This window comes from Hemiscyllium ocellatum, chromosome 48, assembly GCF_020745735.1.
Source record: "Hemiscyllium ocellatum isolate sHemOce1 chromosome 48, sHemOce1.pat.X.cur, whole genome shotgun sequence".
In the NCBI taxonomy this organism is placed as follows: domain Eukaryota; kingdom Metazoa; phylum Chordata; class Chondrichthyes; order Orectolobiformes; family Hemiscylliidae; genus Hemiscyllium; species Hemiscyllium ocellatum.
In genome coordinates this window covers 18,739,248-18,797,067 of record NC_083448.1, presented here as the reverse complement: position 1 = coordinate 18,797,067, position 57,820 = coordinate 18,739,248, and the positions used below count along the sequence as shown (strand labels likewise).

General features: G+C 52.1%; 1 protein-coding gene across 1 annotated transcript; it reads left to right on the top strand.

The window, feature by feature from the left end:
* Positions 1–43,111: 43,111 nt before the first annotated feature.
* Positions 43,112–50,583, top strand: LOC132836915 (prenylcysteine oxidase 1-like). The gene is made up of 7 exons (XM_060856481.1): positions 43,112–43,148; positions 43,621–43,772; positions 43,805–43,827; positions 45,484–45,618; positions 46,141–46,352; positions 48,244–48,396; positions 49,958–50,583. The coding sequence occupies exons 1-7, from the start codon at positions 43,112–43,114 to the stop codon at positions 50,581–50,583; spliced, it is 1,338 nt and encodes a 445-aa protein (XP_060712464.1).
* Positions 50,584–57,820: the final 7,237 nt, after the last annotated feature.

Genomic DNA, 57,820 nt, shown 5'->3' with positions numbered 1-57,820 from the left:
TGCCTCAGTCAGAGCACATGTTCCATTGGGGTGTGAGGGGTCAGTATCATTGTAACGCTTGGAGGAACACCTAACCTGAAACCTCACTGAGGACCTGCATCAAAACCAGAAAGGGCTGGAGAGAGAAACGCGCTTCACGTTTTGAGTCCTCTGTGACTCTTGGACAGAATCTGCCTCGGTTCTGTCTCTCTGTCTCCCTCTGTCTCCCCCCTGATCTCCCAGATCCACCCCAGAATCTCCTGTGTTTGTTTCACGTCCCCACCTGTGTTTCGGGTTTCACTGGAGATTTCCCTCATTTCGGTGACAGTGTCCCCACTCCCGGGAAACTGAGAAACGTGATTTTACAAACAGGAAAGGGCACTTGACGAGTGTAGAGACGTGGTGTGTGTGTGTGTGTGTGTGTGTGCGGTCGCAGCCAGATTTTCCAGCACAGTTTCAGTGTATGTGTGAGACTGAGAGTGTGAGTGTGTGCCCGTGTGTGTGTACACATGCGTTTGTGACAGTGGGTATCTATGTCTGTGTGTGTGAGTGTCTGTATGAGCCTGTGTTTTGATTGTGTTGATCTGTCTGGAGTCAGTCTCCACAGTTTACTGCCTTTAATCCACAGGGTTTGACATCTTCTCCTTGCCCTCTCTTGACCATGCAATTGTTTCAACATCAACATGTCCTTCACTTTAATTTGTTATGTTGTGAACACTGTGGATCTGCTTTCTTTGACCCAGTCTGATTTCACTCAGCATGGATTTGCTCAAGAGACACATACCTCCCTGTCCTCCTGCAAAATCTCAATCACTTCCCCCAATAAATCATCCCAATTCCAAAAGCAAGACTTGGCAAGCAGGGCCCTGCTATTTTCTCGAATGCTCTGAAGAGATCACACAAGGATTCTTTCCAAATGTGTTTTTTTCCCTCTTCTGCTGTACGACATGCAGTAATGTGAAACACATGCCTGTGTTGATGTATTTTCACCCATCCTCCTTGTCTCTCGATGACTTGGTCATCTGATTCCACCCTGATCTGGTCTGTCTTTGCTGCCTGGGACAATGCCATGTCTACCCTCATGGTGAATTGACCATGCTACATTGCCCCACAGTGTTCAGGGATTTGTAGGCTAGGTGCATCGGTCAGGGGTAAATATAGAGTCATAGGGTAGGGGAATGGGTCTGGGTCTTCTGAGGGCCAGCATTAGGCCGAAGGGCCTGAATCCACACTGCAGAGATTGTGTGAAATAGGGAGGGAATTCCAGGATTCTGACCCAGTTACAGTGAATGGAACAGCAATATATTTCCAAGTCAGGATAGTGAGTGGCGCAGAGGGGAACTTGTAGGCGGAGGGGTGGTGTTCCCGTGTATCTGCTGCCCTTTGTCCTTCCAGGTGGAAGTGGCCGTGGATTTGGAAGGTTCCTGCCTGAGGATCTTTGGGGAATTTCTGCAGTGTATCTTGTAGATGGTACACACTGATGCCAGTGGGTGTTGCTGATGGAGGGAATGCCAATCAAGAGGGCTTCTTCCTCCAATCTGAGGAAGGGACAGTCAACCCGAAACGTCAACCCTGATTTCTGTCCACAGATGCTACCGGATCTGCTGAGCTTTTCCAGCAATTTCTATGTGTGTTTCTGATTTACAGCATCTGCAGTTCTTTCAGTGTTTATGACGTATTTTTGTGGATGTGGTACTAGTCAAGTGCGGGCTACTTTGTCCCTGGATGGAGTGTTGTTGGAGCTGCCCCCATCCAGGCAAGTGGGGAGTATTCCATCCCACTCCTGACTTGTGCCTCACAGATGGTGGCCAGGCTTTGGGGAGTCGGGAGGTGACTGACTCGCTGCACGATTCCTATCCTCTGACCTGGTCGTGAAGCCGCTGTGTTCATGTGCTGGGTCCAGTTGAGTTTCTGCTCAATGGTAGCCCCCCAGGATGATGATCATGGGGGGGGGGGGATTCAGTGATGGGAACACCATTGAATGTCATGGGGCAATGGTTAGATTATCTCTGACTGGTGACGCTCATTGCCTGGCGGTTTTGGTCCATTGTTTGGGCACAGCATGTTGCCTGAGGAGTGTGGCCACTTCTCTGTCCCAAGGTTCTTGGTTCAAATCCCAGTGTAGGGGTTGTGTAAAAGAGTGCAGACTGTCACTGAGGGAGGGCAGCACTGCCTTGGACACACGGCCTGCCCTCTCGGCCAAGCATCACTCATTCCAAAACCAGCAGTATTGATGATCCTCAAATCTACATTCCTCCCTCAGGTGCCTGTGGGAGTGATCTCTGGGTTAATTTACAGAATGTGGGATCCACGAGGATCCTGTTGAAGGACAGAGCAGGTGCATGGGGCTCAGTGGCTGACTCCTTTTCCCATTTGCAATGGCCTGAACACAGGGGTTGGATGGGAGGGAGGGAGGGAGGGTGGGTGTGGACAGCGTGTGGTCTGGAGTTACTCCCAGTTTGATGGACCTACCAGCTGGGAAACCCCTCCCCACCCCACCCCTTCCCCTCCACCTTCCACACAGGAGCACTGCACTCTGTCCACCCTCAGCCGCTCTCATCCAGATCCCAGCCAGAGATTTCCAACACTCTGTCCCTGGAGCACAGCTCATCCCAATGCCAGCTCCCTGGAGCTGTACAGAGTAAACTCCCCTTCACCCCAGGGCAGCATCATGTTGAGTGTGGCATCAGGGAGTCAGTGGGTGTCAGAGGGAAAACTGTCTGGTGGTTACAGTCATACCTGACACATTGATGGTTGTGGCTATTGGAGGTTACTCATCTCAGCTCCAGCACGTCTCTGCAGGGGGTCCTCAGGTTGGTATCCTCGGCTCAACCATCTTCAGCTCCTTCTTCAATCACCTTCCCTCCATCATAAATTCAGAAGTGGGATTTTTCCCTGATGATTGCACTATGTCCAGCACCATTCACCATCCCTCAGACACTGAAGCAGTTCATGTTCAAATGCAACAATATCTGGACAATATCCAAGCTTGGGCTGACAAGGGGCAGGTAACATGTTAATGTTCTGGGGACCTGGGTTCAAATCCCCCTGAGGCAGACAGAGTAAAATATCAACTCAGTACAATCCTGCCTGAAAAGCCCAGTCCGATGGAGACCAATAAACTGTTATCAATTGTCACAAAACCCCAGTTCAGCAGTGTCCTTCAGGGAGGGAAATCCCCTGTCCTTTCCCTTACACGTGACTCCAGACCTGAAACAAAGGCGGGTTGTTGACTCTGAAAGCACTTGGATGAATAGGAAGGGTTTGGAGGGATATGGGCCGGGTGCTGGCAGCTGGGACTAGATTGGGTAGGGATATCTGGTCGGCATGGACGGGTTGGACCGAAGGGTCTGTTTCTGTGCTGTCCATCTCTGTGACTTGATAACTGGGGGTGGACAGTAAATGCTCGTCAGCATGGACAGCCACATCTCCATTAAATCAATTAATAACAAGGGTGATTCTCCCTTTGGAAAAGAATCAGGGAATGCCTTCCTGTGCTGCTGTGTTAGTGTTTGGGGAGGGGGACAGTGTGGTCTAAGTGCCCCTGTGCCCAGTTTGAGAGCTTGCCTGCCCAGCTCAGTCAGAACAAGCCCGTATCCCACAGCCTGACTGTCTGTTCGAGACCCCTCACTCAGCGATGGCTGCGCCGAGAGACAGGGGCAGTCCGTCCCAGAAGGTTCTGGAACAAAGTGCTGCACTGATCTGTTCCGTGTGGAGGCCCACACTCAGGGCACAGAGAGGCTGAGGGCGTGGGGTACATTTGGAAGCAGCTTCGACGTTGACTGGGATCCTAACCACGGGTCGGGTGAACAAGTTCACCCCCTGCATAACAGCGACCCAACGCCCCCAGCTTTGCCTTGCTCTCTGACCTACATACACACAGTCACGCACGCTCACACACACACACTGTTCCCATTTCATGGACATCCTTTCCAATCAGCATCAAAATGCTGCCACCAGGGCAAACATTCCTCCCCTACTTTGTATTCCAGCAAAGACAATCCCGTTCCCTTCCCTCTCCGCATGCCGGCCTGCGTTCTCCCAACCTGTGCCCCATTGTAAAGGCAGGGGTAAATGGCAGGATATTAACCCACAGTGCATAGACTGCAGCGGTTCAAGAAGGCAGCTCACCCCCACCCTATCAAGGGGGCAACTAGGGACAGGGTGATAAACACCAGGCGCAACCAGCAACGCCTACCCCCCCCAAGGCAAATCCAACATAAAGTATTCCCGGCTGTTCGCCCCCTCACCCTGGGGTTGGGTGGGGGCTGGAGGTTGGTGTGAGCTGTACCTCACCTTACCGTCTCTGCCTGGGTTGGGGGTAGGAAGTGAGGGTGCCCCCCCCTTGCTCCCACCAGCAGCAGCAGCCCCCCACCCCTTCCAGCAGGACTGACCTCTGAGCTCCATCCCCTTCCCCACCCCCTCACTCCCACCCCCTGTAACTACACAGGGTTACTCCCATGGATAGGCTGAGGAGGAGGAACCCCGTGCAGCGAGTCACCATCTCCTGGGAGCTACTGGGCCGGCATGTGGAACAAGGCAAAACATTGGCTGTTGAAGTTGTGGGGCAGTCCAGCCACAATGGGCTGAATGGCCTGTTTGGCTCTGTGAACCAGTGTTGTGTGCACACCCCATGGTGGTCGTCCTTCACAGGACAGAGACCTTTGGGCCTCTACCACCATTGATGGTGTCTTCTTGTTTCATTGGGACCCTGATATTCGATGGGCAGTTAACTCTCCAGCTCAACAGCTGTTCAATGGCAGTTCCTCTGACCAATTTTCAAAATGTCCGCGTTTTCTCATACTGCCCTGATATTGTATCCTCTCATTGGTCTGATGTTGTCAAAAAACAAATTCAAACTCATTGGGTTCTAGTATCCTGGACATAATTTCAAATAATTCATTAAATTGGAATTGTTGTCAAAACAGCAATCAAAACTCAGGTATCCATCACCAGCCAGTTGATTCTGTTTTGACAGAATCTGTTTTGGAACAGACTTTCTCTTTGCTGTTCTGTACGAGTAGCTGAGCGGGCACTTTAATTTCACTCCAAACTTCAGAAAACACTCTCTATTTTAAAGTGAACAAACACTTTTTCGACTTTACAACAGCTCCTACCCCTGTCCTTGCTCTGCCCCAACATGCCTGGGAAGTTGGGAGGTGGTCCCATGGACTTACGGTGAGTTATGGTGGTTTGCAGGAGTGAATGAGTGAGTGTGTGAGAGAGTGCTGGGTTCCGGACTGTTGAGGAGGTGTCACGGCAGTGCAGGGTTCCCTCTCTACCACTCTGCGGGATCAGCCTGGAGTACGTCCTCCATTTCTCCGGGATTGCCTTCACTCTCACACCTGAGCCGGGAGCAGAAAACTGATCAGAACTGGAACCCAAGTGAACCCCGTGCCAGGTTGCATCTGGGGAACCTGGGGGTGAGGGGATTGGGGGTGAGCTCGGAAAGGGAGGAGAGCAGCCATTGAACGGCAGAGGAAACCGATGGGCTGAATGGCTTCCTCCTGATCCCATGTCTTGTCCTGCTTTGGGAGCTCCCTGACTTGGGGATGAGGATCTGAGGATTTCTGGGCCCTGGCATCCACTGAAGCTGCAATAGGATGAAATCTCTGTGATCACAGCCTAGATAGAGCAGAGGGTATCTGGGGGCTGGAATTCCTTGGATATTCCCCTGAATCCTTCCCACTCCCTGTGGGAGCACTGTCCCAGAGAACTGGGTGGAACATGATTGTCTCTTCATTGAGCTCTGAGTGGCCAAAGCTGCAGGTTTATGTTGTTAATCATTCGATGGGGTTTGTGTCATCCTTGGAACTTGTCGATCATGAATCACACGCTGATCCAGATGAGGAACATCAAAGAGTAGCTTGCTCCTGTCTCTCCCAATCTCCTGCGGGTCAGCTCCCCATGGATTGGTGCCCCTGGCTGTTTTGCAGAATGTCTTTGTTGCAATCAGAGGCAGACTCCATACTGCACCCCTGGGAGCTGGGAGTCTTAGTTCCACTCCTCACTGACCTGACTGTGCCAGCGATAGGCAGCAGAACAATCCACTGCATCACAGCAACCAAGAAACATCAGGGTGAACAGGGGCAGATACAGAACAGTTCCTGAGAGGGCTGGACTGCCCTGTACCAGATCGGTCCGCACTGTATTCACTGGACGAGGAAAGAACCAGCAAAAAGATCACACAGAAGCCAATGAAATGACAGCAGGGCCAGACAGGTCAGATGCAGGAAGATGGTCCATGGTGGTGGGAGGACTTTAAAGCTGGGAGTAGGTGGGGGTGTGTGGTTATTACAGTCCAGGGATACAGCACAGCGCTGTGGCAAGGAGGTAGTTCACCCAGAGAGTGGGGGAGCCTGGGGACATCCGCACCTCAGCAAGCAGCCGAAAACACTGGCGGTTTTCGAGAACGGGGAGTTTGATACAGTTCCTCAGGCCACAGGGATCGAAGGGGATGGGCAGAAAGCAGAGACAGGAACACAGTTAGATGGTCAACCATGGTCACGCTGAATGGTGCAGCAGGTTTGACGGGCCGAATGGCTGACTGTTCCTCAATCTGATGTTTGAAAATGACTTTGTTTGGGGTTCAAGAGGCAGACCATTGGATAAATAAATCGAGAGAGAGAGACAGAGAGGCAGAGAGAGATTGTGTGTGTGTGTGTGTGAGAGAGAGAGCGAGTGAGCTCCAGGGTACAGTCAGTGAAGTGGACCCTGTCCTGTTACAGCAGTATGGTGCACACCTCCCTGCCAATGTTGGGCAGCAGATGGTGCCCCCTGCCAATGTTCAGTCTAACATCGAGACTGCATAGCCGTGTCTGACAGGTTGGTGGTTGGGAGGGGGGGGAGCGAAACTGAGCTCAAAGGTCACCTCTGATCTCATTGACTGGCCAAACCAGCTCAGTAGGGGGAGGGGCTGAATGGCTTCCTATTGCTGACCCCGTGTATTCCGGAGGTGGGGAAGTGTACCAGCGAGGCTGTGACGGTTTGTAACAAGGCACAGCTCTCTGTTTGGATGGAGCTGGGGGGTTTGGGGGTAGGATGCCTGACAGTGAGGAGCAGTCTCACAGTGAGTGACACTCTGTCTCCTGAGCCACAGACAGAAGCTGGAAACCAGCTGCACTCTGTCAGCTCAGTCAGAATTCCCTCCCATTCATCTCCCCCAACTCCCCCAGCCTCGCCCACACCCTCTGGGCGAGCGGGATAGCTCTCTGTACATCCACCCCTCTGGGACGGGAATCTTGGCACCGCCGTTTGGAAAACTGGGCGCAGGAATCTTTCTCAGCGGCACAGATGTATTTAGATTCAGGATTAAACAGTGGGCGTGAAGACAGCAGCGGGTTGGCAGTGCTGCCTTATTCCCCCAGCCCCTTCCTGTTTCTGTGAACAGTTAGGAATTCTCTTCCCGTACTTTATAACTCTTGCAAAGCATTGGGAATTCTCAACACGGGCAGAAAGATTGTGAATGTCCCGTGAGAACTTGGTCAAACCTGTGACCGGGGAGGAGCACTGTCCAGTCAGTTTGGTCACGCTGGTGTCACTAAACTGCTCCTTTTCTCAAGGATCCTGTGTCCTAAGTTTTTTTCTGAGGGGTTGGAAACAACTCCCAGTTCTTATTAGACTGGTTTGGTCCAGATATTAAAGAGTATTGGGAGACCTTTTTGTTTCTCTGTAGACAGATGAGACTTCAGGCCAAAGTGGTCATGTTTTAGAAGTGACCTGTACAATGAAAGTGGAGTGGTCAGCTCTCTCGCTGAGCAGTTCAGTCCAGAACTAGAGAGGAATTCAGCTGTGTGTGAACAGGCTGCAAAAACACTCTCTCCTTCTGCCCTTCTAACTTCAACCTGTAAACATTTGTTTCATTTTTACTGTTTTTTAAGGGAGTTTGCTTTTTGGGACTGTTGTGTATATGTCGAACAGCATAATTAAGTTTAGTTTGGATAAACTGAGTTTTGTCGAGGTTCTTTATTCTGTTCTTTGTGCTTTATTGTGTAATCTTCTGAATTGATTTTTGTCTGTTTTAAAACCTGGTAGTCAACCTAGCTACCTCACTCCGGGTAATTTACACTGTATACATCTGGAACAAATTGTAAACTTATGGTCTGGGCTGCCTGCTCAGGAACGTTTTGAGTGGTCCAGCCTAGTCCATAACACTAGCTAGTGAGGTTTAGTAGAGGGGTGGGGAGGGGTTACACTGTTCCTGAGGGTCCCCTGTGCATAAGAAACAGTGGCATGTATTCATCTCCCACTTTCTGAAACTCCTCCTGCTCATGGTGTGCTGCTGGCAGTGGGGGTGTCTCTGAGGGAGTCCACACTCAGGAACTGGGAACGGACCAGGAGGTCCACAAAATGGGTGGCTGTGTAAGTCCTGGGTACATCAATGTGCCGTGCCTGCCCTCCCTCACTCCCTCCCTCCCTCTCTCTCTCCCTCTCCCTCTTTCAGTGGGAGTGTTGACAGCTGACAGGCATACCGGTTTGACCTAGGACTGCTCACAGTCCACCCTGCACCGACTGGAGAAACTCTGGTTCCTCAAATACAGCTTTCGGTGTTTGCAATGCGATGCTTCTGTTGTGAGAGAGCAGAGCCACTGGCTGGTCTTTGTCCAACAGAGTACTGACCACATTCAGCGTGTAAAACCCAGGGGGAATCCTGTCCTGTTTGATGTGATTCCATGATGGACACCACTCTTCAAACAACCCTGAGTGTGCCCAGGTTTTAAGACAATCACTCTACCATGTCTGTGATGGACCAGGCCACACCCCGTCAGAATATTTTCAGAACATAGCCCAGACCCGAACTCTTCCTTAGTTTAAAAGTAGGTGTGAAGTGGATATTTCAGGGGTGATGCAGCTGGTCAAACCACTCACCTTTAAGCAAAACACCATTTATTTAACACTACAATTGAAACACGAGCGAAAAAAAAACAGAATTCAGAAAAGCTTAACTATTTGAAAATTCAACTGACTCGATACAGCAACTTAACTGAGGAGCTGTGCCAATTCCTGTAACATCCCATAAAACATGCCTCGTGGCAAAAAGTAAATTCAAACCCAATTTGTCACAGGCAAAAGAGATGAGTCAGTCATGAACCATCTGCTGAAGCATGGAACCTTTCTCCGCACTGCAGCAGCTTCTCACTGTTACAACGAAAATAAACTGGACTGGGAGAGCTGTACACTTCCCTGTCATTGTGAGACTAACCTTACCCCAGACATTTCAGCACCTCTGCCTTTATGACCTCTTTAAAAAAAAACTCAAGGACAAAATAACTTTGTGAAAGGGACGGCATTGTTACATATGGCATGGCTGTTGGGAGTGAATTCATTCACACACACACACACACACACACACACACAGACAGAGCCCCAGCCTCTGCCATGGTATGGCCTACCTGAGCTGAGGCTCTGGACCCAGGAAATGGAGCAGCTGACACTGGCCTGCATGGTGACCAAACATAGGCAACCTACCAGCCAATCAGCAGCCTTTCCTCCTGTGGGCTCAGTGGTTGTAGTTTTTGCCACCTGGCATTCTTGCGCCAGGTCCTGATGAGTGCAGGACGGAAGGCTTCAGGAAGGTTTTTCCTTTCACCCCCCAATTTCCTCTGGATGGCGTGCCGGGTGAGTAAATCCGGGATCATTCACCGGCACGCCATCCCGGGGCTCAGATTCCAACGTTGGACTCTTCCAGAATCTGGAGGGTAAAATGCAGGCCTGACTGTGTTTGGGAGAGAGTGTCACCCTATCTGAGGAACTCCCTTCACATCACCAGCAGTTTAATTCCAGAATAATCAGGAGAACCGGGCTGTGTTCAAGACCCAGATGAGTTTGTGACACAAACATTGCAGAATGTGACACAGCGGGGGGGGGGGTACGAAACTCATAGTGAGGGATGGAAACATTCCGTGTATGGATTGGTCCCTCAGAACACTGTGGGTCGAAGCTGATCTCTCCCTGAATCTCTCAGTCCATATCCGCTGCAGCAACAGTCTCTGTAATTGAACAAAGTTTCCTCCCACAGGGACACTGAGCTGCCTGGGGCTGAGTGAACACACCCTCCCCTCATGTTTCCATTGTGGCCTAGTTCCATGACACGACCTTTGGGCTCAGTTGCCCAGTACAACTCCCTCAGCCAACAAGGAAACAGTTGCTGCTCGGAGATCTCTCTCTGTCTCTGTCTCTCCCTCTCTCTCTCTGCCTGGGATCCAGGGAGAACTAGCCATTTTAATATAGCACCACCTCGGAGGTAGAAGACAGAGGGTGGTGGTGGAGGGTGGTTTTTCAGACTGGAGGCCTGTGAGCAGTGGAGTGCCACAAGGATCGGTGCTGGGCCCTCTACTTTTTGTCATTTACATAAATGATTTGGATGTGAACATAAGAGGTACAGTTAGTGAGTTTGCAGATGACACCAAAATTGGAGGTGTAGTGGACAGTGAAGAGGGATACCTCAGATTACAACAGGATCTTGACCAGATGGGCCAATGGGCTGAGAAGTGGCAGATGGAGTTTAATTCAGATAAATGTGAGGTGCTGCATTTTGGGAAAGCAAATCTTAGCAGGACTTATACACTTAATGGTAAGGTCCTAGGGAGTGTTGCTGAACAGAGAGACCTTGGAGTGCAGGTTCATAGCTCCTTGAAAGTGGAGTCGTAGGCAGATAGGATAGTGAAGAAGGCGTTTGGTATGCTTTCCTTTATTGGTCAGAGTAGTGAGTACAGGAGTTGGGAGGTCATGTTGCGGCTGTACAGGACATCGGTTGGGCCACTGTTGGAATATTGTATGCAATTCTGATGTCTTTCCTATCGGAAAGATGTTGTGAAACTTGGAAAGGTTCAGAAAAGAGTTAGCGGGACTAGCATGTGAGCAGGCTGGGGCTGTTTTCCCTGGGGCATCGGAGGGTGAGGGGTGACCTTAGAGAGGTTGACAAAATTATGAGGGACATGGATAGGATAAATAAACAAAGTCTCTTTCCTAGGGTGGGGGAGTGCAGGACTAGAGGGCAGAGGTTTAGGGTGAGAGGGGAAAGATATAAAAGAGACCTAAGGGGCAACTTTTTCACACAGAGGGTGGTACGTGAATGGAATGAGCTGCCAGAGGAAGTGGTGGAGGCTGGTACAATTGCAACATTTAAGAGGCATCTGAATGGGTATATAATAGGAAGGGTTTGGAGGGATGTGGGCCAAGTGCTGACAAATGGGAGTAGATTGGGTTGGGATATCTGGTTAGCATGGTCCGAAGGGTATGTTTCTGTGCTGTATAATTTTATGACTATATGTTAGTCTGCCTCTCTCTTTTCTCTCTGTCTCTCTTTCTTTCTTTCTGTGCCTGTCTCTGGCTCTCTCATTGTCTCAGGAAGCCATGCTGTTTCTCCTGTCTCTGCTCTCTGAGCTGCCTTTTCTCTGCAGGAACACGGGCGTGGGGGCCAGGTCATTGAGTATATTTAAGGCGGAGATAGATAGGCTCTTGATTAGAAAGGGGATCAAAGGCTACAGGGACAATGGGATTGAGAAACATATCGGCCATGATGGAATGGGAGAGCAGACTCAATGGGCTGAATGTCCTGATTACTGCTCCTTTGTCTTCTGGTCTTCTGTCACAGGGATAGCAATGGGTTCCTGGTATCCATCACGATGCAGGAGTCCATTGGGTACACGCAGCAGAAAGAGTCCCCCAGAGGCTGAGAGAAAGCCTCCGATCTGTCACTATCCACACCTTCCTCCTGACTGTGTGCAAGCAAAACTGGAAGGAAATCCTGGCTCCTGGTCCAACCTGGAGAAATGAAGACGTTTGGAATCTAATTCCGGAGCTTGGAACGGTCTTGATATGACGGTTGCCTGACGGAGAGGTTTGGCAAATTCACTGAAAACACCAACTTCCTAAAGAGACACATGAATCTGAAGCACGCAAGCAGATGAAAAACATTCACAGCAGGAGACTTCAAACAACTTAGAAAAGAAACATTCTTATCGCTCGTTAAATCTCATTAGAGACAATTCCACATCAAACAGGAATCTGGAAAACACATTCCGAAATTCTCAGGTCCTGTGTTTACACACTGAGGGAGCAGCCTGTAACCCAGGGGTGTGTAACTCAGGCTGTGGGATATTACACACTGAGGGAGCAGCCTGTAACCCAGGGGTGTGTAACCCAGGCTGTGGGATATTACACACTGAGGGAGCAGCCTGTAACCCAGGGGCGTGTAACCCAGGCTGTGGGATATTACACACTGAGGGAGCAGCCTGTAACCCAGGGGCGTGTAACCCAGGCTGTGGGATATTCCACACTGAGGGAGCAGCCTGTAACCCAGGGGCGTGTAACCCAGGCTGTGGGATATTCCACACTGAGGGAGCAGCCTGTAACCCAGGGGCGTGTAACCCAGGCTGTGGGATATTACACACTGAGGGAGCAGCCTGTAACCCAGGGGCGTGTAACCCAGGCTGTGGGATATTACACACTGAGGGAGCAGCCTGTAACCCAGGGGCGTGTAACCCAGGCTGTGGGATATTACACACTGAGGGAGCAGCCTGTAACCCAGGGGCGTGTAACCCAGGCTGTGGGATATTACACACTGAGGGAGCAGCCTGTAACCCAGGGGCGTGTAACCCAGGCTGTGGGATATTACACACTGAGGGAGCAGCCTGTAACCCAGGGGCGTGTAACCCAGGCTGTGGGATATTACACACTGAGGGAGCAGCCTGTAACCCAGGGGCGTGTAACCCAGGCTGTGGGATATTACACACTGAGGGAGCAGCCTGTAACCCAGGGGCGTGTAACCCAGGCTGTGGGATATTACACACTGAGGGAGCAGCCTGTAACCCAGGGGCGTGTAACCCAGGCTGTGGGATATTACACACTGAGGGAGCAGCCTGTAACCCAGGGGCGTGTAACCCAGGCTGTGGGATATTACACACTGAGGGAGCAGCCTGTAACCCAGGGGCGTGTAACCCAGGCTGTGGGATATTACACACTGAGGGAGCAGCCTGTAACCCAGGGGCGTGTAACCCAGGCTGTGGGATATTACACACTGAGGGAGCAGCCTGTAACCCAGGGGCGTGTAACCCAGGCTGTGGGATATTACACACTGAGGGAGCAGCCTGTAACCCAGGGGCGTGTAACCCAGGCTGTGGGATATTACACACTGAGGGAGCAGCCTGTAACCCAGGGGCGTGTAACCCAGGCTGTGGGATATTACACACTGAGGGAGCAGCCTGTAACCCAGGGGCGTGTAACCCAGGCTGTGGGATATTACACACTGAGGGAGCAGCCTGTAACCCAGGGGCGTGTAACCCAGGCTGTGGGATATTACACACTGAGGGAGCAGCCTGTAACCCAGGGGCGTGTAACCCAGGCTGTGGGATATTACACACTGAGGGAGCAGCCTGTAACCCAGGGGCGTGTAACCCAGGCTGTGGGATATTACACACTGAGGGAGCAGCCTGTAACCCAGGGGCGTGTAACCCAGGCTGTGGGATATTACACACTGAGGGAGCAGCCTGTAACCCAGGGGCGTGTAACCCAGGCTGTGGGATATTACACACTGAGGGAGCAGCCTGTAACCCAGGGGCGTGTAACCCAGGCTGTGGGATATTACACACTGAGGGAGCAGCCTGTAACCCAGGGGCGTGTAACCCAGGCTGTGGGATATTACACACTGAGGGAGCAGCCTGTAACCCAGGGGCGTGTAACCCAGGCTGTGGGATATTACACACTGAGGGAGCAGCCTGTAACCCAGGGGCGTGTAACCCAGGCTGTGGGATATTACACACTGAGGGAGCAGCCTGTAACCCAGGGGCGTGTAACCCAGGCTGTGGGATATTACACACTGAGGGAGCAGCCTGTAACCCAGGGGCGTGTAACCCAGGCTGTGGGATATTACACACTGAGGGAGCAGCCTGTAACCCAGGGGCGTGTAACCCAGGCTGTGGGATATTACACACTGAGGGAGCAGCCTGTAACCCAGGGGCGTGTAACCCAGGCTGTGGGATATTACACACTGAGGGAGCAGCCTGTAACCCAGGGGCGTGTAACCCAGGCTGTGGGATATTACACACTGAGGGAGCAGCCTGTAACCCAGGGGCGTGTAACCCAGGCTGTGGGATATTACACACTGAGGGAGCAGCCTGTAACCCAGGGGCGTGTAACCCAGGCTGTGGGATATTACACACTGAGGGAGCAGCCTGTAACCCAGGGGCGTGTAACCCAGGCTGTGGGATATTACACACTGAGGGAGCAGCCTGTAACCCAGGGGCGTGTAACCCAGGCTGTGGGATATTACACACTGAGGGAGCAGCCTGTAACCCAGGGGCGTGTAACCCAGGCTGTGGGATATTACACACTGAGGGAGCAGCCTGTAACCCAGGGGCGTGTAACCCAGGCTGTGGGATATTACACACTGAGGGAGCAGCCTGTAACCCAGGGGCGTGTAACCCAGGCTGTGGGATATTACACACTGAGGGAGCAGCCTGTAACCCAGGGGCGTGTAACCCAGGCTGTGGGATATTACACACTGAGGGAGCAGCCTGTAACCCAGGAGTGTGTAACCCAGGCTGTGGGATATTACACACTGAGGGAGCAGCCTGTAACCCAGGAGTGTGTAACCCAGGCTGTGGGATATTACACAGTGAGGGAGCAGCCTGTAACCCAGGGGCGTGTAACCCAGGCTGTGGGATATTACACAGAGCGGGAGCAGCCTGTAACCCAGGGGCGTGTAACCCAGGCTGTGGGATATTACACACTGAGGGAGCAGCCTGTAACCCAGGGGCGTGTAACCCAGGCTGTGGGATATTACACACTGAGGGAGCAGCCTGTAACCCAGGGGCGTGTAACCCAGGCTGTGGGATATTACACACTGAGGGAGCAGCCTGTAACCCAGGAGTGTGTAACCCAGGCTGTGGGATATTACACAGAGCGGGAGCAGCCTGTAACCCAGGGGCGTGTAACCCAGGCTGTGGGATATTACAGTCTGTATTACAGTCCCTCTGTATTCCCATGCTGCCACAGAAAATAGCAGTGTTCCTTCACATCGTTTCTCAGTGCCCATGGTATTGCGAGTGGTGAATTGATTGAGATAGGGGATGTGTTGGCTCATACAAGACAAGGGGTGGGGTTAGAGGCAGCGTTTTTTCAAAATGCAGCCTGTAGGTGTTGGGGAGTGACAGGGGTGTGTGCTGGGACCACTGCTGTTGATGATCTACATTGATGGCTTCAGTGGGGAAGCTTTGTGAACAGCTCAAAGACTGAGGGAGGGAGACTGGTGCACATGGGACCGAGTGTCTGCACTGGGAGGAAGGGCAGGTTCAGTGAGTGAGCAATAAACTTAGCAGATGGAATATAACCTGGGAAAAGGTGATGCCATGCAGGAAGAACAGAGGGAGCTGATTGTGATGTAAAGGGAGGGAGACTGCGGAATGTTTGAGGACAGCAGGATTTGGGAATCCCTGAACATGTATGACACAAAGCAATCATCCCAGTTCAGTGGGGAGGAGGAAAGGCAAGTGGAATGTGGGCCTAGACTTCAAAGGGATTGGAATATAAAAGGTAGGGGTTTTTTTGCTGAAACTGTCCCAGGCACTAGCCCAGCCCCAGCTGGGGGTCCTGTGAACAGATTTGGCCTCCACCTCCAAGGAAAGGTAGACTGACCATGAGTGACAGTCCAGAGAAGGTTCACTTGGCTGAGCTCAGAGATGGAGGGACTGTCTCATCAGGAGAGCTTGTGTAGGCAGGCGTGGTACTCGGTGGAGTTTTTGAGGAAGGAGAGGTGACCGTATTGAACAATGAGGCCTGAGGGAGATTGCTTCCCGCTGTGGGAGAGAGTGGTACCAGAGGGAATGACCTCAGAGTAAGGGGTCACCATTTAAAACTGCAAGGGGAGTGAATCTGTGGGGTTCTGTACCACACAGTGCTGTCCAGGCCGGGGCATTTGGTATATTCAAGGCTGCCGTTTCACCAGGAAACAAATGAAGGGTTTTGGGGAACACGCAGAGTTCTGGAAGTAATGATCAGATCCATCAGGATCTTATTGATGGGCTGAATGGCCCAATTTCGCTGGAAAGATGAGTTGTTGAGGTACTGACCCACGGGACTGTTATCTGGGCAGGAGATCTGAGAGTTGGAGCATTGTTTTGAATCAGGATGGTGTGGGTTTGAGCCAAATCCTTCGCGAGCAGTGCAATGGGAATCCCACACTGTCTCAGGTCCCTGCCTGGGGTGAAGTTGACCCACTGAGTTTCCAAAGAAGGCCAGTGCAATTCTCGCCAGTGTCTGACTGATACCAATCCCCTCTCCAACATCACCAGCCCACTCCCTTTCACACCGTGGAACTTGATGTGCTTTATTATCACACATGAGCACAGTGACTTCAGTTCCTGCATCCTTCATTGGCTGTGAAGCACTTTGCTGATGTTCTGAGGTCTGACAGAATGTGACAGCTATCTAACTGTGTCTTCCTGTTCTCATGTTACATGTTAAGCTGCTGACTATAGGAAATGCCCATCTGGTTCACTCATGTCCTGTCATTAAAAAAATCACACAGCACCAGGTTATAGTCCAACAGGTTTATTTGGAAGCACTAGCTTTCGGAGCGCTGCTCCTTCACCAGATGGCTAGTGGGGGAACATCAGAGCTGTATTCAACAAACCGAGATTGCTGTTCAGTCTTGAATCACCAAGAATGGGGATGCAGGTTTCCATTGATTCAGATGTTCATCCCAGAACTTCTGTCGAGTCACAGCCCCACGATAACTTCAGGTTTGAGTTTAAAAAGGTGGCATCTCAGCTCAGACATTGCAGGTTCGAGTCTGGCTGCTTCCCAACCTTGGGTCAGACTGCTTCGATTTCCAAAGTAAAGATTGATAAAAACGTCACATGGACCAATGCACACAGATGGTGTGATTAGATTAGACTAGACTTACAGTGTGAAAACAGGCCTTCGGCCCAACAAGTTCACACCGACCCGCCGAAGCGCAACCCACCCATACCCCTACATCTACCCCTTACCTAACACTACGGGCAATTTAGCATGGCCAATTCACCTGACCCGCACATCTTTGGACTGTGGGAGGAAACCGGAGCACCCGGAGGAAACCCACGCAGACACGGGGAGAACGTGCAACCTCCACACAGTCAGTCGCCTGAGTCAGGAATTGAACCCGGGTCTCAGGCGCTGTGAGGCAGCAGTGCTAACCACTGTGCCACCGTGCCACCGTGATGTTTGAACAAAATAGAATGGTTCTGCAAATACAAATTCATGCCATGGACGTGTGTGTGTGTGTGTGTGTGTGTGTGTGCGCGCCACACCAGTCCAACACCAGCACCTCTATACAATGTCCTCTCTGCTGTGCTTACCTGGTCAGTCCTCCATGTGACTCCAAGCCCACAGCTGACATAGTCGACTCTGGGCACTTTGGGCTGGTCAGGAAAGGCTGGCCTTGCGAGAGATACCCACATTCCTTGAGTGAATAAAAACAGCAGGGTGGAGATAGTGGGCATTTCCAAATGGCCTGGGTATCTTTTCACTCTCGCTGGGCTCAGCTCCTTGCCCCTTGCCTCTGCCAACATGACAACCATTTGTATCTGCCCGATACGTCTGCTTTATAAACTCTCCACGCTAAAAACACACAGAACAAAGTAACCTTGTAACCTCCCAGCATCGTCACACACTGCAGGTTTGAGTCTGGCCGCTTAGCCAATGAACAATGATGTGGAGGAGCCGGTGTTGGACTGGGGTGGACTAAGTTAAAAATCACACAACACCAGGTTTTAGTCCAATGGGTTTAATTGGAAGCACTACCACCTGATGAAGGGGCGTCACTCCGAAAGCTAGTGCTTCCAAATAAACCTGTTGGACTATAATCTGGTGTTGTCCAATGTACAATTGACTCTTGGTTCATTGTTCCAAGTGGGTTTGGAGATAATTCTCCAATCAATCACTTGAGGAGATTGTGGGAGAGGTAGATTGGAGCTCAGTCAAAGGAGGAGGTTCTGATCAGGAGAGCCGGACAGAGACAGGCAATGCCAGAGGTCAGAGTCACTAACTGTGGCCAAAGCCCTTCATGAGCAATGCCAGAACCGTTGACTTGCCTGTTCCTCAGATGCTGTCTGACCGGTTGTGTTTTTCCAGTCCCACTCAGGTTTCCCATGTCTGCTACTGAGCTCTCCCCCGTTCTGCAGACAAACTGCGTCACACTGAAAAGCAACACAGGCTCCTGTGGTTTCTAACTTGGTCCTCCTTTTGGGACTTGAAGTTATTTTGATTTGCAAACCCTCAGGAATGATTGCGCTTTCCCCCTGGCGAGGCCTGTGTTATTTTTTGCGGGTGTAATTTTAGATCTGCTAATTTTATCAATAAATAGACTGTGACATTTCCCTCGGTGAAGCCCTTGCTGTGTGAATGTCCACAGGCAGGGACAGGCTGGTCCTGAATCCTCCTGGGAACGGAGTCCTGGCCAATTGTACAACTCGGGCTGTGGCATGGTGTGGGGGGTGGGACCGAGTTCAGTTGGATAAAAAATGATGGAAGGAGTGAGATGGGTGGAGGCCTCAGCAGAGTACCCAGAACAAGTAATACGACAGAGTATGGGACGGTCAGGAATCTAACCTCAGGCACAGTAGATGAGGGGACACATCTGAGAAGGGGGGCAGTCAATGCAGGACTGAGGGTGTTGTCCTTGAAAGCATGCAGCATACAAACCAAGGGAAATGAGATCATGGTGCTAATTGAAATTGGTGGGTACAATGTTGTTGGTATCAGAGATGTAACTTCAAGGGAAACAGACCTGGGAACTAACTATCGAAGGACACACATCCCAGCAAAAGGACAGGCAGATGGGGTGGGACTGCCATGTTCGGAAGCAATGGAATTAAATCAATAGCGTAGAATCTGTGTGGGTATAGGTGAGGGACTGCTGAGGAAAAACAACCCTGATGGGTGGTGTATACAGGCAGTGATCAGGAGGTGGGGTTGGAAATAAATCAGGAGATGGAAGAATTACGGTAATGATGGGGTCCTTCGGTGTGCAGGTGAACTGGGAAAATCAGGTTGGAAGCAGATCCCAAGAAAAGGAATTTGGAATGTCTTTGAGATGGATTTTTTTTTGGAGCAGCTTGTGGTAGAGCCCAGGAGGGCTGAGACAGTTCTGGATTTGGTGATGTGTCATGAGATGGACTGGATTAGGGAGTTGATGGTGAAGGAGTCCCGAGGGGACAATGACCAATAATATGATCAAACTGACCCTGCAGTTTGGGAGCGAGAAGCTGGAATCAGATGGGACGGTATGACAGCTGAGTAAAGGAATGACAAAAACACCAGAGAGGAGATAGCCAGAGTCGATTGGAAGGCGTGCCCCTGCAGGGAGGACATTGGAGCAGCAATGCTACACATTTCCAGGGTAATAGGGAAGGCACATCAGACCCATTCGGAGGTGACATTCACCAGGAGGACACCTGTAAAACCTCCCCTGGGATCTGTGGCCGGCAAAATGTTGCAGGTCACCCGTCAAAGCTGCAGACTGAGATGAGCAGATTATTCTTAACAAAGATGTTGTGAAACTTGAAAGGGTTCTGAAAAGATTTACAAGGATGTTGCCAGGGTTGGAGGGTTTGAGCTACAGGGAGAGGCTGAACAGGCTGGGGCTGTTTTCCCTGGAGCGTCGGAGGCTGAGAGGTGATCTTATCGAAATGAACAAAATTATGAGGGGCATGGATAGAGTAAATGGCAGGTGTCTTTTCCCTGGAGTGGGAGAGTTCAAGACTGCGGGGCATGTTTTTAAGATGGGAGGGGAAAGATTTAAAAAGGACCTAAGAGGCAACTTTTTTACCCAGAGGGTGGTTCGTGTGTGGAATGAACTTCGAGAGGAAGTGGTGGATATGGGTACAGTGACAATGTTTAAAAGATATTTGGATAAATACATGAATCAGAAAGGGTTGGGGGGATATGGGCCTGTGGAACTAGTTCAGTTTGGGATTATGGTTAGCATGGACTGGATGGGCCGAAGGGCCTGGCTTCTGTGTTGGCTTACTGTATGAGGTCTCACCAGTAGCCTGTACTGTGCCCACTCTGTGTCTCTCCCTCAGTGTACCATCCACAAGCGTGTGTGTGTGTGTGTGTGTGTGTGTGTGTGTGTGTGTGTGTTCCTGTGGGGTGTCCTATTAGACAGGTGACAGTCTCTGCTGGTTCCCTGCTCCCAGTGCCTTGAATTACCAGCTGATACCTGCTGGATTTTCATCAGAGCTCTTTCCAGCTCTCTCTGCTCTCCACACAGAGCTCTGCGCTGGCTGACAAAATGTCCCAGGGTTAGTAAATGAGCAGGAAAGTGAGTCACGTTGGAAAGAGAGAGAGAGAGATTGTGAAATCAGGTCCAACCCCGTTCTGAATTAAAGCAGAGTGCTGTCCTGGGAGATTTGGAGATGGAGAGCAGATTCCAACTGTGTGTGACTCCCCCTGGCTCCAGTAATCTCTTTCACAACTCTGCAAAACATGTTCCTCAATGCCAAGATTTTGTGGCGGAGGTGTGGTTTAGAAACCACATTTGCTGGCCCCGTTGTCTCGGTATGATTGAATTTCTGAAGCAACCCGCTGTCCCACCTGAAAGCAGAGCTCTCTCCCAGCTCACAGTCACATTCACTTCAAAGGCAGCTCCAGGTAACCAGTGCTGGGTGAGCCTGCTTGGTGTCCACTACAATTCCACAACTCGGCAAAAGACCGTCCAGTAGAAATCCTCCTGATCACTAGCAACAAAAATGTGCCTTTGTATAGCCACCAGGTGTGTTGGTGAACTGGCATTGCTCCCCCAGCAGGCAATGTTAGGGCAGGGAGTGGAACCTTTGGCCTGAGATAGGTTGATGGAGGTGGGGTAGTAAGAGGGACAGCTTTTGGGAGGGGTTTCGAAGCCAAACCAACAACGAGATCCCACCAGAAACTGCTGGAGAAACTCAGCAGGCCTGTGGAGAGAAAGCAAAGTTAAGGACCCTTCATTAGACCCAAAACATGAACTCTGCTTTCTCTCCCCACAGGTGTTGCCAGACCTGCTGAGTTTCTCCAGCTCTTTCTGTTGCCAATTGCTGCCTTCAAAATATTCAGTGATTCCCTCTCACCTGAAGTAGAGGGTTCCAAACTCTCACAGCTCTCTGTGCCTTCATCTCTGTCCTGTAAGGGTGACACCGAATTTCAAGACAGCGTCTCATCATTTTGGACTGGTCCACATGAGGGATTATCCTTTCCACACTCAGCTTGTCAAGACCATTCAGGATGTCACCCCGTCAGTGTTGACACAGTCACAGTCTGTCCACCCATTCCCCAGAAACCAGCCTGCTCGCTGCGGGTAATGTTCACCTCCGTCACAGGCTGAGCCCACAATCAAAGCTCACTGTGAGAAACCCCAAATTTCACACAGACGCTGGAAATCAGAAACAAAAAACAGGCTGTTTTCCCTGGAGGGTCAGAGGCTGAGGGGGGAACCTTATCAAGGTTTATAAAATCATGAGGGGCTCGGATTGGGTAAACAGACAAAATCTTTTCCCAGGGGTCGGGGAGTCCAGAACTAGAGAGGCACAGGTTTGGGGTGAGACGGGATAGATATGAAATGGACCTAAGGGGCAATGTTTTCACACAGAGGGTGGTACGTGTATGGAATGGGCTGCCAGAGGAAGTGGTGGAGGCTGATACAATTGCAACATTTAAGAGGCATTTGGATGGGTATATGAACAGGAAGGGGTTTGGACGGATATGGGCCGGGTGCTGGCAGGTGAGACTGGATTGGTTTGGGATATCTGGTTGGCATGGATGAGATGGACAGAAGGGTCTGTTTCTGTGACTCTTCAAAAATAAAATGGGGAAACTCAGCAGGTCTGTGGAGCGAAAGCAGAGTTAATGTTTTGTGTTGAGTGGTACACTGACGATGGTAAATTTGAACTTGAGGGGTGGGCCTTTCACTGAGAGGTGTGTGTGTTCTTAGTGAGATGATCAGAGCAAGACAGTGTTGCAGAGATACAGACAGTACCTTCCCTTGGAATGTCTGCACTGAAGCTGCCTCCAGCCCATTTCCAGACAGTGCCCTCCACACCCTAACTACTCACTGGGTGGGAAAGGGTCTACCCCCCAATCCCCCCACTTCGGTTCCACCTCACTTTAAATCCATTCCCCTCCCCTTCTTGTTCCTTTTCCAAGTGGGAACGGTCTATCCCTGTTTACTCTGTCCAGCCCGCTCCGGACTGTGAAAACCACAATCAGCTCCCTCTCTCAGCCTTCCCCTCTCCCAGGAGAACATTCCCAACCTCTTCAGTCTATCCTTGTCGCTGGAGTTTCTCATCCCTGGAACGGTCCGTGTGAATCGTTTTCGCCCCCTCTCCAACATATTCCCAATCCCCGATAATGCGGTGCTCCCAAAAGTCCCCAGTACTCCAGCTGAGACTGGACAGGTATCTTGTAGATGGTCAGCATCACCTCCCTGCTCTGGGACTCTGGGCCCCTGTGGATAAAGCTGAGAACAAGTGGACACTGTGTTCCCTGCTGTCCCCACCATCCCAGCCAACAATAGGATCTGTGCACAGATACCCCCAGACCACTCTCCTGCACCTGACCCTGAGAATTTTACCCCCTGTTTTACTTTCAATGGGAAGAGCAATTGAATTTTGCGACGTTTGTTCTGTCTCAGTATTTAGCATCAAACCCCTCGAAACCAGGAGACTGGGTGGCTTATATTCAAACCCTTTCTCTCAAAGTCACACAAGGAAGTGCAGATGCTGGAAATGTGAAACAAAAGCTGAATTTGTCGGAGAAACTCAGCAGGTCACACAGGCATGTGTGCAGGCAGAGAGAGAGAAAGCAAAGCCAGTTGTAAATCAGACTGGAAATGTTAACTCTGCTTTCTCTCCCTATGGATGCTGCCAGACCTGCTGAGCTTCTCCTGTGGTTTGTGTTGGGAGTATTCCTGTTGCTCCCGCTGTTTCTAATCTCCAGTTCTGCCAAATGCACTCCTTTCCCACCTGGAACACCGACACCCTCAGGATACCTCCCGCGGTCACCCATGGAAGGTTGTTCCATTTTTTAATTTATTCATTTTCTGGGCCCAGTGTTTATTACCCCGTCCCTAGTTGCCCCTTGAGAAGGTGGGGGTGAGCTGCCTTCTTGAACCGCTGCCGTCCATGTGTGGTAGGTAGACCCACAATGCCCAAAGGGAGAGAATTCTAGGATTCTGATCCAGTGACGATGAAGGAACGGTGATGTATTTCCAAGTCAGGATGGGGAGGGGCTCGGAAGGGAGGTGGTGTTCCCATGCATCTGCTGCTCCTTGTCCTTCTAGGTGGAAGTGGTCATGGGTTTGCTGTCTGAGGTACCTCAGTGAATTTCTGCAGTGCATCTTGTAGATAGCACACACTGCTGCTTCCGAGGGTCAGTGGGGGAGGGGGGTGGATGCTTATTGTTACAATAGGGAGGTCGAGCCCCTCTGTTAATTAAACCCAGAAATGCTCGCCTTGTCTCGTAATCTGTTAAAATATCAGTGACAGAGAACTCCAAAATTCCACTATTGAAAGAAAATAATAGATTTATTTTCTAACTCTAAAAGTGAACATTGAACAACTATTCATAACTCTAAGCTCCCCTTTCTGTTCACTGCTTACTATCTGCCTCCAATTGTATTACAATATGCTGTTCCAATAAAACACATTGAAATGACATCAACTTAATTTCAAAACCACATCGTCTGTGACTTCTTCTGTGGCTTCACTCTTCCAGCTGAAGATCTCCCTGGGTTGTCTTCTTTCTTTTTACTGTGAGTATGTTTCACATGAAAAGATACCTTTGATAGAAAGTGTTTCCTAATTTCTTTGAGAGCAAGATGCTAGCTCTCTGGGAGTTTCCCTCTGTACAACAGTTTCTCTCTGACCAATTTTCAAAATGTCCACATTCTTGTTGGTTCAATGTTGACAAAACAATAAATTCAAACTCGCATGGGTTTTACTATCCCTGGGACAGAATTTAAACTGATTGGCTCAATTCAAGTTGTTGTCAAAGCAGCAACCAAACCTCAGGTATCCATTTGAAAGCCAAATGTTGCATATTTTCTATTTTCCAGGACACTCTGAGAGTTCTTTTATAATCTCTCATTTCCAAACAGCGTTTACTCTCTCTTAAAGGTACAGGAGACACATCGTGGATGTGGTGCCAATCAAGTGGGGGCTGCTTTGTCCTGGATGGTGTTCAGCTGCTTGCGTGTTGTTGGAGCTGCCGCCATCCAGGGGCAAGTGGGGAGTATTCCATCCCACTCCTGACTTGTGCCTTGTAGATGGTGGGACAGGCTCTGGGGGAGTCAGGATGGGAGTTACTCACTGCAGGATTCCCTGCTCTGACCTGCTCTTGGAGCCAGACGCAAAGCAGGGCATCTTACTTCTGTAACCCCCTGACACTTCTTGATTCCCATTACCCTTGGATATATCCTGGACCTGCACACAGGAGCTGAGAGAGAACCCCAGAGGGCCGGCTCCAGACAGAGCTCTTCCGAAGAGCTGACACGGCATTGATGGGATGAATGGCCTCGTTTCCCAGGCTGGGTTCCCTCTGCGTTCAGTCACACAGCACGGGGTGCATGACTAAAACCACAGCTCCCTCGCTGCAGTCTGAACTGCCAACTGCAGGAAGGGAGGATTGGACGGAATTCCAGAGCTCCAGTCCCACCTGCAGCAGGATTCAAACTGACAGCACCATTTCCTCCTCGTGCACCCCCTCCCCTCCCTCCCTGCACTCCCCCACCTCAGAGACTGCCAGCAGCTCTGTGAGCCCAGGATACAGTACACCCACAGCCTGTCAACGCATCTGCACTGGGAGCTGTCTCCTCCCACCCCCATCCATTGTGATTCCAGGTACAACAGAATTCCAGGGAGCACTCTCCCCATTGGGGCGGGGGAGGGGCTAGTCTCTCTGGAAACCCACATTGTTCACTCCTCGCTGCACACCCACAATATTCCCTGTTCCCCACTCCCCGGGAGGACGTTCACAGCATTCCCTACCCTTTGGGAAGTTTCTCCTCTGGGAACAGTGCAACACACACACACACACTCACACTCAGACGCACACTCACAGACAGACATGAACATCAGTCAGCCCCCTCAGTTCAAGGCTGGATGTTCCAATTCCAGGTGAATTATTCCGAGTAGCCCCTCCCTGGAAAAGTGAGCACTGATGAAGGACTGGAATGAATCTCTTGTGTCCACTTCGAGTGGAACTGGTTTGAAATGATGGTGTAGCAGAGAGGGGCTGAACGACCTGGGGACTGAAGGAACCAGCTGGGGGTTGAATCTGACTGTTTGAAACTGCAAGAGCAGTCTTCAGTCAGTCTGTTGGAATTCCCTGATTAGATTGTTGTCCCAGGATTGTTGATGCTATCTGCTATGTTTTCCTCACTGCTGATTAGCTTGATTGCATTGTCCGTGCTTGCGTGGGAAGGGTTGCAGTTTGTGAAGATTGCTGAGATGTCAGTACGGTGCTGGGGGGTTGGGTGGGGTGGGGTGGGGGAGATACACAGTCACTCCATTGTTCTCCAGCTCCATTCATTAGCTTGGCACTCATGGTCCGAACCCATCATCCGAACCCTCTCCTGTTCCTTGCAAACAGCTGCTTTGCTGTTCCATTTGAGGGTAATCCCCTATCTCTTTCCCTGGAATTTCTGAGGCTGGGTCATGCAGACTTGGAGTCCTACTGCACGGACACAGGCCATTCAGCCCAAACTGATCCCTGCTGACCAAAATGTCCCTCCACACTAATCCCATTTCCCTGCACTTGGCCCGTATCCTTCTAACCCTTTCCTACGCGTGTATGTGTCCAAACGCCTTTTAAATGTTGTTAATGTCCCCACCACCACCACTTCCTCTGGCAGCTCATTCCATATACATCCCACCCTCTGGGTAAAATAGTTGCCCCTCAGGTTCCCTTTTATTCCTTCCCCTCTAACCTGAAACTGATGCCCTGTCGTCCTCAATTCCCCAACCCTGGGAAAAAGCCTGAGTGCATTCACCCTACCAATGCCTCTCATGACCTCAGTTAAAAACCACACAGCACCAGGTTACAGTCCAACAGGTTTAATTGGAAGCACACTAGCTTTCGGAGCGACGCTCCCTCATCAGGTGGTTGTGGAGGGCTCAAGATCTCACACACCTCTATAAGGTCCGCCCACTCAGTCTCCTGCACCCTGAAGAAAAAAGGCTGAGCTTGTCCAACCTCTCTCTATAACTCAGATCATTGAGTCCAGGCAACATTCTTGCAAATATCTTCTGCACTCCTTCCAATTTAATAACATCCTTCCCATAACAAGGTGACCAAATTGAACACAATATTCCAAGTATGACCTCACTAATGTTCTGTATAGCTGCAACAAAACTTCCCAATTTCCATACTTGATGCCCTGACTGATGAAGGCCAGTGTGCCAAAAGACTTCTTCACTGCCCTGTCTACCTGTGACTCCACGTTCAGAGAACTTTGAACCTGAACTCCAAGGTCCCACTGTTCCACTACACTCCTTTAGGCCCGAACATTCACCATGAAACTCCGACCTTGATTTGACTTTCCAAAATGCAAGCCCTCACACCTATCTATATTAAACCCCATTTGTCATCTCTCAGCCCACTTCCCCAGCAGGCTGAGGTCCTGCTGCCATTTCTGATAACCTTCCTCACTGTCCACAACACTGCCTATTTTAGTGTCATCTGCGTATGATGGTTTTTGAAAGAGCTCAGGGTTACTGAGGGACAGGAGGTCAAGCTTGCCAAGTGAACGTAGGGCTCAAGTCAGCTGGGACTATGCATGGGATAGAAGGGCTGAATGGTCACCACCATCAGTACTACCGCTCCCCTCCTCCACCCCATCCCCCATGTTCTCCATCTTCCTCTGTCCTGAGCTGAGCAGGCAGGGTGGGGCAGGCAGATGGGGACATGTTGAGAGGGAGGACAGTCAGAGGGTCCTGGCAGAGACAGGGACACCAAGCAGTGGGTCACCCTCACAGGGCAGGTCCACAGTGAGGGGCTTTGGGGCATGGGCTGCACTGTGTGGTGGAAATAACCCTAACCCCTGGCTTTGGAGGATAATTCCCTGAGAGATTCAGGGCAGAGGGGCTTTGGGGAAGGCAGCCAATGGGGAACGAGCTCTCGCCAGGGGCCAGCACAGGAGTGCGAGGCTGAAGGGTCTCATTCCATCTCTGTGAGGCCAGTGGATGACCAGAGCAGCACTGGCTGTGGCTAACATCCACCCAAAGAGTGGTGAGTCTGTGCAATTCATTATCACCGGAAGGAGTTGTTGCCAAATCATTGAATGTAGTCAAGAGGTGGCCAGATATAACACTTGGGGTGAATGAGATCCAAGGTTATCAGGAGGTAGCAGGATTAGGCTATTGAGTTGGACAATCAGGCATGGTTGTGATGAATGGTAGAGCAGGCTGGAAGGGCTGAATGGCCTCCTCTTGCTGCTATCTCCAAGGCTTCCATGTTTGGATGACTCGACTGGAACACGTCGTGACAGCCCAGGGAAAGCCTTTGATTCAGCTTCCTCAACGCCACACCGTGATGGTCAGCGCCTGGCAGTGAAAGGGTTAAACTCTGGGTTGGGAGGGCATGCGGTGGGACTGGGCTGTGAGCTTGGCGAGAGTGTTCCCAATCCCGAAGGCATGGCCCCTTGGAGGACGCTGGGACTGATGATGGGGGAGCTACGTTGGGGATCGTGAGCAGCTGATCCAGCACTGAGCAGGTCAGGGTACATCCAACACCAGACACAAACCCATCACCTTCCCCAGACAGGCAGCACCTGCCTGGTCATTACCTACTCTCTCCAGGTTGTCACTCCTCCTGTGGTTTTATTCCTCAGGGAGTGAGCAGCCTCACTCTGTTCCATTGCAGGGGAGAGGAATGCTCACAGCTCACTGAGCCCATCTACACAGCGCGCAGCTCCCCTCTGGGCCACGCCACACTCTACAGCAACTGTTCCAGAACCTTCTCGCACACAAAGGAAGCTCCTCATTCCCAATGCTATCCAATGCCTGAGCTCCGAGAGCTCTTCCCAATGTCAAAACCCCCTCCGGCAGAGCAGGGGAAGCAGAGATCCCGGGGAGAGTTCTGGAGAGCATGCTGACAGGTTGCGTGAGTGCAGGATCAGGATGGAGAGGAGTTCTCCTGGGAACTCTCTCGGTCATGGCTCTCTAATCAGTCTGTTTATCATCTCATTTCCAGTAGCGATTAGTGCTGTTTGTAAAGAGCAGGCAATTATCAGGGAGGGAAACAACCTCTCACCCTCCCTCTGACCCTGTCATTACAGAGAGACTACAGAGGCCTCTGCTCCCCCAACCTTGAACCCTGTCACCTGACTGAGCTAGATGTGTCCATTCCAGCCTCTTCCCTGTCCTATCCCCCACTGCTCTCAGTCTTTCCATGTTAAGGCAGTGTGTCCCGTGCCACTTTGGCTCTTTGACAATGACCTCCCACTGTCCCCCGGACGAGAGGCAGTGCCAGGCTCAGTCCTCCCTGCTCCACCCTCCCCCCAGCCTCTATCCCTCCGTCCAACAGGTGTTGACTCAGCTGCCCCAGAAATGCATCGACTCTGTCCCCACTATGCCCCTCCGGACACACACTCACACCAACACACTCACACTCCCTGTCTCACTCACACACACACACGCAAACACACACGCACACACACTCAGAGATACACACAGGCGCACACACACACACACACACAAACAGACACACACACAGACACACATACACATACAGACATGCAAACACACATACACACTGACACACACAGACACACACGCACTCCGACACACAGACACGCAAACACGCACGCACACACTCAGACACACAGACTCACACACTCAGAGATACACACAGACATACACTCTCAGACACACACTCACTCAGACACACACGCACACACACTCAGACACACAGACACACTCACACACACACACACTCTGACACACACACACAAACACACACACACTCAGGCACACACTCAGACACACTTACACACACACTCACACACACACACACAGACATACACACAGACACACACACTCACACACAGACACACAGACACACTCACACACACACTCACGCATACACACAGACACTCAGACACGCACACGCATTCATACACACAGACACACACAGACACACCGAGCCAAGCCCCCAGAGTTTGAGAGAGTCCCAGGCCCTGGTCTCTCTCCTTGCTGATGTAACCCAGGCCCCTACATTATGCTGGCAGTCAGATGGTAAACAGATAAAGTGGAATGTTTGTATTTCCAGTTCCTGACTAACTGCTTGTTCTCCTGGGACAGAGAGAAGGAGGGGGAAGCTGAGGTGGAAGTTGGATGTTGTCATGAGCAGAAATGTATTTTTTTGTGTCGAAGACTTTTGACCCTGCCCCCGTCAGGACACCATGCAAGAGTGCCAAAATCCAAATGATCCCAAACACGGCTAGGGGGAGGAACAGGCACTGACGGGGTGACTCTGATTGGTCGGGTACCAGGAAGGGCTGGAGGGACAGGGAGCTCAGAGGGAGCCTGGTCCTGAGAGGGTGTGAGATCCCTTCAGTTGGCACAGGATGGAGGTGATTGTCCTCAGGGTGCTCCGTGTTTTCACAGCATCGGTGTCCTGAGGTGGGCCGCTGAGATGTGTTCAGTGCTCCAGCCCGGGATTGAGTTACGCTCTCCTGACTGCTCTGCATTTCTGTTCAGCACCACGCCACCGTGGGATAGGGCGTGGTGACAGATCCCCAAAACCCTGTTTGCCAAGACCCTGAACAGTGGCAGGTAGATCTCACCAGCAGGTTCCCTGTGCAGGTGGCCTATCTGAGGCGGGATATTGTCGTAATGGACAGGGCTCAGGAGAGAGTTACCGGGTACAGAGGGTTGGAGTTAGAAGGAGAGGCTGGGGCTGTTTTCCCTGGAGCGGAGGGAGCTGAGGGGTGAGCTTATCGAGGTTTATAAAATCATGAAGGGGCATGGAGAGGGTAAACAGACAAGGTCTTGTCCCTGGGGTCAGGGAGTTCAGACTGGGGGCATATTTTCAAAGGAAGACAAGAGAGATTTAAAAACAGCATAAGGGGAAACTTTCACACAGAGGGTGGTTCGTGTGTGGAATGAGCTGCCAGAGGAAGTGATGGATATGAGTACAGTGACAGCATTTAAAAGGCATTTGGATAAATACATGAATGGGAAAGGTTTAGAAGGATATGGGCAGGAGCAGGCAGGTGGAACTAGTTTAGTTAGAGATTGCGGTCGGCATGGAGTGGGTGGGCCGAAGGGTCTGTTTCTGTGCTGTCTGACTCTGTGAGATACAAACTGACAGGTTTTACCCAAAGAAGCTTTGAGCGTCATCCATGGAGGAGACATTTTCTCCCCGTCGTCACCCCTCACTCGCTGTCTCCCTGTCTCACCTTCTGTAAACAAGGGTTCCCATGGCTTCTGGAGCTTAACCTGCTCAAACTGTCAGCCAACTCAGGCCCTGTACATCCAGAGAGGGGGGGCCCGTGTGTCCCATGGTCACTACTGGCACCATCCAAATGCAGCTCCTCCCTCCCCGGCCAAGCGGGACTGGGTAGGGAGGGACGGTGGGGATGTACTGGTGAAGTGGACACTCATCCAGCCACCTGCCCAGCTGCAGACCACGATACCAGTGTCCTGGGCGTGCAGACTTCCTTCCTAATGTGGAATGATGGTCCTCGATGATGGCTAGTGTCTGAGAAATTCCAGGTTCTTAAAATTTGCTTTAAACACCTTCAGCTGCCCAGGTGAGATTGGAAGCAATGTCCTTGGAAGGCAGTTTTCAAAAGCATATTAAATGAAGTTCTGAAAGCAATTCTCAGTTCCTGAGGTATACCCTCCAAGTGGTGGTTTATCAGGGCAGTTAAATGGGGGGGGGGAACAGCTCCCTTTTTGAGGAAACCACTGAACTGACAAAAGGGACTCTCTCAGAAAGGAAGCGTTATCTCTCACTTTCGACACGGCCAGAACAGTGACTTCCAACTGAGCTCTGCAACCGTACTCCAGTGGTTGGAAATGATTCACTGTCGGGCATTGACAGGTTAAAGCTCTAAGTTGGGTTTACGGTCTTGTCAGTGTGCACACAGAAGCCAAGGATCTAGAGATAGCATAATCCAGAAAGGCAAAGGTCACCGCTGAGATCCAAGGCCTGTGCATGAGTGTGTACTCTGTACAACAATGGAGTTACACCTCTTCAACAGCCATCCTGTAATCCTTCCTTCATTACTGGGTACAGAGATCAAAGTCAAGCCTTTTTATTTCAAGCTGCGAGCTTTGATAATTGATTTTAATTACAGTCAAAGTTCCGACTGAGCAGTTGTCAAATTCATTGGGAAAAGTGCTTGAGTTGTGTCCTCATGACAGAGTGATCAACAGGAAAGGACACAGAGTCCTACCCCAGGTCAGAGAGTGATCTCCGCCATACCTTCCCCACCTGCTCCGGCACTGTGGCACCAGGGCACCAGCTGCTCCCACCCACCCACCCACCCACCCAACCTGTGAGGTGGAGGGAGCATTCACCGAGACATCTCAGCCTTCAAACCTGTCCGACAGGAAGCACCAGCCAATATCAGAACAAATACACACAGGCACAAAAATAGGTTGTTTCAAACACGACACGATGTTGAATATTGACCCAAATGAATAAACACGAGGGAATCTGCAATATGTCAGCCAGGACTGTGTTTTGATTCGTTTGAGCCTTTGGTACATGGTCTTCCATTCGCTCAGGAAGAGGCCATTCGGGCCCTCCATCCTCCTACACCATTGAATCAGCTGACTCTGGATGAGGCAGAAGTGGGTGGTGCAGATGCTGGAGATTAGACTCAGGAATAGTGTAGTGCTGGAAAAACACAGCAGGTCAGGCAGCATCTGAGGAGCAGGAATGGCCTCAAACCTTATGAAGGGCTTTTGCCCGATATGTTGATTCTCCTGCTCCTCGGATGCTGCCTGACCTGCTGTGCTTTTCCAGCACCACTCTAATCTAGAATCACTCTGGATGAGCCTAACTCCTGCAGCAGGTTACGGTTAGGGTCAGGGTTGGTGTCAGATTTGGGGTCAGGGTTAGTGTCAGAGTTAGGGTCAGAGTTAGGGTCAGGGTCAGGGTCAGAGTTAGGATCAGGGTTACTGTCAGAGCCAGAGTTAGGGTCAGGGTCAGTGTCAGAGTTAGGGTCAGGGTCAGGGTCAGTGTTAGGGTCAGGGTCAGGGTCAGAGTTAGGATCAGGGTTACTGTCAGAGCCAGAGTTAGAGTCAGGGTCAGTGTCAGAGCCAGAGTAAGGGTCAGGGTTAATGTCAGGGTTAGGGTCAGGGTCAGGGTCAGAGTTAGGGTCAGGGTTACTGTCAGAGCCAGAGTTAGGGTCAGAGTTAGGGTCAGGGTCAAGGTTAGTGTCAGAGTTAGGGTCAGGGTCAGTGTCAGGGTTAGTGTCAGGGTCAGGGTCAGAGTTAGGATCAGGGTCAGTGTCAGAGCCAGAGGTAGGGTCAGGGTCAGTCTTAGGGTCAGAATTAGGGTCAGGGTTAGTGTCAGACTTAGTGTCAGAGTTAGGGTCAGGGTCAGTGTTAGAGTTAGGGTCAGGGTCAGTGTCAGAGCCAGAGTTAGGGTCAGGGTCAGGGTTAGGGTCAGGGTCAGAGTTAGGGTCAGGGTTACTGTCAGAGCCAGAGTTAGGGTCAGGGTCAGTGTCAGAGTTAGGGTCAGGGTTACTGTCAGAGCCAGAGTTAGGGTCAGGGTTAGTGTCAGAGTTAGGGTCAGGGTTACTGTCAGAGCCAGAGTTAGGGTCAGGGTCAGGGTTAGTGTCAGAGTTAGGGTCAGGGTTAGTGTCAGAGCCAGAGTTAGGGTCAGGGTCAGGGTCAGTATTAGGGTCAGAGTTAGGGTCAGGGTTAGTGTTAGGGTCAGGGTTAGTGTCAGACTTAGTGTCAGAGTTAGGGTCAGGGTCAGTGTTAGAGTTAGGGTCAGGGTTAGTGTCAGAGTTAGGGTCAGGGTTAGTGTCAGAGCCAGAGTTACGGTCAGGGTCAGGGTCAGGGTCAGGATCAGTGTTAGGGTCAGGGTCAGGGTCAGGGTTAGTGTCAGAGGTATTAACCCTTTCTAACCCATTTCCCCCCTCTCCTCCCAACTGTCTGGAACACAGTCTGTTGTCATCCAAGAGGTCAGAGGGCAGATAGAACGGTGCAGTTGGCCAGTGGTGCGTTCCCCCAGGTCTCCAGCCCCTTCCACACTGGGGCAGCCATCAGTTTGACATGTGGCCTCTGTTTGTTGTTTCAGTCTGTTGAGCTGGCATCACCTCTACAAGGTGGGGAAGGGATGGGTGGGGGGGGGATTTGTACCCATCCCGAGCGCATCTCCTGCTTCCCTTTCACTGGGTTGTGAGTGAACCCGTGACCTAGAGCCATGTGTTGCCTCTTTAAGCCAGTTCCTGCTCTGGCCTGCAGCTCCAGCCACCATCCAAGAACATCCAATCAGAAAGGCTTGCTTTAACTGACGTGGGCTTGTCAGGGGATTGTAGGTTCGAATCTCTCACAAAGCTGTCTGTCTCAGCACCAGGTCACAGAGGGTGCTGCAGGTACAGGATGAGCTGCCAGGGGAAGTGGTGGAGGCTGGTACTATTACAACATTTAAAAGGCACTTGGGTGGATATATGAACTTAGACACTTAATGGTAAGGTCCTAGGGAGTGTTGCTGAACAAAGAGACCCTGGAGTGCAGGTTCATAGCTCCTTGAAAGGTAGATAGGATATGTATTTGGGTATGCTTTCCTTTATTGGTCAGAGTATTGAGTACATGAGTTGGGAGGTCATGTTGCAGCTGCACAGGACATTGGTTAGGCCACTTTTGGAATATAGTGTAGAATTCTGGTCTCCTTCCTATCGGAAAGATATTGTGAAACTTGAAAAGGTTCAGAAAAGATTTACAAGGATGTTGCCAGGGTTGGAGGATTTGAGCTACAGGGAGATGCTGAACAGGCTGGGGCTGTTTTCTCTTGAGAGTTAGAGGCTGAGGGGTGACGTAGAGAGGTTTACAAAATTATGAGGGGCTTGGAAAGGATAAATAGGTAAAGTCTTTTCCCTGGGGTCGGGGAGTGCTGAACTCGAAGGTATAGGTTTAGGGTGAGAGAGGAAAGATATAAAAGACACCTTAGGGGGCAACTTTTTCACGCAGAGGGTGGTATGTGAATGGAATGAGCTGCCAGAGGATGTGGTGGAGGCTGGTACAATTGCAACATTTAAGAGGCATTTGGATGGGGGTATGAATAGGAAGGGTTTGGAGGGATATGGGCCAAGTGCTGACAAATGGGATTAGAGTAATGCACAATATCTGGTCAGCATGAAGTTGGACCGAAGGGTCTGTTTCCGTGCTGTACATCTTTATGACTATGACTTTCAATCATGGTCCCAGTGGTGTGAGCACAGAACCCCAGGCAGACACCCTGAGGGGGTGCAGCACTGTTGGAGGGTCCATCTCTGCACTGAGACATGGAGCTGTGATCCTCACCTGGTGTTAGCTCAGAGTTCCCATGGCATGAATTCAGACAGAAGGGAGTTCCCCAGGCCAATACTGCCCTCACTGTCCACATCCCAGAGCTGGTGTTGGGATGGGAGCTTGCTGTGTTACACTTCATACTTCTAACAGTGACTGCGCCTCAAACATTTACTACCAGCACCTGGGACCTGGGTTCGATTCCAGCCTCGGGTAACTGTCTGTGTGTGGAGTTTGCACATTCTCCCCATGTCTGTGTGGGTTTCCTCTGGGTGCTCCGGTTTCCTCCGTGCAGGTTAGGTGGATTGGCCGTGCTCAGTTGCCCATCGTGTTCAGGGATGTGCAGATTGGGTGTATTAATCAGGGGTAAATGTAGGGGAATGGGTCTGGATGGGCTACCCTTCAGAGGGTCAGTGTGGACTTGTTGGGCCGAAGGGTGTATTTCCACACTGCAGGGATTCATCCTGAACAGGGTGAGAGAAAGGGATACTCTACTACCCCATACAGTGTAAGAGCTGGTTACTGTGACAATTAGGTTCAATCTTCTCCAGTGTTACTCCCAGTGTTACTCTCCTGCAGTTACATGACTTACTCCTTCAGGGGAGCAGGCAGAGTCACCATGGTTTTGTGAAAGGGAAGTCATGCTTTAACCAATTATTTGGAGTCCTGTGAAGTGGTCACACTCTATCGTTGTACCTGCCACACAGCGTGTTTTCCCTCTTATATCTCTCAATAGTAATAAATGATATTTATTCATTTCACACAATTAATATGACAACAAACAAATCTGAACAATTTCCACTGAAATCTAATCAACCGTCCTGTGCTTTAATATAACTCTGGACAATCCTATCCCAGCACACAGGGATTCTGCCCTGAATTTACATGGTGATCACCTTCTCCCGCTGGTCTCAGGGCTGTTTTCTCTTCGCGGTGATTGGTCTCGAGTTACCGCCCCTGACAGTAGTGTCGTGGTGATATCTCACACTTTGCAGTCCTGTGTGACCTTTTGGGAGAGCCTTCAATGCCCACCATTCGATCAGTCAGAGCTGAATGACCCTGATGATCGGCCCCAACCTGACAATGGCAGGGTGGTCCTGGAGGTGTTCGGTCCACGTCGGTCAGCTAACCCTCTCCAAGTAAGGGAGTGAGGTGCCCCAGTGTCTGGTAAACAACTTGAGGTTCTGATTGTCCTGGGCATGGGATTCAGGTCAATTGTATTCAATACCAATTCCAATGGATATTGTGTTGTCTGCAGCAGCTAATGACATACTGTCTGTCTGTAGCTGCAGCCTGTTTAAAGCACTGACACTTTGGGGAGAAAGTGAGGTCTGCAGATGCTGGAGATCAGAGCTGAGAATGTGTTGCTGGAAAAGCGCAGCAGGTCAGGCAGCATCCAAGGAGAAGAAGAGTCGACGTTTCGGGCATGAGCCCTTCTTCAGGAATGAGGAAAATGTGTCCAGCAGGCTAAGATAAAAGGTAGGGAGGAGGGACTTGGGAGAGGGGCGATGGAGATGCAAGTTCCCCTCAATTTCCCAGCATGTCACATTATTCTCCGTTTTTCTGAAATCCATCATTTTTCGTGGCCCATCCAGCCACAATATGGGTGAAGGGGAACCAGGGGATGAGCTGTATTTAGATTTCCTGAAGGTGTTTGATAATGTGTCACATTCACAGGTCACTGTGGGAAATGGAATCTCATTTCACCATCACAGAGTTTGGTTGGAGGTCAGTCCAGATGCTCATTCTGTCCGGTGGTAAGGTGGGACAGGAAGCTGGGAAGGAGACCCAAGGATATCGATAGCTTCCAGGATGGATACTGATCTGGCAGAGAGAGAACATGTTGCAGAATGAGAAATTGCTCATCTTGACAGGAAGAGGGAAATGAAACATCAGAGTGGGGAGAGATTGCCGAGCGGTGAGGTGCAGGGGGATCTGGGTGTCCGAGTGCATGTACCAGAGAAGGTTAGGATTCAGGTACAGCAACTAATCAAGAAAGGTCACAGCCCTTCCCACAAGAAGAACTGAATACCGCATTTAGGAGGTTACTCTTCAGTCACACGAGTAATGGGTGAGACCACGTTTTGTTCACATTCATCTATGGGACATGGGGGTGACTGGCTGGGCCCAGCATTTATTACCCTGTCCCTAGTTGCCCTTTGAGAAGGTGGGGGTGAACTGGTATCTTGACCCGCTGCAGTCCTTGTGCTGTGGGCTGACCCACAATGCCCTTAGGGAGGGAATTCCAGGATTCAGACCCAGCGACAGTGAAGGAACGGTGATATATTTCAAGTCAGGATGGTGAGGGGCTCGGTGGGGAACTTGCAGGGAGTGGCGTTCCCATGTATCTGCTGTCTCTTGTCCTTCTAGATGGAAGTAGTTGTGGCTTTGGAAGATGCTGTCTGAGGATCTTTGGGGAATTTCTGCAGTGTATCTTGTAGATGGTACATATTGCTGCTCCTGAGTGTGGGTGGGGGAGGGGGTGGATGTTGTAGATGTCAAGGGACAGTGGAAAGAATTTCTCTTGTTGGTGATAGTCACAGCCTGGCATTTGTGTTTACAAATGTTACTTGCCAATTGTCAACCCAAGCCTGGATATTGGCCAGATCTTGTTGCGTTTGACCATGAACTGCTTCAGTATCTGAGAAGTGGTGAACGGTCTGAACACTGTGCCATCATCGGCGAGCATCCCCACTTCTGACCTTCTGATGGAGGGGATGGTCACTGATCAAACAGGTTGGGCCTTAGACCCTACCCTGAGGAACCCCTGAAGAGACGTCCTGGAGCTGAGGTGACTGACCTCCAACGACCACAACCATCTTCCCGTGTGTCAGGTGTGACTCCAAACATCCAGAATGTTTAAGTTCATTGTCTCAAATGTCGAGCTAGTTATCTCAAGTTAGTTGACTGAGTTATCCTGAGTGTTTAAACTAGTTATCTCAGTTCACTGACATATTTATCATGTGTCAGATGTGGTTATCTTGAATTAACCCATCCAGTGAGTGTTTAAGCTAATTATCTGAAATGAGTTGACCTAATTATGACAAGTGTGTTTGTGAACTCAATATCTCAGGTTCATCAATCAAGTAATCCAGAATGTCTGAACTAGTTACCAGAAGTTATTTGACCTTGTTATCCTGAGCGTTAGAGCTAGCTTTCTCAGTTCATCAAGCTAGTTATTACGTGTTAGATGTGGTTGTCTCAAGTGAATTGATCCAGTTATCCTGAGTGATGAAGCTAGTTATGCTGAGTTAATTGGGTCTTTGAGTTTGTGACCTCCCAGTTAACTGATCCTGTAACCCTGAGTGTTTGAGGTGATGGAAATGAAAGATGGGAGGGGTTTATTGTCAGTGTGAGAGCGAGCATTCCCCCTCTCTCACAGTCTGAGTTAACCCAGGTGTGAGTCTGAAATCGCTGTCTCAGGATCAGCCCGCTTCGTCATGCCAATGATCCATCTGTGTCTGGTGGCAATGAATAATCACGGGTCTGTTCAGTGAGGGGCACACCTTGGGCTGTGTCTGATGTTGGCATCTCCTGAGAGACTGTGAACAGGGTTCACTCTGTATCCCATCATCTCCCTCTCTCTGGGCATTGTGGATCCAGCCACAGCACATGGACTGCAGCGGTTCAAGAAGGCAGCTCACCCCAACCTTCTCAAGGGGCCACTAGGGACGGGGCAATAAATACTGGGCCAGCCAGCGATGCCAGGATGAATACAAGAGTACCCAGTCCGCATTTGCTGTCAGGCTGTGTGCCCTCCTGCCTACAATCTCGACAGCATCAGTATTTACTGTTGTTGGGACCATGGAGTTCTCTCTGTGCGTGAAATTATTCAGAACATTCTTACGGTCAGAACAGAAATTTGCTCAAAAAAGTGTACTTTTTTTTTCCAGCCCAATTACCCAGCTCTGACAAATGCCTGGTGCTTTCAGGGAAGAATCAGCCCAGCGAGTTCCCCGATGTTTGCATTCCAAGAAACTGAGTGCTAATTGGAAATTGTTCTGCCCTGAAGTCATTTCCCAGGAGGAACAGTGTCCCGTGATCCCAGAGAGGCCAGTGTTCTGGATTCCCAGCAGCACACACTGCTCAGGAGAGGACACATCAATGCAGTCGCCTCTCCCCTGCTCCTGGGCAGTACTCAGGGAGTGACGCAGCTCACTTTCTGACAGAGACAGCTCCCCCCTCCCCTTCTCAGGTGGGTGGGTGGGTGGGTGTGTGTGTGTGAGAGAGAGTCCCCCAGGATACAATGGCGAGCAGAGTTTCGGAGTTTTCTCTCACTCTCCCAGCCAGGGTCTGGACTGGTCAGCTTGTCATGGTCCTGTCAGCCAAGCTGTTGAAAAGAAACAGGTGCTACATCAATGCAGAAGTGTGCAATGTTTGCACTGAGTCCTGCCAGAGGGTGGAGACCAGGCCTGACCCTGAGAGGTGACCCAGTGGGTGGGGATGGTAGGAGAGGATCACAGTGCACACTGTATCCAGTTCTCCCTCACACCACAATCCTTCACTGGCATTCACCTGGCTCCCACTGCCTGAGTGATCGGGAATGGGGATTGATGGAAAACGGTGCCTAGGAATGTGAGTTGTCTTCCCGATCGGACAGTTCAGGCTGGTGCCTGAGTCGTGTGGGTGTGAGCTGTGGGCAAGTGCAGATCACAGTAAAAAGAGAACTGACTGCCCCTGTCTCAGCTGGGAGTTTTGTCCAGGCACTGACGGGACTGGGACTGGGACTGTGTGTGTGTGAACCCCACCATGACACACAGACACACACACACACACACACACAGACACACACACACACGCACACACGCACACACACACGCACACACACACACACACAGACATACACACACACACACAGACACACACACACAGACACACACACACACACACACACACACACAAATCCCACTCCTCTCCCATTGAAAAAACATGCCCCCAGTTTTGGACTCGCTCACCCTGGGGAAAAGATACCTACCATTTACTCTCTCCATGCCCCTCAAAAACCTCGATAAGGTCACCCCCTCAGCACCCTCCGCTCCAGGGAAAACAGCCCCAGCTTCTCCTTCTAACTCCAAGCCTGTGTACCTGGTAACTCTCTCCTGAGCCCTCTCCATTGTGACAATATCCTGCCTCAGATAGGCCAGTGATGTTCCCAGGGAACCTGCTGCTGACACTCAGATGGACAGGTCGGGAGTTGGCCTGCCCTCCCCTCTCTGCAGAGTGAAGGTACCCTCCCAGGGGCACTGAGTCTGACACTGGTCCCAGTCCCTCCCAGAGAGAGGGGGAATTCGGACTCAGAGTGGGAGAATGTGAGAGTCCCCCCCACCCCGGGGTAATTGACACAGGATCCCATCCCCCTGCAGTGGGAACCCTGTTGCTGCTCAGGGTGTGAGCTATCCCAGTCATTGTCAAACATCCAGACAATCAGAGAGAGACAGGAATGGGGAGGGCTGTCGTGGGAAAGATGACAGGGTAACAGTGCAGAATGTGTGTGGGAGTGTGTGTGTCTGTGTGGGTCAGGGTCAGGGTGGGAGAGAGTGTGTGGGTCAGGGTCAGTGGGGTAGTGTGTGTCTGTGTGGGTCAGGGTCAGTGTGGGAGTGCGTGTGTCTGTGTGGGTCAGGGTCAGGGTGTCTGTGTGGGTCAGGGTCAGGGTCAGGGTCAGTGTGGGAGTGTGTGTCTGTGTGGGTCAGGGTCAGGGTGGGAGAGAGTGTATGGGTCAGGGTCAGTGGGGTAGTATGTGTCTGTGTGGGTCAGGGTCAGGGTCAGTGTGGGAGTGTGTGTGTGTCTGTGTGGGTCAGGGTCAGGGTCAGTGTGGGAGTGTGTGTCTGTCTCCTGTCCCCCTGGGGACTATGATCACTGTTACTGTCACCATGACTGAGAACCTACAGGTTTGCTGCAGGGTCCAAGCGCCCTGTGTATCCCATATCCCCAACAACTTCCCTACTCAGGCTCTTGGGGAAGTGCTGATAATTTCCGACTCACGATAAAAACCTAACTGAGGAGGGGGATGAAAATGGGATCTGAGAGAAGCTGAGGGGAGAAGGGCAGGAGGCAGGCAGGCAGTCCGGCTGACTGTGCCTTTAAGAGGGTTGGGTTGGACTCTGACTGGAGATTGGGATCAGTGACAGAGACACGGGAAGTGAACATGCTGGAAGTGATCCTGTGCTGTGTGTGTGTCTGGCTGGTCCCAGGCTGTGGGGAGATACTGCACACTCACACAGCAGCCCCCAGGAGGATAGGTAACACAGGCAGGCAGGGTCAGTGACTGTCCCCCTGCCCACCCTGCCTCACACCGGCCAAACCCCCAGGGCGGGCAGTTCCCTCTGCGTCTCTCTCAGGGAGGGAGAAACGTTGCACTGGGTGAGCTCAGCCTGGACGGACGCACTGTCCAGAGCTCAGGAAGGGGACCCTGCTGTATCTCTCCCTCACACCCCACCCTCCTTCCTTGGACTGACTCCAGACCCAGGCTGCTGGGAAGTTGCTGTCCGTGTTTGCTCCGAGATTCAGAGACCTCTCCCTGGTCATACTGGGGCAGCGTGATGGGAAAGCAGAATCACAATCGCATGGTGTATCTGTTGCCCCTCGTCCTTCCAGATGGAAGTGATCGTGGGTCTGGAAGGTGCTGTCGGAGGATCTTTGGTGATTTGTTGCAGTGTATCTTGTAGATGGTCCACACTGCTGCTACTGAGGGTCAGTGGGGGAGGGAGGGATGTTTGTAAATGTGGTGCCAATCAAGTGGGGGCTTTGTCCTGGAGAGTGTTGAGCTTCTTGAGTGTTATTGGAACTGCCTCCATCCAGGGGCAAGTGGGGAGTATTCCATCCCACTCCTGACTTGTGCCTTGTAGATGGTGGACAGGTGTTTGGGGAGAGAGGGTATGTGTTCCTCACCACAGTATTCCTTGTGGCTGGGTGTTGGCGATGGGAGAGAGAGGACGTTTGTGGCTGTTTGTGGACAGGCTGCTTTGTCCTGGATAGTGCCAAGCTTCTTTCGGTCATGGGCTACGTTGGAGTTGTCCTGACCTTGATGGACAGGACAGACCTGGGCAATTTTCCACATGGTGAGGGGTAAGCCAGTGTTGAGCTGGACTGGAACAGGGGGAGTGGCAAGTTCTGGAGCACAAGTCTTCAGTACCATTGCTGGAATGTTGGCAGGGCCCATAGCCTTTGCAGTAGCCAGTGTCTTCACCTGTTCCGTGATAACACATCGAGTGAATGGAATTAGCTGGAGACTGGGGGACCCCTGGAGGAGGCTGAGATGGATCATCCACTCAGCACTTCTCACCGAAGATCTTTGTAAATGCTTTAGCCTGATGTGCTGGGCCCTTCCATCATTACAGATGGTGATATTTGGTACAGCCTTCTCCCCCAGTGAGTTGTTTCATCGTCCATCACCATTTCCGACTGGATGTGGCAGGGTTGCAGAGCTCAGATCCGGGCCATTTGTTGTGGGAGCACTGAGCTCTCTCACTTGCTGCTGATGTTGTTAGGCATGTATCACAGCGCCAGGGACCCAGGTTCAATTCCTGCCTCAGGCAACTCTCTGTGTGGAGTTTGCACATTCTCCCCGCGTCTGCGTGGCTTTCCTCCAGGTGCTCCGGTTTCCTCCCACAGTCACAAAGATGTGCAGGCCAGGTGAATTGGTCATGCTAAATTGCCTAGTGTTAGGAGAAGGGGCAAATGTAGGGGTATGGGTCTGGGTGGGTTGCTTTTCAGCGGGTCGGTGTGGGCTTGTTGGGCCGAAGGGCCTGTATCCACACTGTAAGTAATCTAATCGAGAAAAAGAAAACGATGGGACCAATGGCCTCTTTGCAAGAGACCTGGTTTGTGTCCTGGGTGATGTTACAGCCTGCGCTCACCTCGATTCAGTCCGAACACCTTTTCACAATGTGAGCTTCCTCATCATCGCAGTGTCGTGTCTGTGTGTGTGTGTGTGTGTGTGTGTGTGAGAGTGTGTGTGAGTGTGTGTGTGAGTGTGTGTGTATGTGTGTGTGTGTGTGTGTGTGAGTGTGTGTGAGCGTGTGTGTGTGTGTGTGTGTGTATCTGTGTGTGAGTGTGTGTGTGTGTGTGTGTGTGTGTGTACGTACCTGCGGAGGTTATTTGAGTGTGTGTGTGTGTGTGTGTCTGTGAGTGTGTGTGTGTGTGTGTGAGTGTGTGTCTATGTGTGTGTGTGAGTGTGTGTGTGTGTCTATGTGTGTGTGAGTGTGTCTGTGTATGTGTGTGTGTCTGTGTGAGTGTGTGGGTACCGGTCAGAGAGCTGCAGTCTCTGAGTACAGTGTATCTGAGATCAGACTGTGCCCTGGCTGATTTACCATGGGACTGACTGAAGGAGAATAAATGCTCCCTCAGCAGGTGATGTCTGCTCTCAGAGTTTGGTAGTAAACTCACAGAGAACAGAATCCTCTCAGGGCCTAGTCCCCAGCTGGTCAGAGGACTCAGTTACTGCTGGGTTGGGATGTGTTTCTCTCGGCTCCGAGGGAGGGAATTCACAGGTTTCTCCAAGACCAACCCCTCGGGTATCACCTCAGAGTAACAGCCACCCAGTTCCAACAGAGATAAGGAGGAAATTCCTCTCTCTGTGCGGTATTGCTCATGCAGAGATGGATTTTCCTGTCAGTGAGGGTGATGGGGGAGGATAGGGCAGGTTGAGGATGACCCCAGATGGGACTAGCCATGACCTGACTGAAGGTGAGAGTAGACTCAATGGCCTCCTCTGCTCCTGCTCCACCTCATCAGCCCAGAGCAATGGCTCCATCTCTGGTCCTGCACTACCCTCTGCTCGGTCACACTGATACTGCCACCGTCCATCTGGGAGAGAGATGGCTCTCCCCACTCTCCCTCTCTCCCTCTCCCTCCCTCTCCCTCCCTCTCAGTCTCTCCCTCCCTCTCCCCTCTCTCCCTCCCTGTCTCCCTCTCGCTCCCCCCCTCAGTCTCTCCCTCCCTCTCCCCTCTCTCCCTCCCTGTCTCCCTCTCGCTCCCCCCCTCAGTCTCTCCCTCCCTCTTTCCCTCTATCCCTCTCCTCTTCCTCTCTCTCAGTCTCTGCCTCACTTTCTCCATCTCTCCCTCTCCCTCCCTCTCCCCCTCCCCCCCCCACCACCACCCCCCCCCCCTCCCCAGTCCCCCAGGTGACCGTCCCTAACTCTCAGCTATTTGCCCACAGCGGTGGTTGGTGCTGGTGTCAGTGGATGTTCCTCAGCCCGGTTCCTGCGTCAGGTGTTCGGTTCCGGGGTGCCTATCGATGTGTACGAGAGCGAGTCGGTGGGTGGAACCATGGCGACAGCCTGGCTGAATGGCCAGGAGTATGAAATGGGAGCGTTTGCTCTGCACCCGCACAACGGGTACCTGAAGAAGTTTGCCCAGAGCCTGGGTAAGTTCCCTTTGGGAGGACTCCACTCTGTCCCGCAGAAAGGACATAGTCTCTGTGTCGGCTTGGCATCTTTTCCACTTCTGAGGGACACAGCCGGTTCTATCCCCCGTCACTCTCCCAGAGCAGAACGCTGCGGCGCACAATCAGACCATTCTGCCCAGCAGAACCGTGCCAGCTCTTTGGGAGTGCTGCCCAATTCAGCCCCCTCGGCAGCTGTTGACCCAGAGGCCCCCAGATTGTCCCATGACCGAATACCAAGAGCTCAGAAGGAGCCTCTCCTCCAGGCCGGGCCGGGGAAGGATTGAGGTATTTCCTTGTTCTCACTCATCCAGCCTTTCCACCCACACCTCCCCACTCCCAGGGCTATCTCTCTCTGTCCTCAGACCCTGCGCCTTGGATATTGTGACCTCTGGAACTTACCTCCCCACACCATCTCCCAAACCTCAGAAACTCCAATTGGTCCCAATCTCCACATTCCCAGATCCAGTTGTGTTCTGGATCCCATTTCCTACCTCCCCCTCCTCCTCCTGTGCCTGTGTGCCACCTTTGAACTGGTTTTCGATGCCCTGTGACCTTGCCCGATGTTGTAGGTAGCCTCGGACCTGCACTTATTCACATTGTAAAGGTAAGTATAAGGTGCTGTATCCCAGATACAATTCCATTTGGTCAAGCTACTGGATTTCCAACAAAACACACTATGTTCATCCATTACAGTTAAAATACAACAAAAGAGAGATGGGAGTTGGAATAACCTAACACAACAATTACCAATTAACTGTTCCAAGACAGTAACATCTGTAAACACACCCCTTGGCGTAAAGGCAAATTCCAAAAAGGGATTGTCTCACAAGCAATTCTCCAATCCAAGAGGGAAGAACATCAAAAGACAATCTGGCAGAGAGAGAGAGCGAGAGAAAGAGAAAGGGAGAGAGAACATGAGAGAAAGAGAGAGAGAGAAACAGACAGACAGAGAGAAAGAATTCCAGCTTTCACTTGTAGGAAAGAGGGATATGGCGGCTTTACAGAATCCCAGCACCATCTGCTGCAAACTGAAGCTCAAAGTCCTGGTTCTGTGGGTGTCTGACCACCCCCAGCCAGGCTGCTTCTATTGTTCCACCTTTGAAAAGGCATTCCCAAGGCCTCACAAGCTGTTTTTTCCAATTGGCTGTGGTTGACTGAGCTTTGACTAAAAGCCTCTATCTCGAAACAATCCGAGGAGAAAATAACCTACTCGACCTGCAGCGACACCACAGCTCACTCCTCCGTGAGGCCCTCCCACCCAGCCCCACCATGCTGTGGGATCTCCCTGTGCCTCTCATCCTGGCCTTTGGGCTGTCCCTGATTTGAATGCCCGCCCCCGTGCTGGGGGAGGGAATGGCCCAAGGGCCATTAATCCAGAGAGCCAGGGAAGGACATGGGGACCCATGTTTGAGTCCCGCCATTGGTAATGGTGGGCTTTGGATTCATTAAAGATCTGGGGTTGAAGGGTCTAATTGTGAAGGAGCTGAATAAACAAGCAAGCGAGGAAAGGAAAGGACAGGGATGTTGATGTGGTGACAGAACGGGAAAGCCTGTTTGGATGGGTTGAATGGCCTGCTTCTGTTGTTGTGATAGCCCAGTTAAAGATATGGCTCTGCCCGCTCTCTGTTGCTGAAGGTCTGAAGGAGAGGAGGTGGTGTTTGAGGAGAGTAAATGGTTCCTCGTCAACATCGTCAAGCTGCTGTGGAGGTACGGCCTGGACTACATCCGGACAAAGGGCTGGCTGGACGCTCATATGCACAACTTCCTGAAGTGAGTGAGTAACCGTGGCGACAAGACTGGGCAGGCCCCTTCCAGCCAACACCAAACTTCCCTCTGTCTCCCTCCCCTGAGCCTTGGCGCAATCTGCTGGAAGAGCACGGTGGGGTGGCACTGCTGCCTCCCAGCACCAGGGACCCCGGTTCGATTCCCTCCTCAGGCGGCTGTCTGTGTGGAGTTTGCACATTCTCCCCGTGTCTGCGCGGGTTTCCTCCCACAGTCCAAAGATGTGCGGGTCAGGGTGAATTGCCCATGCTCAATTGTCCCGTAGTGTCCAGGGAAGTGTAGGTCAGGCGCATACGTCAGGGGAATGGGTCTGGGTGGGTTACTCCTCTGAGGGTTGGTGTGGACCTGTTGGGCTGGAAGGGTCTGTTCCCACACTGGAGGGATTCAGTGATCCAAGCAGCAACAGCCTGCATTTGTGTAGCGCCTTTGAGGTGGCGGGGGGAGGGCGTACAGGCGGCCCCTGAGCTGTGAGGATGACAGATCTCTGTGTGTTTCCCCCCCCCTCAGCAGGATTTATCAGCTCCAGGCCCGCGCTCAGTGCTCCAGGAGTGCAGAGAGACTTCTGCAGGAGGCAGGGGGCCTGGACCTGGCACAGCTCACCCAGCTCTCCATCTCCGACGCCTTGCGGGAGGTGGGCATTGGCCAACTGTTCCTGGACGAGATGGTCACCCCCATCGTGCGGCTCACTTACGGCCAAGACACCAACGTCAGTGCCTTCGCAGGTAGGTGACCCCTGACCTCCTCATTGGCACGGGAGGGGTGCATCATGGATGGCCTGTCCCCTGGCACACTCTGTGTTATCTACCAGGGGGGCGACCGAGCTCCCTGTGGAGGTTCCCTCCTGGTGGGGCACAGCCCCCAGGTGAGTGAACTGTTCACCATCGGGCAAGTGTAACATCCCCGAAAGAACACAGCCTATGGGCATTCACGTAGCGCAGTCCCCATCCACCAACATCCCAAGGCTCTCACTGGGCACTCCCTCGTCAGGAACTATCCCAAAATTCACACTGACCCTCGCTCAGAGAGAGAGAGACCCTCTTTCTCCTCACAGGGCAGCCCACTCACTCAGCACTGACAATCTGACAGTGCCCACTCCCTCAGCACTGACCCTCTGACAGAGTGGCACTCCCTCAGCACTGACCCTCCGACAGTGCGGCACTTCCTCAGCACTGACAATCTGACAGTGCCCACTCCCTCAGCACTGACCCTCTGACAGTGCTCATTCCCTCAGCACTGACCCTCTGACAGAGTGGCACTCCCTCAGCACCGACCCTCTGACAGTGCCCACTCCCTCAGCACTGACCCTCTGACAGTGCCCACTCCCTCAGCACTGACCCTCTGACAGTGCTCACTCCCTCAGCACTGACCCTCTGACAGTGCCCACTCCCTCAGCACTGACCCTCTGACAGTGCTCACTCCCTCAGCACTGACCCTCTGACAGAGTGGCACTCCCTCAGCACCGACCCTCTGACAGTGCGGCACTCCCTCAGCACTGACCCTCTGACAGTGCGGCACTTCCTCAGCACTGACAATCTGACAGTGCCCACTCCCTCAGCACTGACCCTCTGACAGAGTGGCACTCCCTCAGCACCGACCCTCTGACATTGCCCACTCCCTCAGCACTGACCCTCCGACAGTGCCCACTCCCTCAGCACTGACCCTCTGACAGTGCCCACTCCCTCAGCACTGACCCTCCGACAGTGCCCACTCCCTCAGTACTGACCCTCTGACAGTGCCCACTCCCTCAGCACTGACCCTCTGACAGTGCGGCACTTCCTCAGCACTGACAATCTGACAGTGCCCACTCCCTCAGCACTGACCCTCTGACAGAGTGGCACTCCCTCAGCACCGACCCTCTGACATTGCCCACTCCCTCAGCACTGACCCTCCGACAGTGCCCACTCCCTCAGCACTGACCCTCTGACAGTGCCCACTCCCTCAGCACTGACCCTCCGACAGTGCCCACTCCCTCAGTACTGACCCTCTGACAGTGCCCACTCCCTCAGCACTGACCCTCTGACAGTGCCCACTCCCTCAGCACTGACCCTCTGACAGTGCGGCACTCCCTCAGCATTGACCCTCCGACAACACAGCGCTCCCTCAGCACTGACCCTCCGACAGTGTGGCACTCCCTCAGCACTGACCCTCCGACAGTGCCCACTCCCTCAGCACTGACCCTCTGACAGTGCCCACTCTCTCATCTCTGACCCTCTGACAGTGCAGCACTCCCTCAGTACTGGCCGTGTCTGGCTGAATGTGATGTACCAGTGCTCCTCCCAATCGGAGTACAGACAGTGCAGCCTAGTGTCCCGGAGCCAGTGTCTATCCCTCAGCCAGGAACCTCAGACTCAGGTCTTCTCCTTGTTGGAGTTTCTGAGATCTGACTGAGTTCAGAGACACCTAGCTCCACATGGGAGACACCACCAATCACTTCGCCCGTGCCAGAGAGATTCCAGAACCTTCACTCAGCACCTGGTCAGCCATTGACACCCAGACATGGAGAATACACAGTGATCTCCCTCTCTGTGGCTCTGTCTCTACCTCCTCTCCCTCTGTCCCTCTCCCTCTCTCTCCTCCCCCATTCTAACCCCCATCTTCCCCTCTGTGTGCCAGGTATGATGGCCCTGACTGCGGTACACTCTGACCTCTGGGCTGTGGAAGGAGGGAACAAACTCCTGTGTTCTGGCTTGCTCTACTCAGCCAAAGTTAACCTCATCAAAGGCAAGGTCACAGCAATAACCTCCAAGAGGCGGCTGCTACGCACTGGTAAGTCCCAAACTCCCAGCATCAGTGCTGAGGGAGTGCCGCACTGTCAGAGGGTCAGTACTGAGGGAGTGCCGCACTGTCGGAGGGTCAGTGCTGAGGGAGTGCCGCACTGTCGGAGGGTCAGTGCTGAGGGAGCGCTGCACTGTCAGAGGGTCAGTACTGAGGGAGTGCCGCACTGTCGGAGGGTCAGTGCTGAGAGAGTGGGCACTGTCAGAGGGTCGGTGCTGAGGGAGTGCCGCACTGTCGGAGGTCAGTGCTGAGGGAGTGGGCACTGTCAGAGCATCAGTGCTGAGGGAGTGGGCACTGTCAGAGGGTCAGTGCTGAGGGAGTGCCGCACTGTCGGAGGGTCAGTGTTGAGGGAGTGGGCACTGTCAGAGGGTCAGTGCTGAGGGAGTGGGCACTGTCAGAGGGTCAGTGCTGAGGGAGTGCCGCACTGTCAGAGGGTCAGTGCTGAGGGAGTGCCGCACTGTCAGAGGGTCGGTGCTGAGGGAGTGCCACTCTGTCAGAGGGTCAGTGCTGAGGGAGTGGGCACTGTCAGAGGGTCAGTACTGAGGGAGTGCCGCACTGTCGGAGGGTCGGTGCTGAGAGAGTGGGCACTGTCAGAGGGTCGGTGCTGAGGGAGTGCCGCACTGTCGGAGGTCAGTGCTGAGGGAGTGGGCACTGTCAGAGGGTCGGTGCTGAGGGAGTGCCGCACTGTCAGAGGGTCGGTGCTGAGGGAGTGCCGCACTGTCGGAGGTCAGTGCTGAGGGAGTGCCGCACTGTCAGAGGGTCGGTGCTGAGGGAGTGTCGCACTGTCGGAGGTCAGTGCTGAGGGAGTGGGCACTGTCAGAGCATCAGTGCTGAGGGAGTGGGCACTGTCAGAGGGTCAGTGCTGAGGGAGTGCCGCACTGTCGGAGGGTCAGTGTTGAGGGAGTGGGCACTGTCGGAGGGTCAGTGCTGATGGAGTGGGCACTGTCAGAGGGTCAGTGCTGAGGGAGTGGGCACTGTCGGAGGGTCAGTGCTGAGGAAGTGCCGCACTGTCGGAGGGTCAGTGTTGAGGGAGTGCTGCACTGTCGGAGGGTCAGTGTTGAAGGAGTGCTGCACTGTCGGACGGTCGATACTGAAGGAGTGGGCACTGTCGGAGGGTCAGTGCTGAGAGAGTGGGCACTGTCAGGGGGTCAGTGCTGAGGGAGCGCCACACTGTCGGACGGTCGGTACTGAGGGAATGTTACAGTGCTGATGACGATGTGTTTTTAAGTTGGTGTTTAATTCAGGGAGTGTCTGACCGCGAAGTGGTCCCCCTTTATCTTCTTATCGTCCCACTGTTTCCCCCGTACCCCTCCCTTTGCTCCCGTGTGTTCCCAGGGTTGGTGTTATACAGGGAGAGTGCGTTGTGGGCAGTACCCTGTATTTGTGCTGTTGTTGGTGTTGAATGGCAATAGGGGTGGGGTCAGACTGGAGGGGCCAAGTGGCCTCTGGAGAGTATCTCTGGACGTACATGCGTGTGTGTGTGTGTGTGTGTGTGTGTGTGTGTGTGTGTGTGTGTGTGTGTGTGTGTGTGTGTGTGTGTGTGTGTTTGCAGGCGAAGAGCTGCTGCTGTACGAGCTGAGCTATGAGGACGGCCCGGGACATGGTTATGGTCTGTACGACATTGTGGTGGTAACTGCGGGCGAGATCTCTGGGAGCGGAGGACCCACTGTTCGGCGCCAGCCCAGGGTGGTCACTCTTGTCGATGGTTGCTTGAACACTTCATCCTTTGGGCGCCACAGCCCTGACTCTCTCCCAGACTCCCTCATTCTCACCGCCTCCCGCTCTCCTACCACTGTCATGGCCACCATGGTGACCAGGGGCGTCCGCTCCCTCCCCGATCCCCTGCCCCAGCCTCCTTGTGCCCGGACCTGGAGGCTGCTATCGGCCGAGCCTCTGACCCGGGAGACCCTGGACCATCTGTTCCCCTCCGTCCGGGCCGTACGCCAATCCCGGTGGCTCTCCGGGGTTCCCAATCCCATCGCGGTTCAGCGGCACCCATCCTTCGCTGTCCACGGCCATCTTTACCGCCTTAGCCCCTCGGAGGGCGCCACCGGGACCGCGGAGTTGGCCGTCATCTGGGCCCAGAACGCCGCCATGTTGGCACACCGCCGCTGGCACCGAGGCTCAGAGCGGGAAGGACGGAGTGTGCCGCGGGGGTCTCTCAGGCTGGAGCTCTGACGGGTCACCCCTCCCCCCCCACCCCAACACCACCACTGTCGACGAGAGAGTCCGGGGGGAGGGGGGAGAGAGGAGGCAAACGTGACAGGGACGGCACACAGGCACCATCACCGTGAGAATCCGCCCCAGCCCCTGCGGTGCCCACCTGACCTCGACGGCCTGTCGGACTGGGCACGCTCTCCCTGGCACAGGCAACACTGTGGATGGGGGCACACAGTCCAGAGCAGTGTCCACACCCTCTCACCCCATCTCCCTGCCCTCACCATCCCACCCCCCCACCCCCTCCCATCACATTATCTTCTCCATTCTATCCATTGGATGAGGGTGTCGTTGGGTAGACCCACGTTTATTGGCCGTCTCTAATTACCCAGGGGGCTGCTAAGAGTCAGCTGTGGGTCTGGAGTCACGTGTAGGCCAGACCAGGGAAGGATGGCAGTTTCCTTCCCTGAGGGATGTTTGTGAACCAGATGGGGATTTTTTTCCCCATTGACAGTCAACAATGGGTTCATGGTCTTTGCTGGACTCTTCAATTCAGGTTCTTATTGACAGTTCAGATTGCACCCTCAGCCATGGTGGGGAATCGAACCCCAGCTCCCCGGAACATTCCCGGATTTCAGGGCCATCGGGCCAGATTTGGTTTATTTGAACGTGGACGTTCCCCCTCCCCCGGGCTGTTGCCCCATTGACTGTATTGCCCAACTCTCTCCAACTTGCCGAGTGTACCTGGGCTAATGGCTCCTCTCTCCCCCATCCCTCCAGCTCTTGTGTACATGGTCACCTCCGGCATTCCCTGCTCGGGCATCTTCCTGATTCCCTCGGGGCCTAGATGTCCCCTCGGAATTCCGGACTGGGATCTTCCAGACTGCCGTTCCCCTGGTGCCTCCCAGCTGTTGGGAATCTCCCTCTCAGGCGCGTTCCCAGAGGCTGGGGCAGGGAAGAGGGAGAGGACCCACTCCCTGTGGGTGACTGGGCCCACTCTCCATTCCCTGGATCCAGGGACTCACTTCCTGTAAGTTCCCGGATCAATTCCGGCACGGCCCACATCCTTCCATCAGTAAACCTCCCTCTCCACAGCTGCTGTTGGTGAAGGGTCCTGGAGTCGCTGTGCTTCACAGCATGGTTACCACCCAGAGCCAGGCCACTCAGCCCGTCCTGTCCCTGCTGAGCCTTACTCTGGGCCTCTCCCTGTGCTCCTACCGGTTTGGGAAGATGGTCCCACTGAATTTGGAAAGGTGCATCTGTCCCCCTCCCCATGTCCACTCTCCCACCCCTCACTGGTCACCAACCATCTTCCCCAGAGAGCTTCCTTGTCCTCTAGTTCTCGATCCTCCCCACCACTGGGAAGGTTTTCTCTGGTTCTATCCACGCTGACCCTCCCAGGGAGAACGGTACTGACCTCCCCAGGCTGTCTTTCCCACGGACATCGCTCACCCCTTTCACCACCCTTATCCATCACCCCCCTGCACCCTCCCGCATTATTCCTCGAGTGCAGGCCCCAGAACTGGGTACGCATCGAGATCTGGGTGATGGGCAGGAAACGGAGAGTGAGGAGAGGGTGGGGAGGGGCTCCCTATCCAGTGGGCTCTCACGCGGGTCAGTGCTGGGACCACAACTGTTCACTGTGTGCGTCGATGACTGGGAGGCAGCAAGGGAATGGAACTGCTGCCTCAGAAACGAGTGGAAAACCAGCCTCTGAGAGGGACGCAGACAGTTTCCAGAGAGGTATTGAAAGGGTGTCAATCGGCAATTGTAGTGTCATGTGGGAAAATGTTGATTTCAGAAGGATAAAGAAAGGAACAAAGTATTAGCGATATTGATCAAAGCTGCAGGAAACTGCAACATAAAGGAACTCTGGGTGACTTGTATGGAACCCAGAAAGCGAGCACACAGGGGTAGCAGGTCATCAGGAAGGGCGAATGGGATGTGGGTCCTTATTTCATGAGGGTTGGAGTCTAAGAGGGGGGAAGTCTTCCAGAAACTGTCCAAGGGGCTGGTGACACCATGTCTGGAGCAGTTCTGGTCCCTTACTGAAGGAAAGGTAACATTTCATTGGAGGCAGTTCAGAGAATCCTCACCAGGATGGTCCCTGGGATGGAGGGATTGTCTAATGAGCAAACACCAAGCACGTTGGGACTCGACTCACTGGGGCTTCGAAGAATGAGAGGTGATCTCACTGAAACATACAGGAATCTTAAAAGGGTCGACAGGGTGAATGCTGAGAGGATGTTTCCATGCTGGGAGAGCCAAAGATCAGAGAGTATGGTCGCTAAATAGAGGTGTGCCAATTTCAGACTGAGATGAGGTGGCAACTCTTCTCTCAGAGGGCTGAGAGTCTTTGGAACTCCTTACCACAGAGAGGTGTGGGGGCAGAGCCCTTGTGTCTATTTCAGGCTGAGATCGAGAGATTCTTGATTCGTCAGGGACTCAAGGGTTACGGGGGGAAGGCAGTCAGGTGGACACGAGGAGTGTGAGATTAGCTCGGATCCGATGAAACGACAAAGCAGGTTTGAAGGGCTGAATAGCCTCCTCCCATTCCTGTTCCTTGTGGTCCTCCCACAGACGGAGTGCCTGTGTTCAATCTGCCCTTCAAGTCTTAAAGAGGAAAGTTTGTTGATGTGTCTGCACCACTGAGAAAAGGCCCTTTGGCCCATCAAATCTGTGCTGTCCAAAACAACCGCCTCACTGTTAGAATCCCATTTCCCAGCCCTTGGCCAGTAGCTTTGCCTGTCTGGTCATCTCAAGCCTTCCCCAGTGTGATAGGGGTCCCTGCCTCTCCCACCCTGACAGGCAAGAAATTCCAGATTCTCCACCACTCTCTGAGTGAAAGCAGTTTTTTCTCATATCCCATATCCCCCCCACCCAACTCCTTCCTTTAAGCCTATGTCCCCCTGGTCAGTGGTCCCTCTGTCTCGGGGAAATGTTCTTTCCTCCCTGTCCTGTCTACGCCTGTCACAATTTTATCCATCTCGATGACCTCTCCTCTCAATCTTCCTTCACTCTTTGGAGAACGACTCCCAGTCTGTCCAATCTCTCTCCATCACTGAGACTCTCCACCTCCCAAATCCCCCCCCCAGCCAAGGTTCTGTTGTGGTAAATCTCCCTCTGCACTCTCTCCAGCGCGATCACACCCCATATTATCCAGAGCGATGTCACCAAGTTTCACAGCAGTTAGACTTGCTGATGCTGGTCATGACTTGGAGGTGCCCAGTGCTGGACTGGGGACGTACAAAGTTAGGATCACACAATACCAGGTTAGAGTCCAACAGGTTTATTTGGGAGGACTAGCTTTCGGAGTGCTGCTCTTTCCATCTGATGAAGGAGCGTCGCTCCGAAAGCTAGTGCTTCCAAATAAACCTGTCGGACTCTAACCTGGTGTTGTGTGATTTTTAACTTTGCTGTTGGTGGTGATTGATGGGGAGAGACCACCACCTAGTGGCCATACCTGCACATTGTCAGATGCCCAGGTCAATTACCCTTGCTCCCCTCATGGTGTCCATTCGGCCAACGAGCTGCTGCTGTCCTCCCCGGATAGAGCAGAGCCCCATGGGGCAGAGTGAAGGTCGGGGAGATTGAGAGAGATCAGCTGGATGAGGTGACAGGACAGAGCCCTTCAAGGGATGGCTGAGAGAGCAGTGGGTTTTCAGGAGGGACAACATGACAGGCAGGAACCTGGGGCTGATGAATAAGTCCAACCACTTGAGCATGCTCTGCCATTCCCTCGGATTGCCATTCCTGACCCCAACACCACTTTGCCCCCCATCCCATCACTATCAGCTCCCTTGTCACTCCCTCTCTGGCTCAGCCTTGAATACTGTGCAAAAGGATATGGAAGATATAGACTGTAGGGAAATAGATGGTGACATCTTGCAAAATGTCCAGATTACAGAGGAGGAAGTGCTGGGTGTCTTGAAACGGTTAAAGGTGGATAAATCCCCAGGACCTGATCAGGTGTATCCGAGAACTCTGTGGGAAGCTAGAGAAGTGATTGCTGGGCCTCTTGCTGAGATACTTGTATCATCAATAGTCACAGTGAGGTGCTGGAAGACTGGAGGTTGGCTAACGTGGTGCCACTGTTTAAGAAGGACGGTAAGGACAAGCCAGGGAACTATAGACCGGTGAGCCTGACCTCGGTGGTGGGCAAGTTGTTGGAGGGAATCCTGAGGGACAGGATGTACATGTATTTGGAAAAGCAAGGACTGATTCGGGATCGTCAACATGGCTTTGTGTGTGGGGAATCATGTATCACAAACTTGATCGAGTTTTGTGATGAAGTAACAAAGAGGATTGATGAGGGCAGAGCAGTAGGTGTGATCAATATGGACTTCAGTAAGGTGTTCAACAAGGTTCCCATGGGAGACTGATTAGCAAGGTTAGATCTCATGGAATACAGGGAGAACTAGCCATTTGGATACAGAACTGGCTGAAAGGTAGAAGACAGAGGGTGGTGGTGGAGGGTTGTTTTTCAGACTGGAGGCCTGTGACCAGTGGAGTGCCACAAGGATCGGTGCTGGGCCCTCTACTTTTTGTCATTTACATAAATGATTTGGATGCGAGCATAAGAGGTACAGTTAGTAAATTTGCAGATGACACCAAAATTGGAGGTGTAGTGGACAGTGAAGAGGGTTACCTCAGATTACAACAGGATCTAGACCAGATGGGCCAATGGGCTGAGAAGTGGCAGATGGAGTTTAATTCAGATAAATGCGAGGTGCTGCATTTTAGGAAAGCAAATCTTAGCAGGACTTATACACTTAATGGTGAGGTCCTAGGGAGTGTTGCTGAACAAAGAGACCTTGGAGTGCAGGTTCATAGCTCCTTGAAAGTGGAGTCGCAGGTAGATAGGATAGTGAAGAAGGCATTTCGTATGCTTTCCTTTATTGGTCAGAGTATTGAGTACAGGAGTTGGGAGGTCATGTTGTGGCTGTACAGGACATTGATTAGGCCACTGTTGGAATATCGCGTGCAGTTCTGGTCTCCTTCCTATCGGAAAGATGTGAAACTTGAAAGGGTTCAGGAAAGATTTACAAGGATGTTGCCAGGGTTGGAGGATCTGAGCTACAGGGAGATGCTGAACAGGCTGGGACTGTTTTCCTGGAGCGATGGAGGCTGAGGGGTGACGTTATAGAGGTTTACAAAATTATGAGGGGTATGGATAGGATAAATAGGCAAAGTCTTTTCTCTGGGGTCGGGGAGTCCAGAACTAGAGGGCATAGGTTTAGGGTGAGAGGGGAAAGATATAAAAGAGACTAAGGGGCAACTTTTTCATGTAGAGGGTGGTACGTGTGTGGAACGAGCTGCCAGAGGAAGTGGTGGAGGCTGGTACAATTGCAACATTTCAGAGGCATTTGGTTAGGTTTATGAATAGGGCGGGTTTGGAGGGATATAGGCCGTATGCTGGCAGGTGAGGCTAGATTGGATTGGGATATCTGGTCGGCATGGACGGGTTGGACCGAAGGGTCTGTATCCCTGCTGTACATCTCAATGACTTTGTGAATCGTCTCTGTGTCCTCTTGTTGGAGGAGAGAATTAGCTCGCTTGAAGACGAGAGAAACCTTCTCATCTCAGATTTCAAAGGGAGCCCCTTTATGTTGAAAACATGTCCCCTCGTTCTCAACTCTCCCACAAAGAGGAAACATCCATGCAGTGTACCTCCTGGGGGATTGAGCTCAGGACCTTACTGAGGCTGGTCTGTCTCAATCCTACAATCTCCGGCTCTGCAGCTCAGAGCCCCTGCCTTGGGTTGGTCATGAGTGAAGGCAGTTTGAGTTCTCTTCTCCCAGCCTCAGGAAGGATGTTATCAAACTGTGATTTGGAGATGCCGGTGTTGGACTGGGGTGGACAAAGTTAAAAATCACGGCCTGTTTCCACACTGTAAGTAATCTAATCTAATCTACACAACACCAGGTTAAAGTCCGACAGGTGTATTTGAAAGCACTAGCTTTTGTAGCAATGCTCCTTCAACAGATGGTTGTGCAGCAGGACCAGAGACATAGAAGTCAGAGCAAATGTGCAGTAAAGTCATTTTCTATAAATTCTGTGTCTCTTGTCCTGCTCCCCAACCGACTGATGAAGGAGCATTGCTCCAGAAGCTAGTGCTTTCAAATACACCTGTTGGACTATAACCTGGTGTTGTGTGATTTTTAATGTTGTTAAACTAGAGAGGGCTCTCAAGAGATTTACAAAGATGTTGCTGTTAAAGGAGCGTTTGAATTCTAAGGAGATGCCTCACTAGGCTGGAACTTTATTTTTCACTGGGGCGTAGCAGGTTGAGAGGTGACCTAATCTAGGTTTATAAAATAATGAGGGGTCTAGATAGGGTTAATGGCAGGGGTCCTTTCCCCCGGGTGGGGAATTTCAAGACCAGGGGCCTATTTTTAAGGGGAGAGGAGAGAGATTTAAAAAAGACATGAGGGGCATTTTTTTTACACATGGAGTGGTTCGTGTGTGGAATGAACTTCCTCAGGGAGTGGCTGATGTGGGTACAGTGACCATATTTCAAAGACATTTGGATAAGTAGAGGAATGGGAAGGGTTTGGAGGGATATGGGCCAGGAGCAGGCAGGTGGGATGTGTTCAGTTTGGGATGACGTACAGATGTGAGGCCTCAGGATGAACCATCCTGTTGGGAGGACCCCTTCCCAATCCTTTCCTGAAGCTGCCGTGGGAAATCCCAACGATGACTGCAAACCGGGAGATGAGCTGGGAGACCCCTTTCAACCCCAACAAAGGAAGGGGTTCCCACTGGAGGAGACTGATCCAGTCAGTGGGCATCCAAACTCTTCCAACCAGAGTCTCCATGACTGGGGTTTAGCCTGTGCCTGCCTCTCTGTCAGGTACGTGGAACAGTCCACCTTCCACAGCAACACGGGCACCATTCCCCACCTTTTTCCTCCGTTACATCAGTGACTGTATCAGCGCCACCTCGTGCTCCCACAAGGAGGTTGAACAGTTCATCAACCTCACCAACACCTTCCACCCTGACCTCAAGTTCACCTGGACCATCTCAGACACCTCTCTCCCCTTCCTGGACCTCCCTGTCTCCATCAATGGTGACTGACTCAACACAGATATCGACTTCAAACCCACTGTCTCCCACAGCTACCTGGATTATACAACCCCCCACCCTGCCTCCTGGAAAAACACTATCCCTTCCTCCCGATTCCTCCGCCTCTGCCGTATCTGCTCCCAGGAGGACCAGTTCCACCACAGAACACACCAGATAGCCTCCTATTTGAAAG

Coding starts and splice junctions, on each gene's coding strand:
- LOC132836915 (XM_060856481.1), top strand. CDS start 43,112: ATGACCCCAGATGGGACTAGCCATGACCTGACTGAAG. Junction 43,773..43,804: donor GCCAGGAGTATGAAATGGGA/GCGTTTGCTCTG, acceptor CAACGGGTACCT/GAAGAAGTTTGCCCAGAGCC. Junction 43,828..45,483: donor GAAGTTTGCCCAGAGCCTGG/GTAAGTTCCCTT, acceptor CTGTTGCTGAAG/GTCTGAAGGAGAGGAGGTGG.